Source organism: Bacillus rossius, chromosome 11 (genome assembly GCF_032445375.1).
Source record: "Bacillus rossius redtenbacheri isolate Brsri chromosome 11, Brsri_v3, whole genome shotgun sequence".
Taxonomy (NCBI): domain Eukaryota; kingdom Metazoa; phylum Arthropoda; class Insecta; order Phasmatodea; family Bacillidae; genus Bacillus; species Bacillus rossius.
Window position 1 is genome coordinate 28,585,487 of NC_086338.1, and position 51,907 is coordinate 28,637,393.

General features: G+C 39.1%; 1 protein-coding gene across 1 annotated transcript; it reads right to left on the reverse strand.

The window, feature by feature from the left end:
- Positions 1-205: 205 nt before the first annotated feature.
- On the reverse strand, positions 206-38,944 carry LOC134536744 (zinc finger CCCH domain-containing protein 11A-like). The gene is made up of 5 exons (XM_063376650.1): positions 38,870-38,944; positions 38,419-38,498; positions 33,667-33,916; positions 21,905-22,030; positions 206-4,542 (listed from the first exon to the last, which is right to left on the reverse strand). Exons 2-5 carry the CDS (start codon positions 38,476-38,478, stop codon positions 3,980-3,982), a joined length of 999 nt encoding a protein of 332 aa, XP_063232720.1. The 5' UTR covers positions 38,479-38,498; positions 38,870-38,944; the 3' UTR covers positions 206-3,979.
- Between the last annotated feature and the right edge of the window lie 12,963 nt (positions 38,945-51,907).

Sequence of the window (51,907 nt, forward strand, 5' to 3'; positions counted from 1 at the left end):
AACATTTGATCACAATCAGCATATTTTTGTTACATTGTAAAATATTTGTTGCAACTAATTATTTTACTTATAAATTGCTGATAATCATCAAAATTCACAAGATGTCGCCGGAAATCTAAAGCGTTTGGTTGGTGATAATTTTAACTTTAAAACTGATACTCATAATTAAACACAACAAATATAAATACTAAATATATTTCACCTCTTTAAAAAGTTTCTAAGTTTGGAGCAATGTTGACAAAATATAACTTAAATATTTTATAATTTAAACAAAACATTGTTACATATATACACGTGTTATCTGATCACAAAATTTCCTTACGTTACTTGTTTTGGAACAAGGTAAGTACTGATTATCGATGCAAGTTAAGAAATCCACACTGATAAATTAACTGAAAGTAAATATGAGTTTTCTGCAGAGACTGTTGCACTGTCCCAAACACAAATGTGACTTAAGGATGTAGTCAAACAGGACACCTGAACCGGAATAAGGCGATGGGTTACAGTGAACACTTTGAAACCAGAGCATGGTCTTCGCCATATAATGGCAAATTGCAACCACAAATAAGCACATACAATTTGGCCAAATGTTAAGGTTGTCAGTTAAATTATGTTATGTACCACCAATGATGGTTTTAACTACCGCAAGGAACATGTCCTGTGTTTTAAATTTGTTAATCAATGCATTTTGCTCTGAACATTGGATATTATTTTCTTCCTAGGCAATACAGAGCACAATCTGTTTACATCAAACCACGTCCAACTGGGCACCTTTTAACGTGGCCTCAATACAGGCAGGAAGCACGTTGGTTGGATTTCGCAACACTACTTGCGAGTCAATACTCCACGTGTGAAGTAAATTTTTTGCAATTCTATACTGTAGTTATAAACCAAAATTACTTCAATTAAATACGTAGCTTCAGTAATGAAACAGAATGTATCATCTTGTACAGCAGTGGCTTAAATGAACCTAACTCTTCCAAAGCCTAAATAAACAGACGTAAAGAGCAATATAAAGTTAAAAAACTTGATAATTCTGACTTATCAAGCGGCATATAATCCTACCCTACTGCGTTTCATTTGTTTTGTTACGACTCCTGCATTTACATATGTACCTTCAGTTTATTTGTGTCTGCTAACCAATTGGACCCTCTCCTTTTTTTTTACCGCGGAGAACTCTTTACTACCGAGCGAGGTAGTGGAACGGAGAAACAGTGGTCAGAGGACCCGGATTTGAATCCTGGTATGTTCACCCTGAATTTGGCTTTCCATGTTTTTCAAACAAGGCAAATGTTGGAAAGGTTCCTTCTCGGTTTTCCTCTACTTGTATATCTCTGTATCTAATAACTTTGTTGACAAGACATAAAATTTTTTTAAAAATATATATAGATATTAACATGGCCAACTGCCAGTTTGAGGAATTTATAATTCAATATGATACAATGTTTGTCCGTTAATGTGATTTTAAGTAGAAAAACACTGCACGAATAGCATTAGATGGTGGTGAAGAATTAAACACTTAACATTTAAAAAAATTATATTTCAACTGATGACATAATAAATAATAACAAATTTCTTGACTTACACAGTGAATATTCTATTTCATAAATACTGTAAATATATACAATTAATGATCTGTACCAAGTCTGCAACATAAGTCAACACAACGTACAGTATGTCCTGCTATGTCATTGTCTACTGCAATGTTCTTTCGGCAAGGGGACGTGAGGAGATGAGATATAAACTGATAAGACACAATCTTAGTTATTTGATAAAAATTTTGTGGCACATATATAAGAAATTGCTAATGGAATGTCTGAAACTTATAGCAGTTGGCTGCAATGAATAAATTTCATTTAAAAGAACTGTAACTAATCTTAATAACAAGTAGCTCTTCCACCTCATAAAATGTTTTTAATGTGTTCCCTTTACCTAAGCAAAGGTGTTTTTTTTTTTTACTTTGGAAAGTAAAAAGTTATTGCAAAGAAAAATTAATGAATTCAGAATGGTGACTATATATCTCCTTTATAGTAATGCTAATGAGGTAAGCCTAACTTTGTTAAGTAGCCAAAAAAATTTACTAATGCAAATTCCACTATTATTAGAGTAAGTTTAAAACTTCATGACTTATCATTTACAAAATTGAAGTCATTTTGAAATGAATTTAAAATAAAATTAAAAAAAAAAAATTTATGAAAATGTATAAATGATATGTAATTTACCACAGAAAGTTTTTCATACATTTTCTGCAGATGTAAAATCTACATTATTTCAAATTTTTAGGAAAATATTTCTGAAAGTTATTCACAACAAAAAAAAATGTGACATATATATGAGTGTCAAGCTTCATTAAGTCTGATATGAGCAGGGGCTGGAAAAATTAGCACATTTCCCCCCAAAAATTAACATAAATGATTTAATAAATTAGCATCTATTACCGTGGATTAGGATTTTAATGCAAATTATTTGAAACTTCATATTTAGAAAACTCAATGTTCATATATAGATTACAAATTTCTTCAAAAAACACTATTTCAGTTTTGTTCAAAAAACAATTTGTTGCAGCTTTACTAGATTAAAATTAGAACTACAAAAAAAATTCTAATGCTTATTTTACAAAAAAAAAAAAAAAATTGCAATATGTTAGCAAATATTGTCACAAGATTAATTTATAGTAATTTCCAAACCAATTGGGTTTACTGTGTTAAGCTTATATTTTGAAGTCATCTCGGTATGCATGTCACTTGGCCACATCACAAAGGCATGGAAATATCACGAAGCATGGACACAAAAACTAGTACGCATAGAGAATGAAAATCGCCACATTGTTCACGTGTAACATTTAGGGAAAGCCTAGTACCTGTAGTACTACTGCTGTGGTTTACTTCACACACGCGTTTCAGCAAAATGCAAGAAAGTGCAACCTGTTTAGTTTTCATCTTATTAACAACCTTTCCGTCTATGGCAAAGATGGTGGACAAGTTGTGTTTGTGGATTAACCAAAGTTATGATAAATTTTAAGTGACATACACGTAAACACAATCTAATATTATGTGCGTGTGAGCGAGACAAAACTGTTACGTACAAATGTATAAGGTGAGTCAGAACCCTGGAAGTCTTCAAGACATGTTAAGCATGAAACAACACAGTCTGTAACAATTTTTTAAATGGTAAAAAAAAAGATGTTTTGCAGTTATACTGCACTTTATAAAGACTATTTTAAACCTGAATTACATTTTTAACTAATTTGTTAAAAATTATCATTAATTTTTTTTAAAAAATTAACAAAAAATAGATATGAATCTCACCATGTCATAAAATAAAAAAATTAAAACAATTACACACACACACACACTTTTATACCATTATGTGTTTTACTGACCAATTTTTTGTGATGTTACACTCTGGACAATGAATGAAAAAATACTCCAGAGATAATTATTTTTTCTTTAACCGTAAAATATAAATAACTTTTAATGGCATAAAGAAATTCACATGGAAGGTTTTATTTAACATTTATCTTTGGAGAAAATATGCTAACAAAATTTTTTCATATAAAAAAAGTGGCTTGCTATTTTACCTAAATTGCTGGCTTTTTTTTCTTTATATACGTGAATCTGGTACATGGATTTAATAACACTTATAACAAACTGCACTTCAATAATGTAGTTTCTTACCAAGTTATAGTTTTAAGGAACAAAAATCAGATGTTATAGCAGGGCCTACTGTAGTTATAGTTAAATCATAACTAATAAAAATTATCAACTAAAAATTTCAAAAAAATTGAAAAACTAATTTGATCAATTTATGAAAATCCTAAAAACAAAACAAAAAAGTACAATATCACACAACCCTCATAGTACATCAAATTATGCTGGAAAATCGACTCTGTAAAATTTTTAAGTATCGAAAGATGAAAAAACAGTAACAAAGTCGCAGGTCACTTTTGTGGTGGAACTCCGGACGGCAGAGGTCGCGCTCAGTCCATGAGCAGGTCGTCAATGTCCCGGAGTATGTCCTCGTCCGCCCCGATGTTCACGACGTCTGCGTGGCCGTCACTCAAGAGCTCTTCCTCCGTCTCCAGACTGTCGCGCAGCTTCCCCGCGCCGGAGCCGTTCGCCACGGCACAGTTCCCGTTCACCCCCGCGGCGGGAGGCCCCGTCCAGCGCTCGGGGTCCCTCTGCAGCTTGATGCGGCGGGGCCTCCGGCGGGGCGACGTCTCGTCGGGCGAGCGAGAGTGAGAGCGCTTGCGCGCCGCCCTCTCCGCGCGGATCTGCTCCAGCGTCTTGACGACGACGGCAGCGTCGCCCGGCTCCTCGGGGGGCGCCCGGGCCCGCCGCGCGTGTCCCCGCAGCCAGGCGCGCAGGTCGGGGGCCCCCGCCCCCTCCTTAACCTCCTCCTCCACGGCGTAGCTGAGGAGCGCGGCCTGCTCTGCCTGGACCCTCTCCAGACGGATCTCGTCCAGGGTCTTCACGACCAGTCGGCGCGCCGCCGCGGGCGTCTTTACGGGGGTGGTGGTGGGGGCACTTTCACTGTCTGATTCTGCAAGAACACGGCCAGAACAACAACCATTAGCCGAGACGCGATTTCGCCTTCCCGAAAAGCTCACATGAAATTTTAACCATAATAGTACGAAATTTTGATTAACTTTTTGATTAGCTTTGCAATACGTTCTTAGGGAGTATTCTTGCAGCATCTCGCAGATCAGAGAGAGAGAAACCCAGGAAGGACACGTGTAAGCCACTTTATTTATACAATTTTGTACAGTCTTGATTTTACAATACAAGAAACAAAAACTGCTACAGAAAAAACAGCTACATTAATTTTGTCTTTATAGTTTTATTCTTGGAGCCAATTAATTTTCTTGAAAGGACACACACACACACACACACACACACACACACATACATACAATTCCCATTCATTCTTACACAAACTGTTATCTTGTGGTGTGAGTTAAAATGGCACAAACATTTACAGATATTTCTCAGAAAGTGATTCAATCATTTTAACGTGTAACAAAACGTCATTAACTTCCTTTGACTTCAAAAATGGTAGAGAATAGGAAAAAAATAATAAGAAAGATATGGTTTTAGCTTACCCATAAAACCTGTTAAAATGTTTTTTTTTAGGTGTCAACATGTGACAAACTGAAAAAGTGTAAAAATTCAATTGTTGCACAAACTGGACTTGAATTTCAAAATAAGACAATCAAGGGCTACATGTGATTCTGCGTTCAGCCACTAAACTAACAGAACTTGAAGAGTTTTATGCACACAAACGTCAAAAATCATCAGTGGCAGTAGGTGGTAAAAATATATAATTCATGCCAAACTATATTTAGGTGCACAATACCTACATACTTTCATGAAGTGTTTTATATACTGATGCCCAATATAAAACATGAATTGTGACAAACAAAAATTCTAATGAAAAATTATTTAATAAAACTAGAACAATATTTTTCTTAGCTCTCTACACATGCATTTGTTTACAATAAATTCTATATCTAATAATATATATTGTTTTTGTGTGTGAGGTATTATGTAAATCTTATATTACATTTACAGGAAAATTTATAAGACCAAAAATGGTAATATCATCTATTCTTAACTAATTTGTAGTTTTTTTTGTTTTTTTTTTTTAGCAGTATTTCATGTTACGTTAAAGGTTGCAGTTTGACACACGTTACAATGGTAGAACTACTATGGTTGTCCGTACCGTAACAAGAGATTGCCGGTATGTAACACGTAATTGCATACGTATTGCGATTACACTAGTAGCCGATGCATGATACGTCACTGGCAGATTATTTGCTATAATTTAATAATGTCTGACCAGTGTTCAAACATCATTCAGGACTCTGCAATTTACACAATATGTATTTTATTAACTAATTGTTTCCATAAAATTTTATTGCAGTGACAAAAGCCATTTTCAGGAAGCCAGTTGCATAGTTACATTTATTTCAAAACAACCTGGTGCTGACAGTTTTCACCTATTTTTTTAACATTTCAACTGATTCTCGCTCCGGGAAAGCATTATGTGTACATAATACGGGTTTCAGTTACATCCCTAGGACAGGGCTTCAACTGCACTTGTAACCAACAGTCTAGACCTTGAAATACATGAATTCTTTAAAAACCTACATGGCTGACAAAAAGGAAGCACATTGGGACAGTGTGACAGGAACTAAGCAAAGCCTTATTAAATAAACAAAATACCTGAAGTCAAATAAAATCCCTATTCAAATATATAATACCCAGACTGAATCAAACCATACACAAATTAATCAGAAAAATGTCTGGTTTAATCTGAGAAAAACATTTGAACAGCAAAATTAACTATTCAAGAAGAACCAAATTAACTGAACACAAATCTTAGCCAAATTTATCAAGGAAATGACTCTAAATACACTTATTAAGCATTTAAAAAAAAAGTTATAATAATAATAAAACTTGCAATTTTATGCAACAGGGGAAGGATAAACCAACTTTTGCATCCAAAATCAATGGATTATGAATCATTTAATTCCATCAGAATTGATGTACTCAGTTGACTCTGCAATCAGAATTTACCCAACACTAGTAGACATATCAGGGCCTAAAAAGGGTACCTTTTAACTTTACTGTTTGTCAATTTATTACTTTTTCACATTAAGTTTCTAAAAAATTAATTTCTGCATGTAATTTCCAAATGTTCTACGAGAGAAATGTTTCTATGAGAAACAATTTCCATTTTAACATACCTCTTGACTACAATTATCTACAAAGTGAATTGGCAATCCTTTTATAATTTAAATATAGATATATTTTTTTATTTTGGACCCAACACATTGTTTTCAAGTACTAATTTACAGGAAGCTGTCACAAGTATGTGCTTATCTTTGCTTGTAAGAAAACTAAATCTACAAAGTTACAAGATAATGATTTTTGACATAAAACAAAATAGATTAATAAATTAAACTGTTATTATAACTGAAAACATGTGGCGGTAACACACATTTGTACAGTATAAAATTGAATGATATTAAAGTTTACCTACATTATAAAAAAAATTATTGGTAACCTGTATATTATGTATGTGAAGTCTGCAGTTTTTATGATTCATAAAACTTTTCCTTTATTTACAAGAAGTTTTGCCTGAAGAGCTGTTCATATAGATGGGGCTGGAACCCAGATCACCAGCAAAAAATACCTCCTTTACAGAGCTCTTTTGACTTTTTAGTTTTTTACACTGCAAGACTTAGTATTTCATTATTAATGGAACATTTCTGTTATGAGCTTATCTTTGATTACAATACAGTAAAATTTCTGTAAAGTAACTTAACAGAAAATATGACACTGTAGAGGGACTTGAGCCTTTCTGTAGAACTATCAATGTAAACCACTACGTTTTCTGTTTTTTGAAGGCAAACTGCTACAACAATGTAGGAACTTTACTTCTTTGAGATTGTGCTGAAAGCACATGAATCAAGCTTTTTTTTTTCAGTTTGAAAACATACACATAAATACACCTACTCATAGCAGACTTAGCTCGTTTATTCATAAACTATACTTTATAAATAACCAAATTCATTCAATGCAAAATTCAAAACACTATGACAGCCTATGACAATTTCAAAAGTGTGTTTATACATATTATATATATATATATATATATATATATATAAAGTTACCACACAGAATTAAAAAGGTGTTATTGTGAAATTAAATATGCAGAGTCAAGGTACATTACATCCATCCACAAAGTTATAGGGAGAATTTGTCTGTAAAATGTGTATATTATAGCCATCTCATAGTAAAAATGTTTAAGAAACAGTGATCTACCTATTTTGTATAGGTAATAATTTGCTGCAATGTTGCTTGCTAATATCTGGTAATAAATCAACAGTATAAGTAGCGTTTGTTAGATGTTCCAACAGATCACTAAAGAAAATTAATTGCTAAAAAACAATAAATCCAGTATGGTAATATTTTATAAAAATAATTTTTTTTAATCTATCATAATTTACTTCATTTATAACACAGAAAATAAAATATTCAGCAAAATCATATCTGTAATATATAGAAGGTAGAACATAATGTAACTTGTAAGTTTATACCTAAAGTCAAAATATTTAAGTCTACTTGTTTATATACACTATTTTATTTAACTTTTTGAACTGATTTAATTAACAAGTGACCAGGCCACAAACTATTTTCTGTGATTGGATGAAATTTTGAATTATTTTATTAAATAAAAATACATGAAACCGACTGTATTTTGTAATGTACATTATATATTACTTAAATTTATTTTTGTACTTGATGGTACGATTATCAATCTACATAAGAACAATATTTTTTTTACAGAAATGTGATTTTAGTAATTTTAAGTGATTTAAAAATGTTTTAATAATTATATATTTTGGTTGCCCATATTTTAGTTGGAAAGGTTAAAGGAATTTAGTTGACTAACTTTTAGTTTTACTATCAATTTTAATGTAATATTTTCAGCGTACATTTTAAGAGTAAATTGTTTTAAATATTTTCTGTGAGGGAAATATAATCAGGTTACCACCTTGCTTCTTGTTAATGATTTTTGGAGTTACTTGTAATATGTTAATAATGTAATAAAAGTAATGTTTATTTATGATAACGTCACAAGCCCAATTTCATTGTCTCTAACTTTGCTTTGCCTGTGTGAATATGTTCCTTTATGCATCATTCTCAGGTGTTGGGAGTACTTAGTAAAGTCATTTATAAATTATTTAGATATTTGCCACTCCAGCCAGAGAGCAAAGGCCTTGTTCCCGTTTACTGGCCAAGTTAGCAGACCAGTAGGGGTGTGAAAAACTTTAATGTGTGTTTTTACAATACTGCCAGTGTTTTATTACATGTCTATGATAATACGTTATTATGTACTTCGCTGGAAAAATATGGTTCTTTCGTACAAAAACTTCTTAGCTTTTGGTTTCACATAAATATGAGAGTCATAAATTAATAACACATGTATCCAAAAGAGCAATCATTGAAGCACTAACGCGGGACTTAAATTATCTGGAGTGAACTCGGCAGAAAGGATCCAGTGACAACCAAAGTTAAACAGCAAGGGATGACGTACATCTCCCGCCATGCTAAAACTCACACTTTCATCGAGTGATTTCTGTACTGAGACTGAAATAGTTAGAATGGGTGCTGTAAAATATTTTATTTTATTTTAATTTTTTTTACTCAAAGGAAGTTCACGATACATCTGTCAGCCCAAAATATCTGTAATAAACTAATTTGTAGTTTTTTTTTTAATTTACTTGTATTTAAAGTTATGTTAAATGCAACTATCATCCAATAGCTACACACTATAAATTCTTAAATTGGATAAATTTATTGCATTCATTAGATCTTTTAGTGTACACAAATTTAAAAACTATTACACATTGGACAAGTTATATTATGCAAATTACAATGATACAATTAAAATCTATTAAATAAACGAACATTAGAAATGAACTGTGATTGTATCTGTAACAAGAAAATACCAAGTACATATCTGGACAAGTATTTCTTAAAGGGCTTACCAGATACAGAAACAGTTTTCTGCCAAAACTTATATTTTATTTATTTGAACTCCTTTAATAATAATTTTTCCATGATTATAAACAAAACATAAAAAAAGACAAGTGATTTGTATTACTGTTTTCATAAAACACACACCACTTTGTACTGACATCTAAGAAACTAAGAGTTTAATTTTAAAGCAAGAAGCACTTCACAAAATTTTTTGTATAAAATGAAAATAATACAAACACAACTCACATTGTTTCAAAATAAATATATGCTATTATACATTTGTGTATGGAAGTTTTTAAGAGCCAAATTTTTAAGAACAACTCTTTTATCTTTAATATATTAAGTTTTGGCCAAGAAACTTTGCTTTTGTTTTTAATGCATTAAGACAATAAATTCTGTCAACTCATTTGATAAATTCGTTCAGTTTTACAGACAGCTTTATATATACTGCTCCCATTAAATTTTAAACGTAACACTCTACTAAAGTACATACATGAACCAAAACAATAAAAAAAATATTAGAATTAGATTTACTATTGATAGTACAAATAACAAACATTAATATGAAATTCATAAGATTAATACTCTGAACTGAAATTGACAAAAAAAAAAAAGCACAGCACCAAACACATTCAAACTGTAATGTCAAACTTATTATAAATGCATGGAAACAACTCTCACACACACAAATAAAATAACATAATACATACAAGTTCCATAAAAAAGGAGTGCAATTCTATTGCTAAAGTCATCAAAGAATTTTTAAAGTAAAATTATTACATGTAATATTTTGTATTACATTCTTTAGTGTAAAAAAAAAACATTTAATATAGATTTTCTGTACAGAATGAAATTATCAATTTTAAATAGGGATAAACAAATCAAATTCTTAAACTCAAATAACATCAAAATCTTTAGTACTCAAAAGACTTGATAGTTGGAGGAAAACTATTCGATGAAAGGAAATTCAAACACTAGACCTGTTGCTAGTGTTCTGTACAGAAGCTATCAAAGAAATGTTTTTATTTCAACAGTAGCTAACAAAGAAATACTTTTACCTGCAACCAGCCACAATGGTCTGGGAATGTTTGTTTAGCACTGCAAGGAACATGTTTGACACAAAAAGCAATTGTTTATATCACAAACACGTAATTTCTTTTATTTTATAAATAAAAAAATTATAAAAGATATTTTTTTTCAAAACATAAATTTCTGCATTTTTGCTCATACGTTATTTTAGGGACAAGATTATATGGTGAATTGCGATAAAACCTAAATAACACCGAAAAGCATGTCAAAATTCAGCCACCGAAATGGAAGTTAATACACTAAATAGCACCAAGAAATGCAAGATAATTAAGTAGCATTTAAGCAAACCTTAACAAGTAATCTTTTAATGTTTGAAATTCAAGGAGTGTCATTATTTCCCGAAAAAAAGTTGCACTAAATTGCATGGGTCAGAAAATTATTTTAATTTGTTTTATTGTACATATTTTATCAAATAACTTTTTAACTAGAAATGCTCGCTAATTTATTTTTATTGTTCAGTATATATCTGTTTTAGACCAATTTATTACAAATTATTTAATCGTAAAAATGCAGCACTATTGTAAATTGTACCACTATTCTGGTATAGTAAGTATTACAAAACAGCTTTTATATAAATAAAAACAATAACACCAAAATCCTCTGTTTTAAAACATGATTGGACTAAAAATGAAACCATAAAACCTTGTCTCTAGTTATTTTACCCATGATTGTTGTGGCACAGAACTGGATTTACAACACTCTTTTAAGAATCAAATTCGAGACTGGGATTTGATGGAAAAAAAAAAAAAAAGTGGATTTCAACCATCACTGCTTTGAAATGTTTTTTATCCAGAAAAAGATAACTAAAGAAAATTGAAAACATGCACTTCTTGACCAATTTACATATCTGTAGTTTGCGAAGCACTAGCAGATTGTAGGAAAACATAATAGAAACACTGTTCTTAACAGGACTTATTAACACTCAGTTTGAGAAATCCACCAATATCACTAAAAATGTTCAAGGCTGATTTTTTTTTTACAAACTTAACACAAATAAAATGTCATTAAAAAAACTGCAGTTTTTTTTTTTTTTTTTGCTAGATAAGATGTTCACCTACCAGCATTTTATAAGGTGCGGAGAAGAATTTTTCCAAAACGACTAGTACAACTCAAAAACTCTCCATACAATATCAGTTCTCATTCAAATAACAAGGTTGTGAAAAGTAGTCTGTCGTCTCTAGTTATTATCCGAGTTTTTTTCTTTGACAACCATTTTCAGCTCAATAATTTAGTGTGCAATTGATGGTAATAACAATTATAGGCAAGTTTTGATTCCAAGGTTCTTCGAAATGAACATTAAGGTGCACGGGCGTATCCAGAGGGGAAGGAGAAGCGGTCGCCCCTTCCAAAGTGTTGGGGGGGGGGGGGGGGGGAGTAAACAAGGAGCAAGGCCCTAAAATTTAAAAGAATGTAACTAATCCCAAAAAATTATTAAAAAAAAAGAAAAGATTAATAAGCAATATTTTCCCCCTTTTGTTATAGTTTATTTTTACATGGCCCCATAGACATTCTTCCTCCATGAAAGAAGTTGAACTCTGGAAAATAACCCCCCCCCCCCCCCCCGCCCTTTTCAGTCTGATACCTTTTTTTTAGTAATGAATTGTTAATGTAATAACCTTAGTCATTTCCAAACCCAAACCATCACTATGACTAGTGTTAATTTATTTCTAAAATGTTTCAATTAATAATATACTGATAATTTGCCTGAGTTATATAGTTTTAACCTTGCCACCAAGTTCAAGCACATAACTTTACCTGAACACGTTTTCTTGATCACGTTCACTGCCATCAAGAAACCAGAGCCGTAACTACATACTGCTAAATTTATTCAAATTATATATATTTTTTTTCCTCCACAAATAATACTACAATATACTAAATGAAAACCCTGGTTTTACAATCCTTAAATTTTCAGGAAAAACACTGTCAAAGACAAAACTAAAGCGACGTGGGACCACGTAAATTACAGCAGCGCATAAAATACGAGGATTCTTAACGAACACACTATACAATGAAATAACAGATAAAATCACCTTCTTTCAAAAAAATATCAAACAACAGTGAGAAATCAAGTGGCATCAAAACAGATCTAGCAAATTTTAAAAATACTATAACAATTTTCAGAACCAAAATACCACATCCATATTGGCGGATTAGTTGGTAAAAAACCACACTCCTTTGCTTTTTTTTCCTTGCTATGAATCATTTTATTTTTTCTCTGCTCTAGAAACTATTATTTTCAATCTGAAAAAAAACTTTCTTGGTATTTTCTTTCTGTTCATGTTCAATAAACATCGAAACTTATTTCAAAATTTATTTTCGCACAAAACGTTCATTCAGTCACCTTCCTTAAAATTTATGATCCTTTGTTTTCTGACCAAGCACATTGTGCTTTAAAAAATAATAATAATAAAAATCATCCTGCAGTATTATTTTAATCATTTGCATTCACGTACACACTCGAGTTCACGAAAATAACAATTTAACTGAGTACTATAAAATCATTTCCGAAAACATTAAAAACTAGAATGCGATGGATGACTAACTGCTAAATCCATGTTTACCTTATATGTACTGGGAAGAAACCACCCTTACGGGCTACCAATGTTGTTCATATAAGATATCTTCACATGAATGGATACATACTCCGCCTGACCGCCACTAGGACAGGTTGTGGTCGCGAGGTCAAAGAGAGGGTGGAAACGAGCCTTTCGACACCCTGCCACACAGTCTCCAGCACAGCACTCAGCCAGTGGTGGCACCCAGGCTGGCTGATGCGTGTGGCACACAGTAAAACATAGGAGCTTCACAAAGTATTTTCAGTCACCAACACCAGCAATGGCTACATTTCCACCTGCAACATCACCTGAAACTTGCCTCCTAGTTCTCTTTTCTCTTCATCCACCTTCAGTATCAGCTAGTTTCTTTCTTCTTTTTTGTCTTTGATTTTTTTTTTTGTGTCCACTACTTTTAATTACCTAGCATCAACACCACCTCCTTTGCAGAATATGTATTTTCTTAGAAGCTATCTCCCTGCAATTTTCTGAACATCATCTTCTCAATTACCCATTTGTATTTCCTATTAATAGCATGTCACCAACAGCTACATAGGGGTGGATTCACAGGAGGGAGAGGGAAAATACTGATTACTCCTTACAATGGATAACACAACTTTAAGGAAATCAAAATAACCGGAAAACAATTTCTTACTGACAGCAAGAACTTGAGGATCCACCACTGCAGCTACTTAAGGTACTTAACGTAGTCTCTTTAGCAACCAACACAAAATTAAAAATCAAATAAAGTTTCCTTGCTGCCCTCAGGTGTCCGGCAAGAACCAACTGTGCCAGGGGAACGATTCTAGCTAGAGCTGCTTCTAGCGACCGAGGAATTATGCCTGCTCACTAAATCACCGCTCCCGTGCACGCGAGTACGCACCCCCTCTCCTTACACATCCACCCCACACACACCAACACACATACACCTCCAACACCCCCCCCCTCCCACACACACACACACAGATATTAAATTATAACATTTCTGACTTGCAGTAGGATTGCCTGAATGCACCTTGGCTCCTGCCGTCATTCGTATTCGTACACAAACCCACAAGTGAGTTATATGAACGTAGTACATCTGTACCTTTACTTTCGCTAGACTACAAGTGCCTGGCTACGCAAGAATAACGAATATATATATATATATATATATATATATATATATATATATATATATATATATATATATATATATATATATATATAGTGTGTGAGTTTCCAACATTGTTTCCTCAAAAGCTACCTATGTACGTATTTTTTTGTACATGTTACGTGAAAGCCTTGGCTTATAAGCCACAAAATTGCTTCGTTTGTTATTTATCAGTGAACATATTTTCATTACACTTTAGATTCACATAAAGGCAATTAATAAACACAATAATTAATTTTTTTACATAAATATTTATGAGTAAAATAAATTCTACAGAAAAATAAACAAAAAATAGATGCAAGGATGGTGGAATAATTGTGTTAATCATTCGCCACACCATTATGGATTGTGGTCACACAGGAAGGAAAACGGTACATATGCAGGAAGTTTGTGAAAAGTTAGGCAGAACCAAGGGATTGCTGTTTCCATTCTTGTCGGTGGGCCGCAACAAGTCTAGCTGCTAACCTCAAAAAATTAAAATTTGTCAGGTTATGGTCATTCAGTCTAGTCAGCTAAATTAAAAAGAACTTTTGAGTACAGACTTGCATAAAACTATAATTCCTAAAAATTACACTTCAGAGGTGGCCCAAACATTAAATGTTCATATGCTCTGATCTTTAAAACGAAACTATAAAATTCTATTTTACAAAAAATTATACAATGAAATTTTAAAAATTTGAATATGTACAAAAATGTATAAAATACATAAAACATTACAAACAATAGAAATAAGAACAAAATACAAAAAAAAAGTACAATTTGACAGCTATGAACACCAACCACACTGCAGTCAGATTAACAGCTTCATGCTTCTAACACAGCAATTTATTAACGTAAACAATATTAACTTATTCATGTATCTACGAACCATTTTGTATATTGCTGTCACACATACAACTTTAGCCCATCATATTCGTTCTGAGAGTCTGCGACCTTATCGTAATATACACAAGTCTTCATAACCACACAAATGATGTCGTAATGGTACTGCTAACAGCTGCATTTGATTGATCACACAGCTATGCCTTCTCCCCCGCCTCTTATCTGACCCATCGCCTGCACATCAGGCACTGCCTCCGTCTACTTCAAGACACGTCACGTCACTGGCACATGTGCTTCGAAGGGTCAAACTTGCTTCGTCCCGTCGAAAAGCACTAAGCTTAATTATGCTAATGAATTTTAATTTGCCAGAGTTACGGGCTGCCCATCTTTACAACAGGATGGTTCACCTGAGAGCTTATTGCACTGTGGCATAAACACTGACAAAGAACAAAAGGACATTCACAAGTATAGATTACGACATTTTAATAGCATTTTTTTTATTTAGAGCGATAAGAATTTTTTTTTTCATAATTTTTAGAAAATCAACTGATTACAGAATACATAAAAAATTTAAATAATAGTTAAAGCAGGTACAGTAAAACACTTGAGACAATTCCCTTAAAAAAATTTCCTGCATACAAATTTTTTTTTAAAAATTTAGCACTGGACCTATAAATACTGACATTTACACTTTCAATAAAAATTCACCATTCATAAATCTAAATTTCTAAGTGGCTAGAGAAACTTCTTACACGTATTTACTGCATATATACATATCTCCTAAAAAAAAACTAAGTCGTGCACAAAAACAAAAAATTTTTTAGATGATTCACATAATTAGGGTGGTTAACTAAATAAATTTAAAAAAAAAAGTATTTAAAAAAACTTTAAAGGAAAGAATTTGAAAGTAAACAGTAGGCAAAGTGAATCTATCACCCCCTCCCCACAACATGATATTTTGTGTACTCTCCTTAAAGTCAAATATTTTAAAAGTGCCCATTGTAAGAATCTCTGTTGGATCATTTTTTTTTTATTTTGGTGTACCCTAAGTCCTTTAGAAGACACTCAAGCAGTGCACTGTGTTTTTTTTTACTTAATGAATTTTTAGTATAAGTAATAAATTTATGAATGAGTTTCGATATGGTTTCTGGGCTGGAATAAATAATTGGCTAATGAGCAGGAACTGATATACAACCAAAAACATGCTCTTTCTTTCAAAAATTTTTGCTAAGCTTTTTTTATTAAGAAAAAAATATATTTTCCATACTCTGGAATAATTTTAGTGCATAAACCAGTTTACTTTGTCAAGTTCCCAGAAACTACCCTAATTATATTGTAAATTTCAGAATCTTTAACACACTTGAACAAATTAATGGCGAGATTTATTTCTAAATGCTAAATGCATTTCATGTCAAATATTTATTCAAGGACAATCTCTGCAAATCTTGTTGCCAGATGTATGCTACAAGTTATCTATATTAATAAAAGAGTCTGTCTAGCTACTCTTTCTGCTTCTGTTATTACAACAGACCTTAAAAATCTGTGAACGTGATAGTTTAGAAAAATAAAGCGCTTTATTATGCTTTGAAGTTGAAATGCTAGTTTCTAATTTTTAAAAATTTTGACATGAATTCCTATACAAACAAGCTCTCATTTTATGAACGTCAAGTTTTCACAACTTTCTGTAAAAAGTATCTCAAAAACAGCATATCATAAAGAAAAAATCCATAGAATAAATTTGTTGCAAATTTTATTATTAACATTAAGGGTTAATACTAAATTTCTCGTATTTCTAACCATTTTAATTTTATCGGCAAATTTCCATACACCCTGCTGTACTTCTACAGCTGTAACCACAAGCCCTTCCGACTACTTCAACTAAGGAAAGAGCTTACTTGAAAAACTACTAGGGATGTGCGAGTACCTGATATTTTTGGGTACGGTTCGAATCCACAATTACCTGAACCCGGAATCGTTGTACGTACATGGATTCGAACAGTATTACGAATATTCACAAAAGTTATAAATTAATTTAATACGGCTCAAAAATACTAGCAGTGAAAAATAAAATTAGGCTACTATTAAGTAAGTATTTATAATATGATGTATCAAAGAAAGATATGTAAAGTAAATAATTAACACAGTGACATTAAAAGAATTTAGAGATTTCGAGAGCTTAAACTATAATTACGAATTTTGTCGTATAGCAAACCATACATTAAAAACAATTACATACTTACAAGAAAAAAAATTTCTTGGCTATTTATTGGAGAAAAAATGGTTTCGTTTGCTGAAACGTTTATAAAAATGAGATTTCCCTGTGGCGTGCAGTTTATTACGATTGAGTTGGAGAATGGAATATGTTTTGGTTTTCATATTTTAAAGTGTTTATTATTAATTAAGTTTACATAATTATAAACATTTCAATCTCAGTGTAATAAATAATTGCCAGTAGTTACAGTTAGAAAAAAGAGAACACACATTATTTTTAAATTTCAGTTATTTTTAATTATTCTGTGCTTAATATTCTGAATCGGATTCATATCTCAAATATTGCCAGGGATTCAAATCGTATTCAAACCGAAATGAAAATCAAGGATTCGCACATCCCAAAAAACTACATACTCTGCCTCTAAACTTCGTTACTTATGCCACTTTTGACTGCTTCCTGAACCATGAGTGTGACAGATGAGACATGATAACACTTTGGAATGCGAAGGGAGAGGAAAAAAGGGAGGAGAGAAAAAAGGGGGAAGGGAGGGGAAGGGGAAATAGCAAGCTAATTGAGTTTGTCACAATGGACACTTCCTTTCTCTCTGGTGACTTGTCAGCAAAAGCTAAACACCCCCCTCCTCCCCCCCTCCAACCCAAAAAAAAAAAAAAACACACGCCATGCGACCATTATGTGACAGCACTAGTGATAGATAAAGCATTGTCACATCGCTTACCTTCTTGACTTCGCTGGCATAGTACATAGTTAAATTTTAATGGAAATTCCTTTCATTTACCTTATGAAATCCGAGTTCAATTTATTTAGAGATCATTACGATTCACTTACGCCACACATTCCCCCATGTTTATGCTAGTTTTGATGACATTATGTGTTTGAATATGCTTTTCTTGGGTATCTTACTATATTTTCTTTTTGGAAGACGTGCACTATTAAAAATTTTTGTTTTTGTTTTATTATTTAAAACTTATCAATTTCTCATCAGAGATGACTGAACACGGACTTGCTGCAGAAAATGTCATATTTTGATGTACAGATACCGAAGGTGGGTCAGTCGGTCGAAAATGTTTTCACAACCCAGGGGGGGAGGGGGGGGATTAATAAACATGAGGTAGTTTCCCACTATTTAAGACTTTATAATATGTCATTTCGCCATGTTAAGGAGGAGGGGAAAAAAGTCACATTTCTGAATTCACACACATTTAGACAAAAAGTATCTTTTTTTTTTAACTTGCAATATTTAAATATTTTGTTATTTTCTTTTGTTAAGGCACAGGGCACACTATAAATACATTTCCTGACCCACTAGTGAGTAACTGTTAATAATATGTATATGTATTAATACAGTTGTAGTCATTGATTAAAAATAAATGCATAAAAAAACTTCATTATTTATGAAGTAAAAACTGTACAACATAACCAACCATCAACCTCAGACATTCCATTTAATTTATGCCTGTGCCCTTAACGAATTCTAATTAAGAATAATTTATGATAGTCAATTGTTAAGATTTAACAACATCTGGAGCCAAGACAATGTCTACTACTGGTTTCTATTGCGCAGCCTCAAAATTAGGTAAAAAATAGGTTCTATTCAAGTTTCTTTACTGACAAGTAATATGTAATATGTATTCATCATCATTTTCTATCAGATCTTACATGACTAAAACAGGTCAACAAAGTGTGCAATTTAAGTCCAGTTTCACTACAGAGACATCACTGTGCGATCCTCGGGATCAAGTTTATCCAACAGGCGGGCCACCAAAAATCTGAGGCTGGCCAGGAAACAGTACAATACATGTTTCAATAACTTGGTTTTCCGGTAAAAAAAAAATTATATAAAAAAATTATTGTGTATTTAGGTAAATCTGTCCCCCCATTGTAAACCATTCTGGTATTTATTTTTAAGTGACATCAATTACGTTAAGTCTTTTATTCATTACTTCAAGTAGATCAAAAAATCTTCATGCATCTTACATTTTTGTATCATATAAGTATGGCTTAAAAAGCATTTTTTTTTAAAAGGCCCAGTGAACAAACTAATTAAATAATTCTGCTTCAGCGGGAATTGATTACAATCATCTAGGATTCAATAATTTTTTGCAGTGATTTCAATCTTGAACTATGTATTTGTCCAAATCACTGGTATGACAAAAAGCATAACAAATATGCGTCCAAGTATTACAATTGCTCTTGAAAACAATAGTCATCCTTAAGATAAATTCAAACAGCCATGTACACAAAACTGCAAAAGGACAGTACCAACTTTATCATGTAACTAAAAAAACAGTACCTACGTACTTCTCAGAAGTTTTCTACAGCTCTGATTAACAATTATTAATTGAATTAACCGACTGGTATACAGTAACACACATTTTTATGTTCTAATGACGTAAAAACCAATCTACAAATAACTATTTAAATTTTTGGTGTACGTTATGGCATTACATTACTATTTCATAACACACACACTATTTACAGTGACCACACATAGCACTCAAACTACGTAATGGTTATGACCTAAAAACTACTTATGGTTAATCAGAAACCTATAATTCATCTTCACCAGACCATGAACAGTAACTTCTCACTGCCTCACTTAGTTACACACAACACTGTCAAACTTCATTCGCAGAGAACTAATCCAGTCTTCTATAAAACAAAACAACCTGCAGACAGACAAATTTTGACAACTTGCAGGGATTTTTTTTTCTCGATAAAAAGGCAATACTTCAGTTTTCAATTGCTGCATATCCAGTACTTGTTAATAAAAACAAGTAAACATATTTACGATATGGGACAAAACATTTGCCAAAATTGTGTAGGCTTTCATACACTCCATACAATTTTGGTTTATAGGATACAGAGCTCTGCCTCTAAAAGAATGTTAGATCTCTCTCCGTGGTTTCAACTCATATTTGCAAACACAAACCATGAAGTCCAAGTTTTTGTTCAATAATTTCTCCCTGCAGTTTGCATGATCTTTTTGTAGATGTTACATAAAATGGTAAAACAGATTTTTTTTTCTAGCCCCACTTAACCACAAGTTAACAACTTGTGAAATAGCCTCCCCAAAACAAAAACTGTTATGAAAAAATCCTTGTTCATAATTTGAATATTAAGGAAGCTGACACAATTAAGAGCACAGGGTAACAGTGACCTATATTAAATGTGATGTGAGTACTGTACTAATGACATGTAAAATGTTCTCATGCAACAATTCTCAAAGACTTTAAAACAAAGCAATCCAACTTGCTGCAACGTAAAATCTACAACTGACAGCCAACATTTAACTACTTGCATTTGAACTTAAAAAACATTAGTACTGCAAAAAAAAAAAAACATTTATTGCAAGCACATAAATGTTGGCTAAAAAAAATTTTTCTTGTTGCAGTTAAAGACAAAATGCTAGATGTGTTTGAAAATTTTTGGCGAAAAAAACATTCAGTAAGCTGAAAACTGTTGTTCAATGCTTAATGACTAATACAAATTTTACTTCCTAAATGTATCTGATGCAATGTAATAATATTAAATACATATGATGATAGGTTTTAATGTTTCACTTATAGGTAAGCAACAAATATATACATTGATGCCAAATAATTACAATCTTAAAACTTATAGCAACTTCTCAAACAAAATGTAATGAGAATATTGATCATAAAAAAGTAAGGCAAGAAAAAAGCATATGAACACGAGTCTGGCATGCTTAGCAAACACAAAAATGAAGAATACAGTTCCATCTTGTAGCAATAGCAATTGAGCAACAGAGACATCAGAGCCGAGAACATTTGCCTCGATCGACAGAGAAAAAGTTCAGAGATATAAACGACGATTAATTTTTCCACACAACACTGCCTTCAAAGCCACTAGTTACTACAAGCCAAAAAAATATATATATAGTTACTCAGTCACACACCAACTAACTAATCGACACTGTAATTATGGTTACTTTAAGGAATATTCACCATTCTCCTATCATCATATACCACATATGCAATTGTATATATATATATATATGACTGATAAAAAAAAAACTATAGAAAAACTCTTTATATTACGTTCACGATGTTACTTTAATTTATTTACAAATAAAATTATTTGTCAGATGAGAAATGCCATCTATTAAAAACGTAAATAATGTTCTTTAATATATATATATATTATATATTATATATAGCACTGACATACTCATGACAATCTTAAGCCTATGTTAGACGACTGATCAGAACACTGAAAAATAATCACATTTTTAGCAAAGAATCGTGTTATTTCAGTCTAGAATTATTCCTAAGCAGCCCGGAACTCTCGGCACTGGTTCAGGGTAGATATTGCACAATTCATGTTTCCTGGGAGCACAGTGCTGGCACTAGCTAACATGCCTGCACTGTGCTTCCTTACATTTGAAAATGTTATGTCAGTTAATCTAGTTGAACCCAGAGCAGCAGTACTCCAGTAGGAAAACGCAGAAGGGACCGTGACGAAGGCTAGTAAAGGCGCATACCTTCTTCAAAATTCACTACCAGCGGGTCAATCGGCGGATTCCCAAAGTTGGTGTCACTGCTGACGCGGCGTGGGGCCACGTCGCTGTTGGCCGCACTCTCGTCGTACGGGGCTCGCTCCGACGGCACTGAAATGGATACGATACACAATGCATACGAGGATCAAGCAACGCACTATGTGGTACTGATACCATAACAAAATATACACACACATTCAGAGATGCCAAAATTAAAAAAAAAAAATGTAATTAGTAATAGGTGCAGGTGGGTTGTAAAAACATTATTTAAAAAAAACTACCCTAAAACCCAATCAAAAAAATTTTTTTATACATACTACAGAAAAATTTGCACAATTCATTGTTGAACACTAAAATAAACACAATTTCTTGAAATAAGCAGAAAAACCACTGGTTATCTCGCAATTAGAAGCAATCAGCACACAAATGCGCGTCTCCAATGTGCAAGGTGCTAGCGGATCAACATTCCTTCTCGAAGAGTCACAAACAGACAAAAGAGCACAAAGAAAATGGCCCACTACTTAAAAAAAAAAAATATTTGTTGAAGCTACACGTACAAAATTAAATATTTGCCTAAACTAAATCTTAAATCACAATTTCTAAAGTACCATTTGTACAAGCGTAACTGTGAAGGAAAATTCGTAAAATTGTTTGTATGTCTGTATAAACTTTAGGGGTATGCGAATAGTGGATTTTGGTGGTAAAATATTTTTGAATCAAATGGTAACATTTTTGAATTGAATGCAAATAGTTTGGAAGCCGAACAGATATCACATTTTGCTTTGGAGTATTACCATACAGAATAAATAACATTCACAATTAAAGTTTCAGATAGCAAGGCTAAATTCATTTATATAGCAACGTTTGCTGTTCTTGAAACTTAATTTGAAACAAAAATAGACACCACAGTATTTGAATGTTTTTCTTACATGTGGTTTAAGAAATTCTTGAAAGCTAATTGAACTTAAATAATTAGCTAAACAAACTGACAAAGTTAAAAAATTATGGCAAACCAATTTTCTCAGTTGTTTTTGATATCAAGTTATATCTCACTGCAAACACAGTAGCAACAAAATTATGTTTGGTTATACTTCAAAGGAATTGTGAATTGAAATAAATGAAAAAAATATATATATAACCTTGGATATAATATTAAATTACAAACTATGTTCAAAAAATGTGTAAAGTATAATTTAAAATAGTCTACCTGTTGTAGTTATCGGAACATAAGTGGCACTTTTAACAACATTCTGCTGTTTACTTGTTGCTGGCAAAGAATTAAAAGATATATATAAATAGGTTTTTTTTTGCAGATATGTTCAGCTTGTCATGTTTGAAACTCTGAGAACTTGACTTTCACCACTTTGCCCGGTATCCATTTATGACAATAAACTTAATTTTAAAAATATATATCTCTGTTTTTATGTTTTAACAAACACACCACTTGCCCAGCACATAAATGCCTGACAAGCATAGTTAAAAAAAAGATTACATCCGAATTCCTGTACTGTGGCAGGTTTTCATAGATTTTATTCCGAAATCAACAAACTACTAAAAAAGCAGTGGTTTAATTAAAATATTTTTTCCTTGGTAGCTAACGCATAAAAATTTTCATTATAAAGAAGAGAAATGAAAAATTGAAGATTTTATTTTTGTATTTTCCATTCTGCTACCAAAATACCAAATGTTTTAAAAAAAATGTAGTGCAAAAATGGGAACAGACAAAAATCTGTGAATAATTGTGATAGTAAAAAGAAATGCAGAAAAAGTTATACTGAGATTGAATGTTTTGAATGTTTATTTTAACTTTTACAAATGTTAGCACATGTTCATAAAAAAAATGTAGCAGGTGATGGTATCGCTGTTAACATTCTATTTCATTTGGAAATGGCATCTTGTTTATTCACTATTGTCATGCTACCATGGCGAGATGATTTAATTAAGATGGTTGGTTAATTTTAATTTTCTCGGAATACTTTTTAAATATGCAATGTGGTACACATTTATGTGAATATATTGGTAGTGTGCCGGAAATTAGGCATTTCGACACATTTTTTTCTTAATTGTTATTATAATTTTATATTATTTTTGGAAATTTTATTTTTCTTTATAATTCGGTTACAATGGGATGATTTACACTTTGTAAGGCTGGTGTACTCTACGTAGAAGTGGACCAAAGCACCTTTCTCAGGGGCCAATCTGATATTTTGCTAGTCTAATGTAGTCGTTAGCAGCCCGTATGACATTTCTCTCACCTGCAGTCACATCCGGGGTTTGTAATATTATTTCCCTGCATGACCAAAACTGCATACAGCAGCTCTGGACGAGTCGTTAGCATTTCTCAGAGACGAGCTGACCATAGTCTTTCCCGTCACGCATACGTCTTAGGTTCACTCCTCGAAAGTCACGGCTAGGAGACTCGTTCCCAGCCTGGTTGCGTTTCCCCCACCCCCTTACTCCACCTCCTCCCCCCTTGATTCTAAGAATTTAGCCCAAGATCATTGCCCTGGCGTGAACCCCGCCAAGGCAGTGGCCTACTCCAAGGACATTCTCCCTTGCCCTACAGAGCCCTCCACGACACCTAGTGACAGAAAAAGTAACTTCGGCCCTGGTCGCCAGCGTGCAGAGCCCACGCTCGTGACACCTGGTGGCAATTCAGCTCACCGCCTCCGTTAGTTCCCCTTTACACCTCTAGAGAGCAGCTCCGCGGCGCCATATGCCCCTATGCTTTCAAATCGCGACCCGTAGAAGTCAATTGTTTGTTGCTTTCTGTGCCCGCCGGTAGAGAGAGCGGCAGTCGCTCTTCAGCGCAGACAACTGAAGTCATGCTTACGACCACTCGGTCACCTCCGGATGTCTTCGGCCTAGAACCGAACCTTCCTCCTCTTTTTCCCTAAAGCCGACCGCCCGTTTTAACTAGGAGCTTTTTCCGCCATCGCGGCACATGTTACTCAGTACTCTGACTTCGGCTACTTACCGCGTCATCTCGGCGTCCTCTGTGTTAAGAGGCTATTCGCGGCAACGACGAAATCGTGTGAATAAGATATGTAGTCAGCTGTCTTAAGGGATGTGATCCCAGTTAAATTTCAGTAGTAGCCAATCAGTAGAAACAATTATTACAAGTCATGTCTTAGTTTATATTTTATTAATTTTTTTTATTTTCTAAATGACGATTTCGGTTGCGTCATCCGCGCTATTCTCGGTCCGCGCCATTTGGATTTTGGCGCGAGACATCTCCTGAGCCCTGGAGCTACACCCTGTTTGACAGGGTCCAACATTTGGGCGCCGAAATTGCACCCCGGCCAGATGTCCAACTTGAAGCCCCGGGTGATATTTAACATATAACTCCTTCCTACCGCCAACGAAACAAAGACCAGCGAGCAGTGACATAAAGAACTTAACCAATAAAATTATGTAAAGTTATAATAATAACTATAATATGTCAGGAGAGATACTTCAAATTTCTGTATCTGTGATTATCTAGTTGTTACAAGTATAGTATGACTTGTTTTAATAATATCGGGCCGGCCCTCCTTTTTGTTACTTATTAATAGCATGTTATTGTGAAACCAAAACAAAAGATTCATTTAATTTTTTTAAAATAAAACAGGGAACCTATAGACCAAGCTACTTATGTAGTGTTTATTTACGTATTTATCATTTACCTTTATCTATTTAAACGATCCACTAGCTCCAAGTTGCTTGTGTGCAGGGAGTATAAAATTGTCCTGTTCACCACCTCGTGCCTGCTCTGGTAATACTTGTATTTTTCTCTATAATTTTGCTCAGCTGTTTCCTAGGCCTTTTTTTATTAAATCTAAATAATATAATTTTAGGGCACGAGGGGCGTATCAGTAGTTTAGAAACGACAACATTAAAATTTGGTAAAAAAATGAGTAACTTTAAACCACTAGAAACCAAACAGATGTGCTTGTAAAAATTCTCAATTTTTATTTTTGCTATTTGACCTTCAATGCAAATAGAATATTAGTTGCTATTCACAACTATTTGTGTCCACGAATATAATAAACACATATATAATTACTAAGAGGTTGTAAAGACTATTGAAAAATTATGAATATAACAAAACTTAAATCTGTGCTATTAACAAATAATTTTAGCAGCAATAAACTAAGTGACCACAAAATAAGAATATAATATAAAAATTCAAAAGGGCATAATCACAAAACTGCAAATCTGCCAAAAAACTTTCGGGCATACCAAAAAAAAATTATATATATATACACACGCGCACACACATATACACACATGCACGCACACACACACAAAGACAAAAATACAACGTTTTTTTCAATAAAATTATAAACTTGAAAGATATAAAAAAAATTAAAAAAAATAAAAACAATGATTTTTAAAAGGGCAGGAGTACAAAATTCAAAATATCAAGAAAGATTTTCAGAGATGCATAGTTAATTTTTCAAAAAGGAAAAAAAATTGACTTTTTTCTGATATATATTACTTTTTCAGTAATTTATTATAAGATAAGCATAGTTTTCGTAATGTACAACTTTAATTTAATTATTAACACATGTTCCACTTATTTAGCTGTATTTCAAATGTTACTCTATTGATTTACTTCCGTTTTCCATTTTATACACACATTTCTGGAGTAGGCTAATATTTGTGCTTCATGATATGCTTGTCTCCAAGATACATCTCTTTGTCATTACAGTCATGAATGAGTCAGTGATGTGCAGGGCTGGATATCTTTGTAGGGTTTTCGCTGACAGCCAGTTTAGTTCAAGGTCCATCACCGGCGCTCAATACTGGCACTAGTGGTGAGTTTATTTGCTTGGACAATAAAATATTCGATGGCCATGTTTGAAAATAAGTTAAACGGTTGGACCATAATTTGATTTTAAAAATTGTGGATACTATATGGTTATGTAAAAAGTATTGATATACTAAGTGCAAATAGTATTTGAGTGGCTATGTTTAATGTATTTGTGTAAATGTGAATATGTACCAAAAACTTATTCTGCGCCAAGTTGTGAGAACAGGACAGAACGTCAGCAATATTTTGTGTTTGTAATAAAGAAAGTTTCTATGTTTGGAAGCATATAGTTGGTACACCAATACTTTTACAAATAAAAATTTAACAGGATTTGCATTATGCATTTGAGTTCAGATTGTTTTAGTCCAAGCAGGAACAGGCTCACTGCTGAAGTATATTTCATAAGTACAGAGTTGTAATAACTTCATTTTTATCAAATTATTTCTCTGGTAATTCAGAACGAGAATCTCTTTTCTGAAAGAAATAAAATCCACATTTTTTTGTTTTTACTTTCTGGCGTGTTTAATTAAATTATTATCTAAGAGTGTTGATTTCTTCAATTTGATTACAGTTTTAACAAGTGCTTAGGTGAGGGTTATGTATTACAAATACGGTGATATGAGAATGGTTGGTTTTCTTAGATTAGCAACATTACAAAACAATCAAAAATAATCTGTGGTTGGTTATAAAACACCAAATTAAAATGTAGTAAATATAACTAAACCATTCATTCATCCTTACTGTTTTGTTGTATTTGTAATGTATCAAATATAACCTTACCATCGATTCACACAATTTCACAATATTTTTAATTTTGTCATCCTAACCAACCTTTCCACACAATTTAAAAGAATTTTTAATGTACCTAACCTAACCAAACCACTTGCTAAAACTGTGAACTACTTTAAGTATCACATCATCTTCTAGAGAATTAATGAAAAACATGTCAGGAAATAAAATAAAATTTGGAAATTAATTTATTCCAGAAAATAGGCTTTCATTCAGAAGTACCATTACTCGTTTGATATTGAGATTTTCATCTACGACTATTCTAGAACGTGATACCATACAATTTTTCATGAAGTCACCAAAATGGAGTCGCTTACATCATTACCACCGGTACGTTTTTTTTGGGACAAGAGCGGGAATATGGGGGTTTTGGGCAAGGAACATTTTCTTCCCTATTTATCGCTTATGTTGTTTTCTTCTAATTATTGCTTTCCGGTATTGTCAACTAGAATATAATCTCCCTGCACTATTCACAATTACGATAGCAATAACACATTTCCTTAAAATTGAGGATGTTTTACCAACTAAATACATATATTTCACATTTTTAACATAACTTAATACTGATATTGATAAATAGTGCAGACTGGGGAGAACTAAGGTAAGTGCCCCGGTACTCGTCACTGCTCCAATGGTCGTCACTAGCAACTTCAAATGTAAATAATAGTGAAGTAGCTCAATATATCGCCAACTTAAATATTGACAAAAATTTGGTCGACGTTCTAGCTGAAATTACCACAATAGTTTTCGGAACAAACACTATTTTCAATCAAAAAAAGTCCGTGCATCAAAAGTTCGTAGAGCAGTGAAGATAAATAGGGGAATTCCTATACTAAAACACTAAGGACGTTAGTGCACATTTTTACTTCTAATTCTGTAATTTTTCATGTTTATTCGTGATGTTTTGGGCTGAATGTGTTAGTTAAATGTTCTTGAAGAGGTGAAAGTGTTTATTTAAAAAAATTCGTTTTCTTTGTATGATTTAGTTAGGGTGACGAAAACTGGATCAATAAAAACCTTGTATTGCTAGTGTTCGTCATACCTGACGAGCACTGGTACATTTAATATTTTATTTAAAGTTGTGCTAAGTTACACCCTAAAGTTCTTAAATAATATTGGTTCTTTGTTGTTAATAGACAAAGTACGTTATTACGATCAGATCCAGTAGTCGTCACCTATGACGACTTCCGATGCATGTGTATGACGACTTCTGGGTCGGAAATTACTTTACTTTATTGATTGCAAAAATTGTGTAGGCATTGTTGTTTACATTAATTTAGGGGTCATTCGATATATATTTTGACATTAATAAGTAAACTAAACATTGTAATGTGTCTCGTTCTTTAATTACAGGGCAAAATGCCAAAACGGAAAATACTGTTGTATGAAGAGTCAGCCATGGAAGCTGCTCTTAAAGATGTAGCGAATGGTATGAGTATAAAATGAGCAGCGGAAAAAAATAGTGTGCCAAGGAACACATTGTCCGATAAACACAAAGGCAAATCGCCCTTGGGTAGGAAGATGGGCGGGCCCTGATTCATTTTTATATTTTACTTGTGATACCGCATAACATGCTATGTTATGTTGCAGCAACGAATTGAGTCGTATTGCGTACGCGTACAGTATGACGTCGCGTAAATAATAATAAATAGAATATAAACAATTAACAATATTTGATAATTAAACAGTTTTTGTTAACCAAGGAACAATTAAATCTCATTAGAGCGGCTTTATTATATCTCTTTTAAGATAAGAACAAAAAAAACATGAAAATACGCGATAGTGAAAAACAAAAACATACATATTTCTAATTTGTAAAATAATACTTTGTTACGTTGTTTCTGTTCCAATCTCAAACTTTGTCTACACACATAATACCTTTAATAAACAGTAAAAAAACTTAGACGAGGAATTTCCAAATTATACTTTATTAATAAACAAACATCGTTCTTTGTATCGTAAATTCATTGAATATGCGCGCGCATGCGTAAAATATACGAGAAATGCGAGTAACAAAATGCAGCCGTGTGTAACGTTTCGTTATTCGTTACTAGACGGCACACCCGTTACTCAGTAACGAATACATTCGGTTTGCTACAGCTCTATGTGCTGTCCCTCTTTGTTCCGTGAGTGCTGTAAGTAAATTCAAAATTTAATGAGGATTATTCATTATATTACTGAACGATCTTTATGAAATGCCATTTTGATGTTTAAAATATAGTACCAAATAAAATTTGAAGCCCAAATAGTACAATACTATCATTCTGGATCCATGAATTAAAACTAATGCAGCCGAAATCGCACATGACGACTACTGGCACAAACATGTGACGAACACTGGCAAACACGAAAATTTGCATGACGACTACTGGCTCGAAATCACACTTTTTTCAAAATAATAAATATACAAAAATAATTTGTGTTTATCGAAGAGTGTTGGATAGCATTGTAGAGTAAAGTTTGAGGTTAAAAACAAACATGTAGGGGCAGTAATACACCTACAAGGTTATGTACACAATTTTTTTTTATAAAAAACTTCTTAGCATGACGACTACTGGTACATCTACCTTATATATACTATACTTCAAAATACCAAAAAAAATTATTATTTTTTTTTTCACACATTTAACAATTTAAATACAGGTATTGCCAAATAGAGTACACCAAGTGAGACTGTACCACGAAAACAAAATTTTGTACGTTTTTCACACACTTAACGATTATGATGCTTTATATGGCAGAACTTTCTGATGTGTGTTTGAGGTTGTTTTTATTTATGTTATTATGCTTGAAATTGTTTTGCGTTGCAGTTTCAGATAGATGTATGTCCTCAGTCCAAGACATTCTGCAGTGACGAGTTAGTTTCAATTGGCAGTTTTATTAGAAACGCTTTACTTAAAAATTTTTAATAACCTATCACAACATCTAATTAGTACACTGAAGAGTTTATACAGTGATTTGTGGAACTAGTTTGAAGAATAGTTTATTTATTCGTGGGGCAAAACTGTAAAATCAGGTATTATATGCAAAACACAAAAATCTCTCAACTATGATAAGATCCATGTCATGGCTTACAACAGACATCAAAAATTAAAGAAAACGTAAATCCACCATTGCATATATATCACTGCTGCTGGGCTTTATTGCCTGGCATTAATGGTTACGGCTGCACTTCATCGTCTGACATTGGTATCTGCAGCTGTGCTTCATCGACTGACATTGGTGTCTGCGACTGGTTTTCATTGCCTGGTGTTGATAACTGTTGCTAGGCATCGTCGCCTGGTATATACATTTCAAAACACTAAAACCACTAATTATCAGTCTAGTGTAAGTCTTAATTTACCAGTTACTTTTACTTTTGTTATTCTGATATTGATAATCTTTTGGGCTTCAATGATGCTCATTATTTATAACTTAAATGTTATTAATTTTTAGTTTGTGTGAAATTTTTATGAATTTGTAAGAAATTTTTTTGCAATATTTATATTAATTTTAACATGCATTTCATCATCTAACTCCTATGACTCATACAAATATTTCGCAGCTAATACTTTAAAAATTTTGCAAATAGAAATGTTTATTTTCTGTTTTCAAGATTAAAGATGTAGAGCTCAGTAGTTTTTGTCATAGTGATGTAAAAATAGTTATAAATTCCTGTATATTTCATTTTACCCTTGAAAACTTTTGTGCTTTAGCATATCTACTTTGTATCAAATTTCACAACTGGACATAATGTTCTATAGACATAAGGCACAAAAATTTTGATTATGCAACTTAAATGTGCAATGCCGAATAGTGATTGAATAAACTCCTTTGCTATAAAATTAAAATGGAATATGGATAATCTTTAAAAGATTGTTTCAGAAGGAAGTTTTGTTGCATTCTTTGGCCACAAATTATGATAGCGCTTTAAGCCACTTAATAAAAACATCGTTATTTTTGGTACTGATTTATTATGTCACAATGCTGAAGCATTTTCTGGCAAAAATTTACTTTTGAGGTATCAAAGGTGTATTCTTTTTGGATTGATTTAAGATTTAATTTTGGATGCATTCAGTTGTTGTACAGTTGGTAAGTTAATATTTCTGTATTGATAACTAAACAATAATTAGGGATTACATATGTTTCTGTGAATTTTTATCACACTCAGTTTTTGAGATAGTACTAAGAGTTGGAAAAGAGAAAGTATGTTGTTGTGACACTTCCCTTACAAAAAGTCAGGAATACCCAGTGTGACAGTTATTTTTTTTCTTCTGTTTTTCATAAAAATCTTTAAATTTATAACCCTCGTCTTGGTCAATATTTCCCATTCACAAACTAGACCAAGATTTTTCATCACTATATCGCAATATTACAGCAGTTATTGTGTCCATAAGAAAATGCTATACATATACGTATGTATGAGTACATACCTTTTTATTAGCTGATAATGATATTAAGGTTCTAGATCACAAAACAAAATTTATAAAAAAAAATATTTTTCACATAATGTAAATAGCTCCAATAGATAGTATTTTCTTAGAAATGTACCTAAAATTAAGCTTGTGTTCATTTTGGTACCATTACTTTTGTGCAGATTTCAGTGTAATTAAAACATTTTTAACATATAAAATACATTTGTGGATCATGCAAGGATAAAACTATTTGAGTAAGCTTTTACAGAATTTGTCCACTTAATGTTCATATTTTCAGTAACTTCAATTTTTTTAAGACTTTAAATCTCTTTGTTTTATTTTAAGCTATCCAGTCAATGAAATTTTATCTTGAAGTGCTGTTATATGAAAATGTCGTTAGTTTATATTTTTTAAGTACATTATTTTTATTTTAAATAAAAACTGTTTGGTTGGACTTATTTTTACATTTTAAATTCATCTATAAAACTCCCCGATGTTTTATGATTCTTATTGTGCCGCCAACTAGTATTTTTCGGCACAATTTTAAAATTTAAATTTTTTTCAACTTAAATAATGTTTCCAATCATTCCTCTGCTGCATGAACTTAAGCTTGTTCCTCCTCCTGTACACTCCCATCCAACCTTTGTCAGACTTGTCTCACCAAATTTTCCCAGCCTCTACCATTCAATGACCCAGCAGGACGATCCCATTATTCCCACCTTGGTGCACGGACGTCTCCTGTAATTCGTCTCCGATTCGTGATGAGAACTGCCATGGCCTGCGAACTCTCGAGACCGGGCCGTTCCTAGACCTCGCCTGACTCCGGCACTCCTTGGCATGATCGCGAATCATCTTCGCCAAAGTATAGGCACGCCTACTTGTCTTGTAGACCATCTTTCCCACTGGCATTGCAGTTTTAACCCCTCCCCCCTCTCCAGGTTTCCTGGGAACACCACCCCGGGTCATTGACCGGCCGATAACCCCGGCCAGGCTCGGCCTCTTTGCAAAAGCCACGACTGTAGGAAATGAAGTACATACTCATGCCATCTAGCGGCAGTTTTGCGAATCCCTTCCCCTGGGAGTTTGAACACCCGCGGAACGCCTGCCCTCTGGCATCTCCCGCAGGAACCAGTTCACGTTGCTATTTTTTAGGCCACCAGAGCACTGGCTTAGTCCGTCCCATTAGCTACATGCTGCTACCAGCTGCTTTGCGAGTCGATCTCTACTCAGTTCAGCCACAACTCAGTAGGTCGTGCTGATATCGAGCAGTACCAACAACTTCGAGATATCGAAGTCTGCCTTCCTCAACAAGCACCTCGGTAATGTTCGGAACCTTTCAGTTCAAAAGCCGAAGACCCCCACCTTTCTTCCGTTAACGACGCTCTTAATTACGAGTCTCGGCCGTCCCTAACTTACCGCACTGCATTTGCAATTTTTGCATTGTAAGTCTTAAACTGAAAACTACTGATGGGCCATACAAATAACCAATAAAAGAAGAATATAACACTGTAAAAATAATTGGCTACCTTCAGCACAAATTAAAACAGAAATAAGTTGTCTTTCTTTAGATTAACAGTTTAAAGATTAATACATATAACATTTTGTTATGATATATGATCTACCCAATTTTTATTAAGTACCTAACTGTTTGGGCATGCAAATCATTGTGGCCAATCATGTGAAATTCTACTAAGAAATTATGTATGAACTCGCCAACATTACCCGATTGAGGCTGTCAACAGTTAGTCGGTTAGCGTGGGGACACTCACGTGGGGCAGGCTCGTCTCGGGTGAGGGCGGCCGCGGGGTCCCGGGAGGTCTTGTGCAGGAAGGAGCAGTGGGGCTTGCGACAGCCACCCGGCTGGTTCTCCCAGTAGCAGGGGATCAGCTTGCGGTTCTTGCGCAGCTCCATGTGGCGGTAGCTGCAGCGCTGGTTCAGGCACTTGCCCTGCTGCCAGTAGGAGCACGTCGTCTCGCAGCCCAGCGCCGACGGCTCGTGTCGGAACGAGCAGCCGTCGCCCTGCACACCGGTCGCAGGGTCTCACGGCACTGCCACTACCCGCCACGCTTTAGCATCAGCGTAGGGCAACAAGAGTGCAGCATTTAGAGGGCTACGAAAAGTGCAACGATCATGAGTGAAGCACTCGATAGCAGACAGGGGAGGGGGGGCTCTAAAGTGGGGCACACGATGGCATGTTTGGATTATAGCACACTTATATACTTGCATACATTCTTACACTTGTATCTGTGAAGTTTCACTTCTAACGCACGTGGCTGCCACCCACCCATGGGTTGTTTAATTACTTTATTTGGACTTATCATCTAGTCAACAGAAAGGTAGAGACGAATAAACTAAACTACAGTGTCTAAGTAAGCTGAACAAAAAATCAGCTGGCACGTATCAAAAAACCACCCAACCATTTTCCCAGAGTGATTTCGAAAACACCACAGAAAACCGAAATGAGGATGGCCAGACGGAGATTCGAACTCTGGTCGACTGTAACCGAGTCCATAGGCATCTCTATAAGTGTTTGTTAAGTCAACAATGTGACATGCCCTCTGGAGACCTCTAGCCAATGAAGAACAGACAGCTCTTAGGTGTAGGAATTCCACATGGCTCGAGTACAATGGTGTCTTAAACAAGCAGCAGTCAATAGACAGTTTACCTTTTCTGGAGTATGTATAGCACTGTTGAGTCCATCATGGTAGTCAACTGTCTCCACCAATGACACAAACATTGTATACCTACCTACAATGTCATTTAAGTTTCAACATCAGAAATGAGTGTTCCGCAGGGAATTCTTGGACAGTGATTTCTACTGAGTCTAGCATGTGGTCTTTATTATAGCTATAAATTAAACTCCACTTGTGAAACATTTTCATTTCACCAAGATGATGACTCACCCATGTTACCATAGGTTATTTAAATTTCTTGATGGGGAACTGTTTACTGAAGTAAGTGAAAACATGTTTCGAGACATTGGCACCATGCTGGAATCAATGATACATATGTTGTTAGCAGTGCTCCCCCACTGAGAACCCTTACTAAGTTCATAAGGCCTCAGAAGCTTGACAGTGACTAGGGGGCATTTAACAGCTTTGAAAGATGGTACGAATGGGAAAAAACTACAGAGCTCAGGAAAACCCAACAGAAAAATCCCACCACCAGCCCCAACCACATACGCTCAAGTTCGACCGCATCTGGCATGTAGCCTACTTCCAGATAGTCATTGTGGGAGGCGAGTGGTCAGACTACAAAATAAAATTCCACCCCTAAAATCCTATATAAATCTGGTTAGCTTACCTCAGATAAAACCAGTGTGTGGTGGGGCAGTTATTAAATAATAAATAAGAATAACTACAAAATAAAAGTACTACAAATGGTAACTGTGTGCAGCAGTATTTATGTAATTTTTACAAAATTTATCAAATTTATGAAACAAACACTACTGATCATAAGGGCCCCAACCTACCTGAGCACACATACAATGTGCAAAGCTTCAGATTTAAAAACTGCTCAAGATATCCAAATAGGGTCTGATAACATAAATAATTTAAGGTAAATATGTAGTGTAGCGTTATTTGCGAGAGAAAAAAATGTTAAAAATCCGAAAATACTTTTATTATATGCTCTTTTACTTCTTCTTTTCATTAAACCCGGCGGAGATAAGAAATTACAAATACTTTAGGAGATATCTAATTTTTTAATTTTCATAGTTGGGCGATATTTGTTAAAAAAAGTTTAAAAATTTCGAAAATACTTTTATTCTATGCTCTTTAACTTCCTCTTTTCATTAAACTCGGCGGAGATAAGAAATTTCAAATACTTTGGGAGATATCGAATTTCTTAATTTTCATCACAATACCTGTGCATTTATGCGGTATGCACCATTGTTTCTTGTTTACGAGTATGAATTTTTTTTTTCTCGCAACATAGGCAAAGGAATTGTACCTGCCTCTAACTTAGGTGAGTTTTTAACGTTTCAAATTTAAATGTTTTATTTGTTATTTGGATATTGTTGCGCAAATAATAAGTAAAAAAAAATTACGTGAGTTCCTACTGTTCATTCTTTGTCCCGGTTTGTTTGGTCAGGTCAGTTACATTATAAATACTTTAAAACTAAACAACCATTAAAATTAATTCACATTATTTATAATATCCGCTTAGTTTGAAAATATTTATAATGTAACTGACCTGACATAATCGACCATTTTAATTAATTAGGCATTCACGAACACACAGCAAATAAGAAATTGTGAAGGTCGAATTATAGCACAGGTCTTGTATTGCAAAATAAGAACGGCGATATCTCCTAAAGTATTAGGAATTTCTTATCTCCGCCGGGTTTAATGAAAAGAGGAAATTAAAGAGCATATAATAAAATTATTTTCCGATTTTTAACATTTTTTTTCGCAAATACCGCTACACTACATATTTACTGAATTTAATTCTTTAACTGCATTAAAAATATTAATATAATTTATGTACTTATATAAGGTACCTGTGCCTAATAAGGCCTACATAAGATTTAAAATTTAATGCAACCTATTTGGATGACTTCAGTACTCACCTAAGATGAGTCAGCGGAGGTGCGACCCAGATGCTAATGCAGCTAGTGCCCATATTTATAATTGGGCCATACTAGGCACAGCTACCTGACATGATTACTCTTGATTTATGCTAGTCTTATTCTAGTGATGTGAGGCAGCTTTCTGCTACCCTTGGTTTGGCATTGATAAGCAACTGGACTTGACACAAACCAATAGTAGGTCATGTGACAGCACATGTTACGTGCATGAGCAGTGGTAATAATGTTTGATGGATAAAGTTATATCTTCCATCTTCTACAGTCAACGAGCAACTTATGAAAAAAATGGTGTGAACAATTGGTTAAGTTAAGTTAGCAAAATTGTAAATACATGCTGACTTTTTAAAACAAGTATGTAGACTGAAAAAAACATTTCCTGATTTTTTATGAGCAACTACTCTAGGAAACTTCCATTATTGGTAAATATTTACAATCGCGGTAGATGCCAAAAAAAATGCTAAAAATCCGAAAATACTTTTATTCTATGCTCTTTCACTTCTTATTTTCAAATCAACCGGCGGAGATAAGAAATTCCAAATACTTTAGGAGATATCTAATTTTTTAATTTAGCAATACAACGCCCGTTTAACCCTTCGAACGTCGCCATTTTTTATTTTGACGTGTCTTAGTGAATGCGTAATAAATAAAATGGTCGATTAGGTCAGGTCAGTTACATTATAAATACTTTCAAACTAAGCGAACATTAAAAATAATGTGAATTTAATTTAATGGTTCTTTAGTTTTAAATTATTTATAATGTAACTGACCTGACCTAACAAAACCCGGACAAATGATGAACATCAACAACTCACGTAATTTTTTTTTTTACTTATTACTTGCGCAACAATATCCAAAAAAAAAAAAAATACTTTAAAATTAGAAACGTTAAAAACTCACGTAAGTTGGAGGCGGGTACATTTCCTTTGTCACTATAAGGAAATGATGTAGTCGTTCACGGCAGAAGTTGACCGATTAATTAAACATCGTATTGAACAATAAATGAATAAATAATCACGTATTGGTTCATTTGAATACTGACCAATCACGGAATAAATAATCACATATTGGTTCATTTGAATACTGGCCAATCACGGAACAGTCACGTGACAAAATTGTCCAATAAGAAACATGATACTCGTAAACAAGAAACCTTATTATCTATGACAAGAAACAATGGTCATCGCCGCATACTACGCAGGTATTGTGATGAAAATTAAAAAATTCGATATCTCCTAAAGTATTTGGAATTTCTTACCTCCGCCGGTTGATTTGAAAAGAGGAAGTGAAAGAGCACAGAATAAAAGTATTTTCAGATTTTTAGCATTTCTTTTGGCATCTACCGCGACTCTACATATAATGAAATTAAAAAATTCGATATCTCCTAAAGTATTTGGAATTTCTTACCTCCGCCGGTTGTTTTGAAAAGAGGAAGTGAAAGGGCACAGAATAAAAGTATTTTCAGATTTTTAGCATTTTTTTTTGGCATCTACCGCGATTGTAAATATTTACCCCATTATTTTAGTTTGAGTAGTTTAGGTGTTTTGTAAAATTGACTCTTTGGTCCCAGAATTATTTCCTCTGCTTTCATTAATGTAAATATAAAATTCCCACCCAGCTAAAGACATCAGCAGTGTTGTGTACTGATTTTGTAGTCACCGTAGTTTAATTAATAGATATTTTCACCTGAAGCCCCTTATCTGCATTATTACTCTAGGGTATATTCTTGGAACATTTTAACACACAGTTAAATTCTAGATTTCTCAAATAAAAACCAAATGAGCAATATATAAGTAATTTAACTAAAAGTATTTTTTTTTTATTATTATAAGTAAGAAAATAGCTGCATTTGTTACAAACCACTACCTTCTACAGAAAAACTTAACACGACTTAATGACACAAACCTGTAGGATATCTGCTTTAAATTTTCCTCACCTTTCGACAAGTAGAGTAATAATAGAAGTAGCAGTCGTTGTTTTTCCTTGGTGTGTCCATTGCTTCAATAGTTTAGGGCGCTGTAATCATATTTACAAACAAACAATTCAATAAATAGCTTAAACTTATGCAGACTTTACACCATAACCTAAAATGTTGTTTACGTAAAGTAATTAAACAGTTTAAGTAAACGACATTATTGCATTTTAACGCAAACGTGGTAAGAAATCAACATTCCAATTGACTCTCTTCAGACGACACCACTAATTTCAAATCCAAAAACCAACATTACAACGTTGGGAGGGCAACGCGAAATATAAACTGATAACATGGATTATCAAAAGCACAATTCAAATTCACACAAAAATTAGTCAATAAATTTTCCAAACATCTTAAATTTACAATATATCTCCAGATATCACTCAACCATCACTACAAACATAATTCTTACATGTTTATCGACACACACACAGCTGGCTGTAGTTCCTACGTAAAACACACCATACATTGTCCTGATTCCGTAAACTTCTAGCACATACTACCTATAGAATATTTGACTTAAGAGATTGAATTCATATATAATTAAAATATTAACAAAATAAAATTAAAATACTGCAGTGAATATAACAAAAGCATTGAGTCACTAATAACAAAAAACAATTATTTTTTATAGAATAAAAGCCATTTTTAAATTATAAAAATGCAAGTTACTAAAACAAAGAAAGTTAAATTATCAATACTCTAACGAATATCTTCAAGCATTGCATAATTGGTATCAAGAAAATTAAATATATATCTAAAATGTCCAAGGCTGATATTCATAATTAAGTATTAAGAAATATCTTGAGGCAATCTTTGCAAATAAAGTCTAGTTTCGGAAAGCCATACTTCAACAGACGAGAGAGCCACACCCGAAGTTCCCCAAATTCATGCTCGCTTTTTCTTTCCGTACCACAACAGGTGTACTTATTTGGGATGTAGCTAACTCATACGCCATACGCCATTCAATCTTATTGTATAAACTGGTGTGGCATTAAATTATTGGTCGATTAGGATAGGTTAAACATTATAAATACTTTTGACGTCCCTCGGCCTGCGGTCCCTTAGTCCCTGTTGCGAATTGTCCTGAGACTCGCCCTGATTTGCCTGTGTAGCTCCAGTCGGACAGAAAGTGGAGTTCAGGCCAACGTGGCCGGACCTGCTGGAAACGTGGGACCGGGAGGGAAATTTGCGTAGGTAGAAGGAAATGTAGAAGGTTGCAAGGAGAGGTCGTTGTTGTCCGTTTTCACGAGCTCCTTTATTCCGTTGAAAGCCCTATCGCAGCCTGGCCGACGCGTTGCGGGACGAGCGTCCTCCCTCGCCGCGACCCGGTCTCCCAGAAATATTCTGGAAACAACTGGAACACGAATCGATGTGACTGCGAAGGCAGTCCCGTGACGAAACGTATGGTTATGAAAGTTCAGACATGTACAGCGTGCATCTCGAGCGGAGCGAATTGCGAAGTGAGGAAAAACCGCGATCTTGTTAACGAGATGTATAACTGGAAATCCTGTCACAGCCTGGACGACCACGTCGGTTGACGGACGTTTCATCCACGCTGCGATCCGGACTCCGTGACGTACTTCTTCTCGCGGAGCGGAGCAGGTCTGCTCCGTGCGGCAGCCTGAGAGCAACTGACTCACACCCCGCTGCCCGCCCGCATGGGCTGCGGAGGGGAGGAAGGGGAAACGGGCCCGCGTGGGAGACGCGACTCGCGCGGCGGACCAGGCTTGCGGTTTACATTACTAAGCATAGCACTCGAAAGAAATCACATAATTATTTAAGAAACGACATTACAAGTAATTGAATGGTAAATGACAAAATGTAAATACAAATTAATTAATTAGTTAAGAATTAAACGTCAAGTTAAGTAATTGTACAATCTTAGACACAATATTTAAGACTTGAGAGTTCTGTTAAGTTACAAATTATATACGTGGATGCTCGTGATTAATTATACATGATGACACTACAATTTCCAGGCAAAAGTATAAATATTTACAAACACATTAATGTCTACGGACGTGCTAGGGCGCACGCGGGTGCGTCCCTGATCGTAAACACTTCACTTATGCAAGAGAGGACGCTGACGAGGCATAACGGCCTGAAGGAGCCGGGGAGACACTTGGGTCGACGTCACTTTAAAACATTGTGGATGGTTGGTTATATTAGGTAAGTATAGCTACATTAAAAATACTGTAAAATCATTTTATGGTTGCTTAGCAAATAACTTTTTAATATGTAGCTATCCAGCGCTAAGAAACTGTATCTTTAATGTAGCTATCCTAACTAAATCAACCACCGTCGTCTTGTTTATGGTCTTTCCTTTTATCAACACCGCCATTTTTATTTACAATGAACAAAAAAACGAAGATGCACGATCAGGTGTTTGGCTCTCTCGTCTGTGAAACGAAGGCTTCCCGTCATGTTTTATGAAGACAGAGATTTCAATCTCCATTTTTCATAGTCCGCAAAAGAGACAAGCCGGTATAAAACAGTGTACTCAAGCATAGTTTAGTTGACGTAATTACAGCTTGAACTATTTTGACGCCGTCCCGCTGCCTGTTTTAGAATTAGTGAATTTAAGCTTGCCGTCACCCGACCTCTGTGAAATGCCCGGGGGGTACCTAACGGGCGCTACGGGCGTCGCGATGCTCTTGTTATCCGGAGGGGTGCCAGGCTAGCGGGCTGCTAGGCCGTTGGTGTTGGGTCGTGGGTACTCTGCCCCCGCGTGCCCCGCCAGGTACACTGCTTGAATCTACCCTGAATGGCTCTCCCTTGACTGTGAAGGCCGCTCGGCCGTGTGGAGGACGGGAGACTACGGAAAATTAGTGTACACGAGTTGGTGAGAATTACCTTTAATTTAGTCCCGCTACAAAACACTCTCACCAACACTTGGCGACGTCTAGCCGTTACAAAATTAACACAAAAAAAACATAACAGTATGCGACACTAATGGTTACCGCGGCAGTCTCGCGGGGTGTGGGTCGATGCTCGCTGGAGACGGCCAGCGCCGAAAGTTAACGGGTGCAGGGGGGTCTCTATGTGCGGGTTCCTAAATTCGGCGAAACACTTACGTGTGTGCAGCCGGCAGGCATATGCACGGCGTCCTTAAGTAAAAACACTTTCGCTGGAGTCGGCCAGTACCATACGTTCTGTGATATGATACGTAGCACAATATCGCACTGAAGACGGTCGGGATAGGCCCGGTTCCGCAAAATACGCGCCGAGTCGACGTGGGCAGCGGTGAATTAACAAAAGGTTTGAAATTTGAAGATGTGGTACAGAATAAAAATAATCAATGAATCGAACTTGAATGCTGCCCACGGACACACATCTGTTCCCGGCACGGAGTGGTTGGAGACTGCCGAACATGGCCGCCTCGCAAGGAAAAGAAAACTTTCTCTTCTTTGTTAGTCGGCGTCAAAAAACTTATATTAATTGAATTTACTCTATTACCAGTTAAAACATGTTCCAGGTGCCCAATTAAAATGAATCACCTGGTAATTGGGTGCTTAAGGCTTAACAATGGTTTTAATGTATTTAATTATTTAAATTGTGACATCAAGTTGGCGACTGTAAATTTACTAACATATTGTCCCACTGCGAATTTTTTTAGAGGGATTTCTCCTATTGAGACTTGATTTTAGTCACGGACATTTTAATTAAGGCCAGTGGCCGCAGTGACTGTTTATGAGGTTTGTTGTCTGCTCCGTGCGTGGTGAACTCGCCCGGAGTGGCTACGACGCACTTATTACATGTCGGGTAATTAGTAATTTCGTTCTAATGGCTATTCGCTTAATTGAATTATGGGTTCGAGCCTCCGGGGTTCCGTACCTTTAAATTTCATAATGTCTATTGGGGTCACGCCCGAGGCGCTCGCCTGACTCAATCCGGCTGGGCAAGGGGCGCGCTCCGAAAACTGGAAACTGTACTGGCGGTGCGGATCACGGGCTTAACGGCCATGGTCGGTACAACGTCAAGCTGTGAAAATTAAGAATGTAACTCGAGGGCGGGGTTCTTTGCCTCGTGGCTGCAGGCAGGGAAGCATCGACAAAGGACTCCCGGGGCTGTTTAGGACACCCAGGATGCCATAACGATTAAAAGAACATGTAAATATAACTTATAACTGGATTTATTTGCACGTCACACTGTACATTACGTCACCTGGTACAGGGCGCCGTCACATAACTGGCCGTATCATCGTCTATCTTCTAATCTCCGCACACACAGCCCTCGAATGGCGACACTGTTTCACGGTTTGCGGAACTCCCCAGAAATACCCCACATAGGGTTGAAGGTAATCCTGAGACTAGGAGTAGTGAAGATTAAAGCACGTGACGCATCTGGAGGCCGCGAGTAAGGATGCGCCGGACAGCAAAACAATTGAATGACTCTGATTAACTAATTATAAATTGACCTAGGTTAAAAACGGGAATTACAAAAATATACGTGATGACTATCTCCGAACCTAGCACGACCGTGGCATAGGTAGGAAACACACGTGGCTGATAGCTGAAACTAAGACTAGAATTAATACCATAGAATAAATTCTAACATGGGATTGTTCCGCAGAACGGCATGAATCTGATGCAAAATAACAGTTCAGTTTAGATTACATAATTACCAAGAGTCCGTCCTCGTAGTGGCGTCGATGCCACGAACGCTGGGCTCGGGCGCGGCGGTACCGGGGCTTGGAAAACTCGCATGCGACCGCGGCACGTCCCAGGAACTGATGCGTTATGAAATGTCACTGTACGCGTTTAGCTCTATGCCGCCCCGCATGGGCAAAGTTCAAAACTCCTGGCGGAGGTCTTACGGCATGAAGTGCGGGCACATCGGCGTGCTGCCCTTAACAATATTAATTATGTATTAAAGGAAACTGCTCATGACTGAGCCACACACAATTATTAACGGACCGCACGACACTTCACACGGTCGATTTAGGGCCGCCGTGGAGCGGATGGAAACGGATTCAAAGTTTACCTATGGAAGATACATTTTGGTTTTGGCGCGAAGAGTGAAGGCTCCACGTGCACGGTGCTGCCGGCCCTGATGAGTGCTGGATGGCGACTAACGACTCTCCCTGGCAACCCGGCCAGGGAGGGCTCGATTTCCCATGGAAAGTTACGGAGCGCGAGAAGATGGTGACTGCCAGTTTTGTGACACAAAAACATTTAAATCAACATGTATTAATTATTAAGGAATATTAAAGACATAAAAAGTTTTAATTAATTCTCTTAATTATAATTGCATGTGCACTATGTTCCGATTGTTCATTGCCACACCCGGCCGGGCGCGTCGCTCAACACAGCCGGCCGTGACTAGCCTCACGTCGTTCGATGCACTGCCCTAACTCACTCTTCCTTGCACGCGCAGGCGTGTTCGTTGCCTTCGTCCTTATCAGGTGTTGAGGACACATAACGACCTGTGATCTCAGAGGGAGCACCGACAGGCGGCATCAATTTTAAGACAGCCGAAAAGACGCTAGTGTAAACGAACCTTGCAACTGGATCCATTTGATATATATTTGACGCCGACCGCCAATGCTCCTCTGTCGCATAGACCGCTATGCCTCATCAACGTCTCGCAAAAGCGTGTGCACCGAACGCGCCCGTGCGCGCAGCAAAGTGCAGTTCGTGCGACGAGGCGAACGCCATACAACGAGTGCTACACCGGCGCAAGGATCCGGCCGGGTGTGGCATATGCTTCCGCCGCACTACAACAAATTGTTATAATTATGTTTTTCCACAGGATTTTATTAAACATTATTTTTTATTAATTAATAATTAAGTCTTTGCAAAATCATGTTTCAATGTGCGATTTGTCCCGAACCTGGCCGGTTCAGTTTCCCGCGAAATTCACACGTTTCCGCGGGAGGGCTGGCGGGGGAGGGGGGTCGTGCGCGGCGACACCTGCAGTGTCCTTCGAGAGCTCAACCAGGCCGGAGGCCTGCGCGCAACGCGGAACCTTCAAACTTTGCATTCACCGACATGTAGTTTTCCATAGTGTAATTTCTTTTCAACCTTTTGTACAGTTCTGCGGTCGGCCTAAATTTACCATGAGGTACTTAACTTAATTCAATCAGTGCTCAAGATGAGTGTTCCACGTCATACATAAGTACTGTGGGGAGATTATGTGGTTTCACGTCGGCGCTTCACGCCCAACCTAGCCTACCGGCTATTTAGTTTTGGCCCGCACGGGGCAGCCAGCAGGCGACACGTGCTATCAGACTTAATAACGATTCAGTCCCTGGGACACACCTAGACACCACGTAGAGTCGCCGGAGACACGGGCCTACGTGCTGCTAGCCCAGTTTATCAAGTGTAATGTATTAGTGGAATAGTTGTTCGCCTAAGTGTAATTCGTCATGTCAGGGCTTATGTATCACCGTCGTACGGCAGTGCGCCACCAAACTTAATCCAGAGCTAGGTATTAGTGTAGTGTATTGTGCTTCAAAATATCGTGTGCCATGTCAGAGTGTCTTTTGTAACTTTCGCATCACGTAAACGAGTCTGCCCCTCACGCGCATAAGAATCGTGAGCCGCCACTGAGGAAGTGAGCTGCGCGTGTGACTAGTCGCGTCGGGCAAACCGTTATGGCCAGAACGGGCAGCACCATGTATTGGGCTGTGCTGTATTAAATTCACGAACTATCTGAAGAAGTTTTGTGTTATTATTCAGGCGTCCCGAGTGGCCTCAACAGCTCGGGGGGCCCTACTGCGTTGACTCCTACCTCTAGCCACAAGGCCGAACCTTCCCTGAGATCACGAACTGAACAAAATCACGTCTAAATACTCAGAGGTAGCGGGGACGGCGTCAAATTGGCGCCCGACTAATGTGGCTTTCATTTTCTAAAAATTAATTTCCAAATTTTGTTTCAAATTTTTCAAATTTTTTCTCAAATTTTTCAAATTTTATACTTCAAATTAGTGTACCAGTAAGGGCTCGCGTAGGAAGTCGGGAATCGCGCGGAAACGGACGCGTCGCGCAGACAGCCAAAGGAGCGGGCACCTGGCGATAGGCGCGCGTCAAGTTACACGCCAGACGCGCATCAAGTTACGCGCCAGGCGAGATAACGGCTGTGGGAGCGGAAGTCCGCGCGCCTCGCACACGGATCAGGTGGCGCAGCTGCGCAGCTGCTATGCGCCGAACATGAGCATGAACATGAGCCGTGACAGAGCGATAAGCATAGACATGGAAGGGGTATGCCACGCATGCCTTCTGCCAGGGTTGCCAACATCTCATGCCGCGGCAGGGATTTTCGCCACCTGTACCTGCGACACGGAGTTCGGAGGGCAGGAGCACGAAGACCCCGTAAAATTCCTACAGCGATACCGGGACAGGCTGGCTCGATATACGGTCCCCACGTACGCACCAGCGCGCCCCGTCAGGACGGACGGGCGCGGCACACACAGCCCGTCAGCGGCACGCACCGGGTCGTCGGCGAGCCGCACCGTACACCAGGTGGCCCCGGTGACACCGGCAGCACCTGCGGTACCCACGTACGCACCAGCACGCCCCGTCAGGACGGACGGGCGCGGCTCACCCGACTCGTCAGCGGCCTGCACCGGGTCGTCGGCGAGCCGCACCGTACACCAGGTGGCCCCGGCGACACCGGCAGCACCTGTGGTACCCACGTACGCACCAGCACGCCCCGTCAGGACGGACGGGCGCGGCTCACCCGACTCGTCAGCGGCCCGCACCGGGTCGTCGGCGAGCCGTACCGTACACCAGGTGGCCCCGGCGACACTGGCAGCACCTGTGGTACCCACGTACGCACCAGCACGCCCCGTCAGGACGGACGGGCGCGGCTCACCCGACTCGTCAGCGGCCTGCACCGGGTCGTCGGCGAGCCGTACCGTACACCAGGTGGCCCCGGCGACACCGGCAGCACCTGCGGTACCCACGTACGCACCAGCGCGCCCCGTCTGGACAGACGGGCGCGGCACACACAGCCCGTCAGCGGCCCGCACCGGGTCGTCGGCGAGCCGCACCGTACACCAGGTGGCCCCGGCGACACCGGCAGCACCTGCGGTACCCACGTACGCACCAGCACGCCCCGTCAGGACGGACGGGCGCGGCTCACCCGACTCGTCAGCGGCCTGCACCGGGTCGTCGGCGAGCCGTACCGTACACCAGGTTGCCCCGGCGACACCGGCAGCACCTGCGGTACCCACGTACGCACCAGCGCGCCCCGTCTGGACGGACGGGCGCGGCACACACAGCCCGTCAGCGGCCCGCACCGGGTCGTCGGCGAGCCGCACCGTACACCAGGTGGCCCCGGCGACACCGGCAGCACCTGCGGTACCCACGTACGCACCAGCACGCCCCGTCAGGACGGACGGGCGCGGCTCACCCGACTCGTCAGCGGCCTGCACCGGGTCGTCGGCGAGCCGTACCGTACACCAGGTGGCCCCGGCGACACCGGCAGCACCTGCGGTACCCACGTACGCACCAGCGCGCCCCGTCTGGACGGACGGGCGCGGCACACACAGCCCATCAGCGGCCCGCACCGGGTCGTCGGCGAGCCGCACCGTACACCAGGTGGCCCCGGCGACACCGGCAGCACCTGCGGTACCCACGTACGCACCAGCACGCCCCGTCAGGACGGACGGGCGCGGCTCACCCGACTCGTCAGCGGCCTGCACCGGGTCGTCGGCGAGCCGCACCGGACACCAGGTGGCCCCGGCGACACCGGCAGCACCTGCGGTGTCCGCTGCCACACCGGCACGCCCCGTCAGGACGGACGGGCGCGGCTCACCCGACTCGTCAGCGGCCTGCACCGGGTCGTCGGCGAGCCGCACCGTACCCCAGGTGGCCCCGGCGACACCGGCAGCACCTGCGGACCGCCGGACGGCAGCGGCAGCGCCCCGGGAGCAGTGCGGTGAGTCGTTCCAATTAGGGCAGTTGGGACCTGGGGCAGGGCATTTACTCCGGATTCCCGTCAGGATGGATGGACAGCCAGTGCATGCACTTGTCGACACGGCCGCCAGCCACACGTATGTGTCGGCTCAATGCTCGAGCGTCCGGGACATTGACTCAGGGGCGGAGGAGGTACAGTTAGCGACGCAGGGGGCGACAGCGCGTATTGTCGGTCGCGCGAACATCACCATCTCTATCAGGGACCATGTTAGTCACACAACAGCACTAGTAGTAGAGGGACTACGGGAGACGCTGATCCTAGGTCTGCCTTGGCTGGCGCAGGAGGACGCCACTGTGGAAGTCAGGGAGGGGAGGTTGCACGTTGGCCACCACGAGCGGCGCACAGTTTACAGCCTGGGCTATCGGCCACCTGCCGAGCAGGGGACACCCATCACGCTCGCGGACTTGAGGAACGGTGTGCCCGCTGCCCATGTAGAGCTCATAAACAATGTCTTGTCTCAACAGCCACAGGTGTTTGCGGCCACAGATATGCTCCGCCGTACCACAACCACGGAACACACCATCCCCACCCGACCTCACCAACCCCAGTTCGTAAAACCATACGGGTTCGGACCCACTGAAAGGCACGTCATCCAGACCCAGATCACGGAAATGTTACGCGATGGAGTCATCGAACCCAGTGAGTCGCCATACAACTGCCAGATTGTCATGGCGAACAAGAAAGATGGCTCCATGCGTTTTTGTGTGAATTTCAAACCAGTCAATTCAGTAACCATACCCGCCCCACCACCGCTTATCAACATAACAGACGCTTTGGCAGGGCTGGGCGACGCCCGCATCTTCACGTCCCTGGACCTCAAGTCCGGGTACTGGCAGGTGCCGGTACGTCCAGAGGACCGCCCGAAGACTGCGTTCACTGCCCCTGACGGCCGGCGTTTCCAGTTCTGTGCCATGCCGTTCGGGCTGATGGACGCCCCCGCGACCTTCCAGGCCATGATGGTGCGTGTGTTAGACGGGTACGCGGGCGAGTTCGCCGCCGCGTACCTGGATGACGTCATCATCTGGTCACGGTCGTAAGAGGACCACGCCCGGCACCTCGGCCTGGTCCTTGAGCGGCTGGCCAGACACGGCCTCACGTGCGCCCCCCAGAAATGCCACGTGGGCGCGGCTGAACTGGAGTACCTAGGGCACATGGTGGACGCGGAGGGTTGCCGCCCTCTGCCAAAGCACCTGAACCTTATTGAGTCCAAACCCGCCCCTCTTACCCGCAAGCAGCTGCAGAAGTTGATGGGCCTTCTCAACTGGCTGCGCTCGTTCATTCCGCATTTTGCCAGCGTTACCGCCCCGATGACGGACTTGCTGTCACCCAAGCTCCGGTTTCAGTGGACCAGCGAAGCGGACGCCGCCCTGGATGCGGTGAAACGGCAGTTCCGCGAGTGCCACCAGCTTGCCCGTCTGCAGCCTGACCTTCCCCTGTTCCTTCAGACAGACGCCAGTCAGGAGGGGATGGGGGCCGTCCTATACCAGGTGGGGGACAAATGCGTGCGCCGGGTGGTGGAGTACGCCAGCGCCAAGTTCGGCCAGCCCGAACGGCGGTACCATGTAAACGAGCAGGAGTGCATGGCCGTCGTTTGGGCTATGCGCCGCTACCGCCACCACCTGGAGGGCCGCCGGTTCACGCTGCGGACGGACAGCCAGTGTCTCCGCTGGCTGGACTCCGCCCAGGGCCGCAAGTCGAAGTTCACGAGGTGGGCGTTGATGCTCCAGAACTTCGACTTCGCGGTCGAGCACGTCCCTTGACGGGACAACCAGTTCGCCGACGAGTTGTCGCGCCATCCCGACCCACACAACACGTTTCAGGATGACCAGGACTGGGAGGGGCTGTTGCCGCCAGGGGGAGTCGCGCCGCCGGTCACTCCAGGGGAGGCGCCCGCAACTTTATTCCACATCCCAAGGGCCCCCGATCATCCCGCCGTCTTGCCTGTGGAGACCCTGAGCGGATTAGTGAAATTCGTGAAACAGGCCCAGCGGACAGACGACCCCACACAGGCCGAGGTGCGGTCATGTGGGGAGCAGGTTCACCCCTACCACAGGTGCGTGGACGGGGTGTTGGAGACCCGGGTACCAGGGGACATGGACGCCTGGCGCCTTCATGTGCCGCTCGGTGCCCGCGAGCAGGTCATGGGCTTCCACCACACGCACGAGCTGGCGGGACACCCAGGTGCGCACCAAACCCAGTTAGACATCCGTAAGACCTTCCATTGGCCGGGGGTGAAGCGGGACGTACGGGACCTGGTGCGGTGCTGCCAGCAGTGCCAGCAGAGTGAGACGAGGCGGTCTGACGGGGTGGAGCAGCAGCGCCCCCGACGGCCCCGCGACCCGTTTCACACACTGGCCCTGGACATAATGGGGCCCTACCCGCGGACCACCCGGGGAAGGAGGTTCTTGGTCGTCATCACAGACATTTTCACCCGGTGGGTCGAGGCCTTCCCGGTGTCCAACGTGCGCGCCGGAACCATAGCCGCCCTGCTGGACCACGAGATATTCCCGCGGTATGGTTTCGCGCGCGTGCTGTTGACGGACAACGGCTGTCAGTTCAGCGGGAGGCGCTGGAGAGCCGACTGTCGCCGTTGGGGTCTCGACCACCACACCACCCCCATTTACCATCCCCAGGCCAACCCCACTGAGAGGCGGAACCAGGAGGTCAAGGCGCAGCTGCGGCTGAGGTTGGGGGACGACCACTCCAAATGGGACGTCCACCTGCCGAAGCTGTTGTATTGCCTCCGGCGCCGCACCAACGCTGTCACCGGTCATTCCCCTGCCGAGCTTCTGTACGGGAAGAACTTGGCTTTGTCCGGGGAAAGCAGGGTGGCCGATGTCGCCATGGGCACGGTGGCGCGCCCCAATCATGAGGAGGGGAGGGAGCACGCCAGACAACGGCAGGCCCAATTCCTGGCGGCCCACACGCCCATGACTAGTCACCCCCCAACCCCCATCCAGCCAGGTCAGCTGGTATATGTCAGGCAGCACCACTTGTCGTCCGGGGCGCGTAACTTTTGTGCGGGGTTGGCGCCCCGATGGTCGGAGCTGCGGGAGGTCCTGTGGAGGACGGGCCCCTCATCCTATGCGGTCCGGACGCCAAGGGGGCGGCCCGCTAAAGTGCACCGGGACGACCTGCGCGTAGTCGCGCACGGGGTCAGAGTTGGCCCAATGACCCCCTCTTCACCATCCCCCACACTCCAGGAAGCCACAGATACGCCGCGGGAAGGATCAGCACCTGAACCCACCACCCTGGGGGACATGCACACGGGCGACACAGACGGGGGTAGCCCTGATCAGGCACATGAGTGCAACCAACCCGACCTCCGGGACACCCCGAGCAGGTCCCCGGTGCCCTGGCCACAGTTCCGCACATCCCCGAGGAGGTGGGGAATCCGTTGGTCTGGTTTCCTGACGAGGAGGGGGAGGAGGTCTGTGAGGAGGAGGACGACGAGCCACTGTGGCCGCTGGACCTCAGCCTGGCGGACGCCACGTTCCGGGTATCCGTGGACGAGCCCGAGGAGGGGGAGGAGGAGCCGGACAGTAGGGATAGGCGCCCCACCCGCAGACGTCGGGCCCCGGTCAGGACGTGCTGCGCGGACGACAGCGAGCCGGTAGAGTTCGCTCCTGTCCCCGCCGTGGAGGCGAGCTGCCCGACCACCCAACCGGACACGAGGGGACCTACCACACTCTGCACAGTGGAGACCCCTACCAGCACAGTCCCCACCACACGACCACAGAGGGCCCGCCGACCCCCGGCCTACCTGGCGGATTACAAGTGGTCCAGGTCCCCGTCGAGCTACTCCACCCGGGCGCGGCCCGTAAGGGGCGATCCAGGGGTGCCAACACTCGTGGCCGGACCCCTATCATTCCCCCCGCCCACGTCATCCATTCCACCACCCTGCCACACCCCGACCACACTGACCCCCCCACCCACTTGTCACCATATTGAGCTAGAAGAGGCGCACGTCGCTGCCCAGTCCCAGGGGGGGAAAGGACACGGGTCAGGGCGTAACCCCTTATCATTCATTGAGTGGGAGAGGTATTCAGGGCAGAATGTTTACATCACAACACACCACCACTCCACCGCGTAGTGTAGGGCTCGCAGTGCGGCAAACGTCAGTGAAGTGCTCAGCGTGTGAAGCGAGGCGTTGATGATCATAGCGGTCTCAGAGAAGGGGGGGCATTTGACGCCGACCGCCAATGCTCCTCTGTCGCATAGACCGCTATGCCTCATCAACGTCTCGCAAAAGCGTGTGCACCGAACGCGCCCGTGCGCGCAGCAAAGTGCAGTTCGTGCGACGAGGCGAACGCCATACAACGAGTGCTACACCGGCGCAAGGATCCGGCCGGGTGTGGCATATCCTTCCGCCGCACTACAACAAATTGTTATAATTATGTTTTTCCACAGGATTTTATTAAACATTATTTTTTATTAATTAATAATTAAGTCTTTGCAAAATCATGTTTCAATGTGCGATTTGTCCCGAACCTGGCCGGTTCAGTTTCCCGCGAAATTCACACGT

What these genes read in the sequence shown, in the direction of transcription:
- LOC134536744 (XM_063376650.1), bottom strand. Translation starts at nt 38,478, where the DNA reads ATGGACACACCAAGGAAAAACAACGACTGCTACTTCTATTATTACTCT. An exon ending in CCGAGACGAGCCTGCCCCAC is followed by an intron (nt 22,031 to 33,666) that starts GTGAGTGTCCCC and finishes TATCCATTTCAG; the next exon opens with TGCCGTCGGAGCGAGCCCCG. An exon ending in GGTAGTGAATTTTGAAGAAG is followed by an intron (nt 4,543 to 21,904) that starts GTATGCGCCTTT and finishes GTGTTCTTGCAG; the next exon opens with AATCAGACAGTGAAAGTGCC.